Source organism: Pristis pectinata, chromosome 1 (assembly GCF_009764475.1).
Source record: "Pristis pectinata isolate sPriPec2 chromosome 1, sPriPec2.1.pri, whole genome shotgun sequence".
In the NCBI taxonomy this organism is placed as follows: domain Eukaryota; kingdom Metazoa; phylum Chordata; class Chondrichthyes; order Rhinopristiformes; family Pristidae; genus Pristis; species Pristis pectinata.
Window position 1 is genome coordinate 64018484 of NC_067405.1, and position 72089 is coordinate 64090572.

General features: G+C 40.7%; 1 protein-coding gene across 1 annotated transcript; it reads left to right on the forward strand.

Annotated features, from left to right (window-relative positions):
* Positions 1–350: 350 nt before the first annotated feature.
* Positions 351–36624, forward strand: c1h3orf70 (chromosome 1 C3orf70 homolog). The gene is made up of 2 exons (XM_052022419.1): positions 351–2090; positions 27190–36624. Exons 1-2 carry the CDS (start codon positions 1907–1909, stop codon positions 27780–27782), a joined length of 777 nt encoding a protein of 258 aa, XP_051878379.1. The 5' UTR covers positions 351–1906; the 3' UTR covers positions 27783–36624.
* Positions 36625–72089: the final 35465 nt, after the last annotated feature.

Sequence of the window (72089 nt, forward strand, 5' to 3'; positions counted from 1 at the left end):
GCATTAAATAATTCTGTTGCTGTGCACTAGTAATACAAGAACATTTCCGTCATTTCCCCTGGGCATCTTGCAATTAAGGACAAGTGGTTACTTGAATTACGTTAACATTTCCAGAGATGTCCCATCCGGAAAAAGAACTTGCAAACCAGTGGGTAGAATATATCAGTTTTCAAATATTATTCATTGCTTTGTTTTTCAAAATTGATACACAGAAATGTTAAAATTAGGGATTAGCAAAATGCGACTGGCGGAAACAAGCGACTCAAACTATATACAGTATACTGGATTCGAACCCATCAAATGAGAGAGGAAACCCATTTTATGTCGTGTTCTTTTCTTTCGCTGTAAACATTTGAACTAACCGAGATCCTCATTTCAGTTTTCTGCTGGAACAACTGGACTTGAAACAGAATCAGTTCTTCAGGAAATAGCACCACTACGCTGCAGGAAAACAATTTTAACCAATTCCTTGCAAGGTAGAAAGATGATCGTTCAATCTCTCTCTTTCACCTCACATTTTATTTGTTAAACGAGTGGATCATAGGGGCTATCGTTTACTACACTTCACCTTTCGCTACAAGTTATACATATATTAAAACAACTGGATCACATGGGTTATCGCCATTGAACAGCTGCATCTGCTTCCTGATTCCATACATATATATTCAAAAAATAAGCAAACCAATCATCTGGGAACTTCTATGCTGATCAAAGTTCGAAGGAAAGGGGACCGACAATTATATTCGCTCGCAGCTGGAAGTGCAGGAAGAATGCTGTCACATTGTTACAGATGTGAAGCGGAAGGCTGCTCCAGATGTCAGAAACTAACAACTGGAACTGCAAATGTATTTTTTTGTGTTGTTGCCAAAGCGTTTCCCCCTCCTCCTCCTCCCTTCTCCTTCCGTTTCCAGTTTCGTGACTGCATTTCCACAGGCTGTTGCTTCGAGTCACTGACATCACGTCGATGGTGACAAGAACATCGAGGGTGAGAGCAGAAGTGACTTTAAAAATAAGGCGCTGCCGAGGGCTCCACTACATCTGGGCGGGATTACTTCTCGACCTTCGGGACTGAAAGATTAGAGCGAACCTGATCCGGTCTGGGGAAGGAATGTGCATGTCACTCGCCACGGTGGTGAAGGATTTATGTGTGTAGAAAGGTACAATTTGAACGCACGGCGCATTGGCGTTGTGCTTGCTGCAATAAACTATGAAGATGCAGTGAAAGTCTTTGCACTTCAGATTATTATACGGCACCGACTGAAAGCGATTCCACACATATTGGCTTCGACTTCTTGCTCCCACTTTTGGTCTTGGATTGCACTTGGAAGGAGAGGATTGGGATTTGGGTTGATCCCGTCGCAATTCTCCCGGAAAACCGTTCCGCTAATCTGAGGTTTCTCAACTCTGATCTGACGTGGCATTTTTTTTCTCTCTTCATTTTTTCTTCCTCTCTCCCTGGCCATCGACTCCCCTGCCGAGTGGGTTTGGCTCTGACCTCTGCAGCTGAAATCCTCTCCCCTTCCTGTCTGACGGCGCGATGGGGAGTATTCCTTATGGCTACTTTTCCTGGCAGATGCATCTCTGTTCTGCAGCACCATCCGCTTGCAGTTACACCTCGGACAGATCATAGCCGCCGGCCCGGGGATTCTTCAGCCGATCCTGAACATCCTTCCAACTGCAGTATTTGTGACCTTCCGAACTGCCCGCTTCTTCATGTCTCAAAACCCAATCCAGTCCCCTTCAACTCCAAACTTGACTGAACTACCCGGGGTCCTGTTTAATTGAAGTTTGCTCTACTCTCTTTATTTGTAGTGCATCCCCTTTTATTTCGTGGACGGGATCTCTTTTTTTGCTTTTTCTCCTTGGTCTGGATTCCCCCGGCCGGATACTACCTTCCTCCACCGAGATGAAGGCCTCCGGTGTGAGGAAGGTTTGGAAGAACGAGAAGGTGGATGAAGCCCAGGCTTTGGCTCGGAGCTGTGCGGGGAGACCAGACTTCCAGCCTTGTGACGGCCTCTCCATCTGTGCCACCCACAGCCATGGCAAGTGCTTCAAACGGCACTGGTGTTGCTACTTAGGATGGTGTCACTGTAAGCGATATTCATTACAGCTCGTTAATGTTTGCCTTTGATTAGCAGAAGTGAAGTGTCAGTTAAAATTATTCCGAGGTCCGTATTGATGTGGTAATTAAGTTATTTACTATGCAATCCTCAAAATATTTACTGAGACTCTGAAAATATATATCTTTTCCCACGGAAAACGATGCTGTTTATAGCCCCTTTATAGACTGCCCGCCATCCTTTATTTAAGTTGAGAAAACAGCAATAGGACGTGTGTGAACAATGAGTACACAGTGAACAATGTGTCCAGTGCTCGTTTTTTTTTATATATTATAATCCGTTATAATTCGGGGTTTAAAGAAACATTCTGGCCATCTAACTGCTCTGATAGCAGGTTCCATGCATCCCGTCAAAGCCCACTCCACTGGCAGAAAACACTTCAGTCCCTAAAAGCACCGCCATCAGAATTCGAATAATTAATTTACAGAAATAAATAATTGATATGAATATTTTGTTTCAATAGTAGGCAAGGCAAAACATCAAAGCAGCAAAAAGGATAATATTATAATCCTGATTGGACAGTTTGAACATGTAATCTGGATCCGCAACGCACACACATTGATAAATTTGGGCCCTGGTCAATGTTGAATCTCAATTGGCCGACAAGGCTTCCCATTTAAAAAAAGATTGCTTGTCCTGTTTTGTTTGTAGGACTCCTGCTGGGGAGCTCTTCACAGAGGAGTAACGGGAGGGATGAGACCCAAGCATACTGTATGAAAACGGGGTTCCCTCACTCCAATCTTAATGGTCAATGTGTCTGCCAACCCTCACCGGTCCTCATTAAGAAGACCATTGTGGTAATATACTAGAGGGCTGCCGCCACCTAGACTGCAGTACTACACTATGATCCCATGTCTTCAAGGAAAAGGGAGAACCTTAAGAGAGATAAATTGGAAGAGGAGGTAACCTGAATACAAGAAAAAAGTTCAGACATTAGTTGTGAATACAACACTGAGAAAGATGTGTGACAGTGGCTTGATACCAACTCCCACAGAAAATACATAATCATGGAGATGCAGTCAGAGTCTATAAGTATCTAAAAATTTTAAAAGGGTATTTTTGTTTATCACTACATAAGAAACGCTGACAAACAGTCTTGGCCAATTTCTAATAGGAAGCAAATTTGACTTCCAGCCTTGCCAGCCTATAGAGAATCAACAATGACCAGACCCAAATTTATTGATGTATGTGAAAGGCGGCCCCAGGTTATGTTCAATTTGTTCAGTCAGGATTATAATAATGTCGGTTTGATGCTTTGTCGTGTTTTCTATTGTTATTCCAGATTTTTATCACTTATTGTCCTTCAGGGAAGGAATTCTGCTGTATTTACCCAGGCATCTTACATGTGTTCTGAGACCTACAACAATGTAGCTGACTCTTAGCTGCTTCTGAAATGACCCAGTCATAAGGAACGGCAATAAATACCGGCCCAGCCAATTGCATCCACATTCTCGGATTGAATTAATAAATCCAATCACACTTTGTTTTTGTTTCTTTTTTTCTGCTTTCCTACTTGCTTTCAAAGTGATAGTAGAAGTCCACAAGGGTTCCGAGAATGACAGCTAATATGGATTCAAAGGTCACTTTATGAATCAGATCAGGCAAAATGAGTGAGTTAATGTAAGAGGAAGTCAACATTTCCTCATTTCCTTCAAAGCTGGGGACTTAATTTAGCCTGAAAGTGGGGGGGGGGGGAGAGGAATAGTTTTTATGAAGCTGAATTTGCTGCATTCTTATGAATCAAAGTTTGTGAACGCTTGCATCCTATGAGAATTTTAACTGTGGCACGAGTCAGCCATTTGTTGTTGTTAAATTCTGAAAATGGAGGGTTCAGTGTGACCTCAGTGACTCATCTGCAAAAAGTCTAACATTCTGTACAACAAATTAGACAAAATGAAATTCAACACATCAGGCAATCAAAACTCGGGCACAAATTAGATGTTACAATATTACTCTATGATTACTTTGTTAAAATGACTATGAGTAATTATCTATAGACTATATGGTGTTACACATAAATTGGTATAGCATTACTGGCACCAGGAAATCACATCATTAAAGGGGTAGACAGAATGCCTTCTGTAGGCCCGGTTTATTCAACCATTCATAGACTTCAGAATGCTAAACGTGGTGAAGAAATTTTGTTGCATTTTTTAACCCCTCCTCAATCGCTTTGCAAAGGTAAATGTAACATATCCCCATGTTAACCTCTATGGGTTAGTTTCCTTCACTCCCAATTCCAGCTGGTTTTGAAAGAAAAGGAAGATATTACAAAAGATAAGGCAAAGGCTAGATACAATGAGGAACGCATTCATCTTTCCTAGTCAACTCGTAGAATCACAGAATGGTTACAGCACAAGAGGAGGTCATTCAGCCCATCTTATCTGTCCAACTCTACGAAAGCAACTCTCTAGTTCCACTTATAGGCTCTTTCTCTAGAGCCTTAAAAACTTTTTTCCACCATATATTTATTCAAATCTCTCTTAAAGGCCACAATGGAATCTACCTTCACAACATCTGCAAGCGGCACATTCCAGATTCCAACCATAGGCCACATAAAAAAAGTTTTTCCTCATCCTACTCCTAATTCTCTTTCCTTTTATTTTGTATCTGTGATCTCTAATCCTTGCCCTCTCCACCAAAGGGAACAGCCTCCCACTCCCGACTCTGTCCAGACCCTTCATTATTTTATATACTCATATCAAATCTCCTCTCAGCCTTCTCTTTTCGAAATAAAACAGTTCTAGACTCCCTAATCTATCATTGAAAGTGTAATTCCTCATCCTGGGAATGATTCTTGTAAGTCTTTCCTACACTGTCTCTATTACATCCTTCTTATAATGTGGTGACTAAAATACCACTCCAATTTGCAAGCAGATGAATTTTAATCCTGTACTTATCTTTTATCCACTGCCCAAATTTGCACTGTCTTGTTCAAACCAACAGATTGTATTTAACTTGCTTTACATTATTTATGATTGTAAAGATTTCTATGAGAGCTCGTGTCAATTGCTATTTTCTGAAGCTTTAGAATTCATGTTTCCCCAATTTTTTTTCTCTGGTGTGTCAGTTCCCTTTTGAGAGGAATCATTCTCATGTCTCCTTTTCACATTTCTTTCTGACTTGAATGCATTGTTGAATCATAGAGTTGTAATTGCACAGAAGGAGGTCACTTGGCCCTTGAGTCTATGCTGGCTCCTATTAGAGCACCCATCTGTCCCATCCTCCTTTACCAAACTGAAATGAGGAGGAATTTCTTTTCTCTAAAGATTGTGAATCCTCTACCCTATGTAGTTGTGAAAGCTGAGTCATTAAGTCTATCCAAGGCTGATGAAGCCCGACATATTATTCCCTAAGTACCCATCCAATTCCCTTTTGAACATCCTAAAGGAAATTATGTATTAACCATTTCTTAAAAATCACTTACCCTCCCCCATTCTGCAGACCAAGAATCCCAATTATGATGAATGGAGTGCAGTGGCAGATGCAGTGGTAAAGTTTAATTAAATTTTATACTGAACTCCCACTACTTTACTTGAAAGGTTCTCCAAACCTCCTTGACTCAAACATTAAAAAGCATTTCCTTCTGCATGACTGTCATTTCTTTCTGTCTTTTTTTACACCAACATTTCTTTGCATCATCTTGTCAATTAGTGGCAAATGAGATGCAGTTTTGTTCTACAGATGATTCTCCTGGAGAAAGTGTATCTGGACTGGCCAAGTGGATTTTGCATAGGAATGGCAACTTTCATCATGAGCCAAATCTGTGCCTGGATTCAGAAGGACAATGCAATTGTGAAAAATAGTAGAAATAGGTAGTACTGCCCCTCAAGCCAGTTCCACGGTTCAATAAGATCTCATCTGATTATTGGCTTCAACTCCCATTTTCTTGTCCAATTCCTCGCTTCCCCCAAAGACCAAAGATCTATATACATCAGCCTTGAATAGACTTAATGACTCAGCATTCGCAACTCCCTAGGGTAGAGGATTCACAACCTTCAGATAAAAGAAATTCCTCCTCATCTCAGTCTGGTAAAAGATCACTAGATGGCACTTTGACAGTGCAGTTTTTTTACTCCCCCTCCATACTCTAACTACACTTTTCAATACCAGCCCATGTGAGATCAGATAATGATTCACATACTGTGGGGGGGTGGGGGGGATGCAACCTTGGGATTTTTCTGCTGTATGAGGGTCAATAAGTATACCTATGAAATTATTTATAAAATGGAAATTACAAATTGTGTATTCTAGTTAATGGAAAGCTGATGGGTTTTGGGATTCAAAATTCATAAACCGAATGCCAGTTTTAGAGCAGGGAGAGGACATTCAGTCCATTGGGTCTTTACTGACACTTCAAAGGAGGTATCTAATTCAGCTCACTCTCCTGCTCTTTCTTCCTAGCTCTGCAAAATTTTCCATTTCAACATGTAAAAGAAAGACATTTGGACAGGTACATGGATAGAAAAGGTTTAGAGGGATATGGTCCAAACACAAGCAAATGGGATTAGGTTAAATAGGCATCTTGATCTGCATGAGTGAGTTAGGCTGAAGGGCCTGTTTCTGTGCTGTATAACTATGAATCTATATGAATCTAAAACTAGTTGAAAATTATTTTAGAATCTGCTTCCACCACTCTGTAGGAAGTGTCTTCTACATAATAACATCTACCAATGTAAGCAAAACCTTTCTTATCTCTTCATTCTTTGGTCTTTGCATTAAATCTGTGTTTTCTATTTATCCATTCACCTGCCAGTGGAAACAATTTTTTCATCTAAACCCTTCAATCCTCTTAATGGGAATTAACATAATTCTTTGAGTCTAATGAGCAGAAATGGTTATAAATCTCCAGCTGAGACCTAAGTGACTTATGATGGTTCTTTGCTTCTCTACTCAATGCCATTTGATAAAGCCAAAGATTCCAAATGCTTTATCGACTATCCTTCTCATATCGAGAGATTTGTGTATGTGTGGTGGACCTCTATTTCCTCTTCTTACTGCGCTCTCTTTAAAGTTACAGCATTTGGTTTATGTTCACTCCCAAAATATGTCTCCACACTCTTGTGCATTCGATTTCATTTGCTATGAGTCAGACCGCATCATCAGTCTGTCCATATCCTCAAGAAATCAATTTCACTGCTTAGTCATGGTCACAGAGTCATTACAGTATGGAAACAGGCCCTTTGGCCCAACTCACCTATGCCGACCAAGATGCCCATCTAAACTCATCCCATTTGCCTGTGTTTGGCCCATATCCCTCTAAACCTTTCCTATGCATGTACCTGTCCAAGTGTCTTTTAAATGTTATTATTGTCCCCATCTCAATCATTTCCTCTGACAGCTTGTTCTAGAACTCACCATCCTCCACGTGAAGAAATTGGCCCTCAGGTCCCGTTTAAATCTTTCTCTCACCTCACCTTAAACCTACGTCCTCTAGTTTTTGATTCCCTTTCCCTGGGAAAAAAGAGTGTGTGCATACACCCTTTCTCTGCCCCTCATGATTTTATACACCTCCATAAGGTCACTCCTCAGTCTCCTATGCTCAAGGGAATGAAGTCCTAACCTACCCAACTCCTCCCTATAACACAGGCCCTCTAGTCCTGGCAACATTCTTATAAAAGTTTCTACATTTCCAAATCATGTGTCGTGTGCAATCTCTGAAATTGATCTCTTTATGCCCAAGTCCAGGTCATTACAAATCCTGGAAACCACATATAGTTCCATCCAATCTGATAAGCCATCATTTCATCACTAATCTCTTCTCCATGTCTCAGCTACATTAATATCCACACCACAAGTGTTCCCTTAATACCATCCGCTTCGATATGTCTGACGTGTACTGTCTGGCATTTGATCATTGCTGGTATTGACAATAGATGAGTTCTTTAAATCTATGCTGTTGTACTATGCAGTAGACCTGCTGTAATCAAGTGCCCCTCTAGAGTTTTGTTAGACAGCAAACAACTCACAGCAGAGGCACAGCTAATACCATCTAGTGAAACAGTACTGATTAATGGAAGCTTTTTTTTAGAAAAACAAATTAAATGTAGAAAACAACACATGCTGATCATCCAAAATCAAGATAGAAAAGGCTGAAAATATACGGCAGCCCTGTCAGCATCCAAATACAAAAGGACAGGTTAAAGTTTTGAATAGGGGACTTGATTTCAGCTTCTTTCCAAAATGTCAGTGCTGCTTCTCTTTACAGATGCTGAGATGCTGACTGTTTTTAACTCCGTGTCCTCTGCAAAGACCATTTAATTCTAATTCTATGCCACGTCCATCTCCACTTCTCACCTGGCCGATCTTCTGAAACCATTATCCATCTGTCTATAACTGCAGGACTTGACCATTCCAAAGTTTGTTTGGTTGCCCTCTCAATCCTTGTAGATAGGAGTTCATTCCAAAATTCTATTGCCTAAATTCCAGACCCCTTCATCTGTCATCCTTCTGTTTGCTAAATTACCACTTACACCTTGGCCATCAATGCTTTATATTTAAAGTTTTCATCCTTATTCTGTACCTCTGCAACTGCCTCCAGGTCTACACCTTTGCTCTCCTCCAGCTTTGGCCTTACAGTTATAGAGTAAAACAGCACAAAAACAGGCCCCAGGGCCCAATTCGTCCATCCAACCAAGGTGACCTCCTAAGCTGGTCCTATTTGCCCGTGTTCGGCCCATATCCCTCTAAAGCTTTCCTATCCAGGTACTTATCCAAATGTCTTTTAAGTGTTGTTATTGTGCCTGCCTCAACTACTTTCTCTGGCAGCTCGTTCCATATACGCACCACCCTCTGCATGAAGAAGTTGCCCCTCAGGTCCCTTTTAAATCTTTCCCCTCTCAGCTTAAACTTATGCCCTCTAGTTTTTGGTCCCCTTTTCCTGGGAAAAAGATAAGATATCTTTATTAGTCACATGTACATCGAAACACACAGTGAAATGCATCTTTTGCGTTGAGTGTTCTGGCGGCGGCCCGCAATTGTTGTCACACTTCCGGCGCCAATGTAGCATGCCCTCAACTTCCTAACCCATACGTCTTTGGAATGTGGGAGGAAACCGGAGCACCCGGAGGAAACCCATGTAGACACAGGGAGAACGTAAAAACTCCTTACAGACAGTAGCTAGAATTGAACCGGAGTCGCTAACGCTGTAATAGTGTTACGCTAACCGCTACACTACCAATCTATGCCCCTCATGATGTTATACACCTCTATTAGGTCACCCCTCAGTCTCCTATGTTCCAAGGAATAAAGTCGTAGCCTATCCAACCTCTCCCTATAACTCAGGCCCTGGAGTCTGGCAACATTATCATAGGTCTTCCTCAAGTCCTGGCAACATTCTCGTAAATCAAAATTCCTCCATCTCTTCACACCCACCAATAAGTGTTCCTTCAACTATTTGGGCCCCAAACTCTGTAATTCTTTCCCTAATCCTCTCCATCTCTCCCTTCACCTTTAACACCCTTATTAAAACCTGTCTTTCTCAGCAAGGTTATTAGATAAGGCTATACAACAATCATCTTTTCAGATGTTCAATATTTATGATGACAATAAACCAGCTGGGAGAATGTAACAATTTTGTTATTGAGAATAACCTAATCATAAGTAAATAACATGACATTTATTTGATTTACGTGGATGAAAAAGCTACTGGATTATTCTATTCATTGGTTACCATGAAAACAGTAGATCAAGTGAAGATGAACCTGTCAAAAATTTAAATGAATGATCTCTGGGAATTAAGAACTCAAAAACATAAGAATCAGGAGAATTAGTAGGCTATACAGAGCCTGGAGCCCGCTTTTCAAGATAATGGCTGTACCTTTACATCAAATAAAAAAAATGGAGGGAATCTTTGGGAATTAATGGGGCACTTTGATATAAAAGTCTCATTATCACTTAGAAAACAACTGAATTAACTTTGACATCACTTTGATTGTATTTTGGGATTTATTTTCCCACAAGTTTGAATACTTGTTAAAATGTGAGTATCAAGTACTTCCGGGTGAGGTATCGCATTATGTATTTGCAAGACTTCATGGGCTGACATACGGAATAATTGAGATATAAATTTATCAATCATTCTCCCATGGCAGTAACTGGTAAAACTCCACAGTCTTCTCCACTGATTCCTCTGCACTACATCTGCTACTAGTAAATAATGTGCATGTGTAATAACATAAAAAATAGAAGCAGGAGTAGACAAATATGGCCCTTTGAACCTGCTTCGCTATTCCAGAAGATTATGATCATTCCTGTAACTTAAATCCACGTTCCTGCACTATTTCCATATCTTTGATTGTCTCCAAAAATCTTAATAGTTCAAATCTGCATACACTCAATGATTAAGCATCTGCACTCCTCTAGTATGGAGAGCTCCAAAAACGTGCAACCCACTGAGTTAACAGATTAATTCTCATTCCAGTCTGAAATGGCCTATCTCTTGCCGTGTATAGCCCATAGAGCAGCAGTGCAGCACAGGAACAGGCCCTCCGCCTCCAATGCTCCAGAGAAAACAATCCAAGTTTGTCCAACCTCTCCTCAAAGTTAATACTCTCTAATCCAGGCAACATCCTGGTGAATCTCCTTTGCATCCTCTCCAGATCCTCCACATCCTTCCTGTATCGGGGTAACCAGAGCTCCACATCTGAGATTGTGCCCGGTGCCCTTCAAATTCTTCAGATTGATCCACCCTATCTTCTCATAGTGTCATAGAATCACGGAGTCATACCACATGGAAATAGGCCATTCAGCCCACCACATTCATGCCAACCAATGGGCACCCATCCATAAAAATCCCATCTTCCAGCAGTTTACTTGAGCCTTCAATGCCTAGGTGATTCAAATGCTCATCTTGACTTTTCTTAAATGTGTTAGTGACTCTGTTTCTACTACTCTCTTCAGGAGTGCATTCCAGGTAGTCACCACTCTATGAGTGAAAAAAGTCCCCCTCAGGTGCCCTCTAAATCTCTTGCTCCTTACAATAAATCTATGTCCTCTAGTTTTATTCACTTCTTTATTAATTTCTTACATGTTTCAATTAGATTACCTAAATGTGAATATAGGACAATCTTACTTAAACTTTCCTCATACAACAACATACTCATCCCAGCAATCAATCTATTGAATCTATGCTGTATTATCTTGGACCTCACTGGATCATCCCTCTTTAGGTATGATATCCTAAATTACACCCCAATTGCGGCTTCACATAACCATTCTACAATTGCAACAAGATCATTACTTTGGCACTTATACATATTCCATACTATACATGTTCTGGGAAACAAGCATCTCTAAGAAGAGGAAGTGTAGCAACCTACTCTTGACTTTTAGTGCTAATTATCACTGCATAACACCCCATAACCTGAGGGTTCCCATTGAATTAAAACTTAGCCAGATCAGCTACATAAATATTGTGAATGGCATAAGTGCTATCCACAATTCAACATTCCCCTACAGAACAAAAAACAGAACTCTGGAAGAACTCAGTGGATCAAGCAACCACAAACAGTGTAAAGTCAACACTTTGGGTTGAGACCCTGCATCAGAATTGAAAGGAGAGAGGGAAAATAGCTAATAAACAGCCTTACGAGTGAGGGATGGGACAAATGCTAGTGGGTGTAGGTGGAACCAGATGTTTCCTTTAATTTTCTTCGTTGTGGTGGTATTTGCTCCATGTTTATATTAGCTTCATGCCCTGGGAATGGGATAAGGGAAGGAAGCAACAAGTCAAACACAGACTAGGTTTGAGTGCCTGTGGTATAAATGCTATCATTATTTGAACACTCCTCTTTATTGAGTTTGGCCCAGTGTTGTTTGATTTCTGATATGAGGATGTTGTTGCTACTTGCTGATGTCATTCAGTTGGCCAGATTGGATTTTTAAGCTCTAACATACAACTGAGCCTAACAGTTCAGAGTTGTTACCATCACACAAGCCTTAAATACAAATCAAAGTCTTATTGCAATAGAAGCAAAACGCAAAAAGAATGTGATTTGATCAGAGGTCATGTAATTAAGCCTCCACAAAATCTCTAATGTAGCTTGCAGCCTATTTCATTACCTTATCCACCTTGCCTGAAGCCAAGATCAAGACATTGAGCAGCAGGAATCAGATCAGTGGTTGAGATAGGGGGACCATTTCGTCGGGTAGAGAGAAAGATCCCATTCACCACCCCAAATATTCACTCCCCCCACCATGGCAGCCACAATGTTTACAATCTACAAAATGCAATTACTTACCAAGGTTATCCTGACAGTATCTTCCAAACCTGCAACCTGCATTACCAAGAAGGACAAGGGTATCAAATGCATGGGAACATCACCACTTGCAAGTTCCCCTCCAAGTCACACACCATCCTAACTTGAATATATTTATTGCTGGTTCTTCATCGTTCCTGGATCTAACTCCTGGAACTTCCTAGGCAACAGCACTGTGGGGAATACTTTCATCAAAAGGCCTGCAGTGATTCAAGAAGGTAGCTCATCCCTATCTACTCAAGGATGTGTAGGGCTCAGCAATAAGTACTGGCCTTGCCCACAATGCTCATATTCAATTAAACAAAAATGAATTTAAAAAGAAGCCAGGCCAGGAAATTCCTGATCTAGTGAGGCCCAAGCTCCTCTTTCCAGCCCTAAACAAAATGGAAAGGTAATTGAAATAAACTCAAATTCCTTGTGCGTCTTCTAGCTTTGGATTCTCTTCCTGCTAGATTGTCCTCAAGGAGAAGGCATAATGATATCCTAGTACATGCCTCAGAGTAAAATTGCTGCCAATGACAGAGCGTCTTGCTTGGCTGCTCAAAAGATTAGGTTATAATTCAAGTCCACGGGAAGCCGATAGGTTCAGTGCAGATAAGTAATCCACCTTTTTGAGCAAACAATTTCTGTCAAGCTGACAGGGATAAAATTCCCTCCATTGCACATTATTTTCTCTGCTTTCTGCAAAGGTAATTATCACTTATGATTTACCTTTAATAATTAAAGGAAATCCTAGTATTTTAATTAAAGTAAATATTTTGCTAGACCACTCAAGACTTGCTAAACTACTTTATTTATTAATTCCTGACTAAATTCATTATTTTTTCTACAGAGATTTTAAGGTATATGCTCTTGAATGGTAGTATGAAAATGTCAGTATGAGCACAATAGAAAAAAATAAAGTATGTTATTTGATAAGCACAAGCACAAGCTATCAATTACAGTCAAGAATAAATCTGCAGAGGCCAACCACCTCTTTAAAACAGATGACAGCAAAAAAAAACAGCCTGTATTTGCTAAGTCCTCATTGTCAGAAGAGTAACTAAAGGAAACTGCTCCAATAAATTGCATCAGCTGTTTTGCTGTGCATACAGCACCCAGTAGAGAAGAGCACAGCAGTTCCACGAGAGCTCTGTCTGCAATACAGGAAGGCACAATCAATAAAAGGGACATTCAAAGTAGCTGGAGATCAGATTTAAATGGGAACAAATGGACTAGTTTCTCTTTTAAATTCTGTTTGGAATATGGTTGAATTACAAGTACGATTCGAGATAGTTCCCTAGTTGAAACAATGGAAAATGTCATTGTCTAGGAAGATCAGTTTGAATATATGTAAGAAAGAGCATACATTGGCATGCATCAGACATCGGGATGAAAAGGAGGGGTAAACAAATAGTGACTTTGGACCAAGTGAGGAAAACTGAGAGGAACTGCAGAGCTGCGAAATGGCTGATGGCTTCCCACAGGTGCTCTTGTTACTGGTTTTGGAGTCATTTATGTTTTTGCTGCTTATCTCAAATGATGTCAATAGCAGTGCTGTGATAAACCTTCTTGGGCTCATGTGCGTAATCTGCTGTGATACTATTGCAATACAATACCCTCTAGGATGAGCAGCCAAATGAAAAAAACGTCTTCTTACACAGAGCAGTGTGTGGTTTTAACTGCTGAAACGTGAGGGCTGTTTTCACTCAATGTTTCCATATATTGAATGGTGCCTTTATGATAATTGATGGTGAGGATGAAGTGAGACTAACCAGGATGATTATAGGAGTGAGTCTTGCTTGCTTTTTGTGTGATCTTGGGATTTCTTTCTCTAAAGCAGTGCAGCAACATGGTTTACTAGGACACAGCTGAATTTCATAGATTCAGATTTTTGTGCCTGAATCAGTTGAGTTGAGGCAAAGCACAAGTCAAGATGGCCACAGCTGGTACTTAAGACTCTTTCAATAATTTGGAGGAGTCATGGACTGAATATCTGAAAAGGTTGGAACTATTTTTCATTGCAAGTGACTTTGAAGAAGGGAAGAAGTTGTCCACCTTGCTCATTTCTGTAGTTACTAAGACATAAAACATGATGCAAACTTAGCTGGCCAAACTAAGAGACAAGACACTTGAGGAATTGGTTAAACAGCATAACTTCACCATTACAAGCTGTATGCCACCATGTTATGCCTGATGGAACAGTTGTAGCTGCTGTACAACATTTGAAATGGATTGCTGAACACTGTAAATATGGTTCAAGATTGGAGGAGATGTTGAGGGATCACATAATTTGTGGAATCCATGACATTTGTACCCAAAGCACGCCAACTCAGTGATACAAAATTGAACCTCAATCAGCCGTTTGTTATTTCCCAGTCGATGGGGACAGCAGTCCCACAAGCGCAGGGTTTGTGACATCACCCTGCCAAGGCTCAGAGTCTTAAAAGATAGGGCTGAGCTCTACTGGACCTTTAGGGGGCTGGAAACATCTGAGAGAGAGATGTTATCACTGTGGCAGCACAGCATTGAGCTAATGTGGACGCAAAGGGTCTGTTTGTCTTTAGTGTGGCATCACGGGACTTCTGTCAACAGTTTGCTTGAAAGAAAAGTGAGACCACAGCAAACTCAAGCAACCAAACAATGTGAAGCTTACTGGAACAAATGGTAAAGGTCATTGTATGTATGAACTAGGTGAAGGACTAGAGAAGAAGACGGATGGATTTGGTAGACAATTCATGTTGTCAGAATTTTGCTGAACCTTTCCGTACATCAGTACACATTGAAGAAAAGAGATTACAGTGGAACCTGACACTTGTACTGTTGTATCAATGATGTATGAGCAGGAACTGGCCAAATGGTACAGAGAAGCTCTAGGAAACATCTGCTGTGCTTTGTGCTGACACAGGGAAAATTTAGAGTTAGAAGTGGTGAAGGTGAAGCAAAGTTCCCTCTTCTGATTGCCCAAGTCAATGTTCCAACTTGATTGGCTGGAACTGCCTGGCAATGATAAGGATAGCTTGAGGAGAAATCAAAAGCATGAAGAACCTATCTGTATCAGCTGTGCTTGACAGGTACCCAGAAATATCTTGTGACGTACCTGGTAACTTTCAAGGTATGGAAGCCAAGATTCATCAGAAGAGAATGCTGCACCTCAGCTCTTCAAAGCACAACCCTGTGTCTGGACATGGTGGGGAAGAGCTGAAGGCCCTGCAAGAAGCAAGCTCATTGAACCAGTTGAGTTCCAGTTGCTCCTGTATTCAAGATAATTGGCACCATTAGAATGTGAGATTATAAGAGAAAAATCAACAAAGGTGGCAGATACTCCTAACAGATGATTTGCTTTCTCACTTAGAAGGAGGAGAGATCTTCAAATCCTTACCTTCAGATGAAGTTAGAGAGAGGTTCAAAGAATAAATATTCACCTTTGAGAGAGTATCAGCTCCAGGCATTTTCCAGAGGGCAATGCATCAGTTGATCCAAAGTCTACCGGATTATGTAGGCTGCCGGGATGATACTTTAGCATCTGGAAGGATAGAGCAGGAACACAAGGAGAATTTGGAAGACGTTCTCCAACAACTCTGGGAAGCATGAGTAAGAAGAGGAGGGATAAGGACATCTTGGCTGGCTCAGAAGTTGAACTTGGTTATATGGTGGATACTGAAGGATTCCACCCAACTGAGGACAAGGCTACAGCTGTGTTAGATGCTTGGAGTCTGAACAATATGACAAAACTGAAGACCTGCTTATGACTTCACAATTGCTATGGATTTTTCCTCCCATATTAAAGCAAAGTGCTTGGATCTGCATGCTTGCTAAATCACATGACAGAGTGGAAGTCGACAAAGAAACAAGAAGCATCCACGAGTAAAAGCAGTTGTGACTAAATTTAATTGTGATTCAGGAAGTCCATGTTGCTGACCTGTTAAGCCTTGTCTTATGGTATTGGTGTCATTTTTTCACATTGCTAGAAAATGGAGGTATGCAAACTTGTTGTTTTCCCAGAAATCTTTTCCCAAGATACACAACAGGTCAACCTGGTAGAGTTTCAGAAACAAGTAGAAGATGAGGTGATGAACAACTCAGTCCATCCCCCTCAGCAACAGAAGTCCAGTGCCAGACTTTCAAGATGAGAAAATCTATCTTGACATAAAAGCAGGGAATGAAGGAACTAGTCAGAAGGTCAGGCCACATCAGTGCAGAGCGAAACAGAGCCAACATTTTAAGTTGTTTTCTTTCTTCATAACCCTATTTAACCATCCTCTGAGGTAGTGTTTGATCATGGAAATGTTCTTTTAAGCCCTTCTTCTGTACACTCACTGAAATCATCCATACATTTGAGATTCATTCAAGCTACTATAATGTCTTAGCAATAGTCTTTAATCTATTTGATATAATTGATTAATACCACCTTGCAACACAGTCATACTACAACTATAAATTATTTCAAGCAAGTTACTTAGCTTAAAATGGATGCAGTCTCTCTGCCACAAACACAAGTCAAAGCTAACAACTCAGTTCTCATTCTCAGCCAGACATTGCCACCAGGGATTTATCAGAACCAACAAATTAATTGAATTACTCCATTTATCATCATTAACCAACCTTACAAAATTATTAATGTTATTCTTAATTGTACATATACTGTACTTGTTCACTCTTCAAGGCTAGCATTTGCTGCATCTTGAATTAATCTCAGAAGTGACATCCATTTCTGGAAAAGCAATGACTCCCATTTACAAACCTCATGGATGCTCAGCAAACAGCCCATTTAAGAACACTTACAGTCAAACATACTAATGGATATTTAGGATCAGAACAATACCAAATACCAGGACTATTCAACTAGTTAAGAAGGTCACTTACCAATCTCCAAAAGCAAAATACTGCACTTGCTGGAAATCAGAAATAAAAATAAAGTGCGCTGGAAATACTCGGCAGGTCAGGCAACGTCTGTGGAGAAAGAAATAGATTTAGCATTTTTGATCAGAACTTGTGAGAGATCATTGACGTGAAATGTTAATAATAATCTCGTCTCGAGTCAATGGAATACTTGTGCAGTAGCTGCAGTCTTCATTTCATTTGATTAAGTAGTACACTGAAGCCTCATTTAAAGTTACGGTCAAATTAACAAATCAGCCCATTTGGCATATAAATCTATATAATTACAGACCTAGCATCATGGACTGACAGTCATGGTCAGGCATTACTGTTCCTACAAAAACCCTGCAAAAGAAACATAACATTGGAAATGTGCAACAATGAGCTTCAAGTAGATATTTCTGCAGACGATGTTCTGCTATCCTTGTCCTTTTCGTGGTAGAGATCGCAGTATTTGTGAAACTAGTTGAGTAACTGCAAGGCACTTTGTAGCTGGAATGCACTGCAGCCACTGTGCACTAGTGGTGGAGTGAATATATGTTTTGGATGGTGGATGGGGTGCCAATCAAGTGGGCTGCTTTGCCCTGGATGGTGTCAAGAGTTGTTGGAGGTGCACTCATCCAGGCAAGTGAAGAGTATTCTGTCACACTGTTGACATCCCTCCAATATGTTAGAGAGGCCTTAGAGTGTTAGATGTGTCATTCCCAGCAGGATACCCAGCCTCCAAGCTGCTCTTGTAGCCCAGTATTTACGTGGCTGGTCCAGCTGAGTTTCAGCTTAATGATGACCTCCAGAAAGTTGAAGGTGCGAGACTCGAAAATAGTAATGCCATTGAATGTCAAGGGTAAGTGGTTGGACTCTTTCTTGTTGAAGTCTGGAACTTCTGTGGTGAAAATATAACATACCACTTATCAGCCCAGACCTGAATGTTGACTAGCTTCTGCTGATTCAGACATGGGTCCTTCATTTGTTGACAATTTGTGAATGGGATTGAACATTGTGCAATCATCAGCAAATATCCCATTTCAAACCTTGTGACGGAAGGAAGATCATTGATGAAGCAACTGAAGATGGTTGGCCCCAGGACACTGATCTGAGGAATCCCAGCAGTGATGTCCTGGGGCTGGAATGATTGACCTCTGACAACTACAGCCATCTTCCTTTGTGCAAGGTAGGACTCCAATCACTGGAATGTTTTCCCTTTGATGCCCATTGACTTCAGTTTTACCAGGACTCCTTGATGAAGGGGAAGCTACTCTCATCGCCCCTCTGGAATTTAGTTCTTAGATATACATTTGGACCATGGCTGTGATGAGGTCTGGATCTGACTGGGTCCTGGCAAAACCAAAACTGGACATCAGTGAATAGGTTATCGGTGAGGAAGTAATACTTGATAGCAATGTCAACAATGGTTTCCATCACTTTGCTAATGATTGAGTAAACTGACTGGGCAGTAATGAGGCAGATTGGATCTGCCCTGCTTGTTATGAACATGACATATCTGGACAAATTTCAGTTGCTGGACAAATGTCAATGTTGTAACTGTACTGGAACAGCTTGCAGTTAGTTTTGGAGAGCAAGTCTTCAGATCTATAACTGGGATATTGTCTGATCCAACGGCCTTTGCTGGATCCAGTCTTCTCAGCTATTTCTTGATATCAATGAACAGGACTCAACTGCTCTGGAGTGCAGATAGTAGTTCCTGTTCCCTTCATGCCTGACTGTTGCTCACTCATGCTAAGGGTCTCCCCTGATAAAATGTGCTCCTCTAATCTAATCTCTTCTCACGGTGCCACTCTCTGACCCGATGTTCTGAAGGGTTGGGCTGTGTGGCACAATGGGATGCTCTTTGACTGCACCAGCAAGTGCAGCCCCCTCCTCTAGCTCTTCAGCCGACTCCTATGGCAGCTCAAGCTCAGGGCTCCCATCCCTATTTCTTTGCAGAAGCCCTGAAATGAAAAGAAACGTATGTTATTTAATCCAATAGCAATGATGACCTGGAAATATGATATCTCATTACTAAGCATTTGCCTCATAACTGCAATGGGAATGCAGCCAGCATCTTTATCCGAATATGGAGTTTTGAATTCGTTTGAAACCGTTTGCTACTATTGTCAAAGCAAAGAGCTCATGCAGAAGGCAATGGCTCAGGACTGGTTGACATCACTTGACACATTCGCAAGAGCTAAGAGTTTTCAATGAACACTGAAATCACTTCTGACTATTGAAGATTATGAGAATGTGCCCGATTACAAGCTCTGACCACACATCTGTGATACAGGCATAGTATGAGCTTCCGTGCCCCCTGAACCTTTCATAGTTTATCACAAATATCCTTACCTCTTGTTCCTTTGTGATATTTGGAATGGGATGTACTGGTAGTGTATATGCTGGATTATATAGTATAATATATGATAGTTGATATGTTCACGCTAGGTTTCAAGGTTATGTGTTGATGGAAGACCCATGACTGTAGTACTGTTCCCTTGACATGACATGCTGGATTGTGAAGGATGTACTGATCTATGTTCTTTCTACCTTGCACAAGCCTTTGACTCTGTAGAGGTGTGTGCAGTGAGTTATTGTTTGCAGCTGGTGGTGATGCGCAAAGGCTCCATTCATTTGAGAATAAGTGGTCGCAGGTGCAGTCCCTGCAAGTAAAGAATGAAGTGGTACCAAAGTTGCATTGAAATCCTACCTGTTCGGGCTGAAACAAACTCTGCTCCTGCTGGTAGTTAGGTGTAACTTGCCCCAACACCCATCAGGTCCAGCACTGTCTCATCAAGAGGCATCAACCTTCTTCCCAAGGTGATACCCCCTCCTGGTTTGTTATGTCAGCTGCCTGTAATTTTTGCTTTTAGTAGATAACAGTGGCGAGAGGAAGCTGAGCAGATATGAAGTTGTGGCATTCTTGGACGATTGTGTGAATGGTCACGATGTGGGTGTAATAATGTGGATGTGGGGGTGGGGGGGGGGCATAAGACCTCTCACTATGCCTGCATCATAGATGTGTAAAGAACAAAGTATATTGCTAATTCAGCTAGAAGAGTGACAGATGCATTTGAGGCAGAGTTTGAAAAGATGGTCCTTTATATCAACATAACATCACATCGAAGGAAGAGGAGAATGTGCAAGGATTTTTACCTATTATTTGAACATAACAAGCTTTGACAATGGGATTATATGATAGCCGAAAACATAACAGGTCGAAATGTGTTAAACCTTCAGTTAGTTATACAAATCTTAATGATAGTTGCTGCAGTTTGAAAAGAATTCAGAGTGAGTTAGTCTGCTGTGGAGCAGGATATCCTACAGAATGCAAATTCATAGTTCAATGCTCCCTTTATCTTTACTGCTGAGTTGCGTGCCAGGCATCCCACAGATCGTAGGCTGACATTGAATTGGACCCATGAGGTTCTATTTCACAATTAATTACGGCTTTGTGTAGAGCTAAAATGACTCAATGAAGAAGGAAGTGATGTGGTTTCACTTAGCCTGTGTACAACCTGGCTATGCATGCTACAGAATAACCTGGCTGTCAAAATTCAAACAGTTAATGGAATGCACCTAACCCTCTATGAACTCGTGCATACCCATGGCCTTGGGAACAGTGGAGTATTTCAGTATGAAACTCTAAACAACAGAACAGTTAGAGGGAGATATCATTGGCTGTTTTGTGCTGAAAACAGTAGCAGACGGGACTTTTTAAAGATTCCAATTGGTTCTTAGTGAACCCAATTCAATTTTCCAGCATGCTTTGAAAAAGGTCACCAACATTCCTGTTCAATTCAGATCTAATTTAAATATTTAAAACGGGCTTTCAAAAGCAAAATCTGCAGAAGCTAGAATTCTGAAATAAAACAGGAAATACTTAGCTGGTCTGGAAGCTGCTGTGGTGTGAGAAACATTTAACATTTCAGGTCAATGACTTTTCATCAGATGACACAAGGTCTGATGAAAAGTCATTGACAGTTCTGATGAAGGGTCTTTGACCTGACACATTGACATTGTTTGTCTTTCCACAGATGCTGCCCGACCTGTTGAGTGTTTCCAGCATTTTCTGTTTTCATTTTAGTTTTCTAAATGTGTATTTTTTTAAATTTTTATTTACAAGTGAAATCTTAACTCATGTTTCTTAAATAGTGGTGTTTGACCTGCTATTTAACATCTTTTCCATTACTTAAATTAGGACTCCATGTTACCTTTAATACTCCAATACAACGTTTAGATACCAACAGATCAGGCACTCTCAGTTTTCAGTGGATAAAGCAGCTGGAAATGTCAGTTTAGAACTTCTCAAATTATTTAAACCATTTAAAATAAAAATACTATTTCCAAAAGAAAATGAGGAACTGATAACCATGAGTATAACACACTTCCAGATTTCACATTTCTTTCTGTTAAATTGTCATCATCATATGCTTCATTTGTATATTTAAGATTTCAGTGTGTTTAGGTGATGGAGCATAATGGATGTCGGGTTGAACTGAGTAGGCTGACAGTCAATAGCTCCATAGGGAACTGCTAGGAGTCAATACAGAGCTTTAAGAGAGCTCTGGAGATGGTAGATGCAGACTGAAGGGTAACAAACTGCAGGGTGACCCCACTATTTAAGAAAGGAAGGAGGAAGAAAACAGGGAACTACTGACCTGTGAGCCCAATATTGATGACAGGGAAAATACTGGAATGGATATGAAAAGGCCTACTAGGATGTGGCAGAAGTGCCTCTAGAATTCTTTGTGACCTGTTAATGTAGTTTTATTTCCAGGCTCTGAACTCAACTTTTTTTAACAAATGTGGATTAATGTAGATTTAAATCTATGTTATCTATCTTCCTCAGTATTTTAGGAAGTGCTCCATTCTTATGCTTGGGAAAATATTTGAAACCTTTCTTGACTGAGTTATATCTTGTTTGGTTAAAGTTTTTCCCTGAGGCTTGGCTTTAAACAGCCTGGAACTCCAATATACAGACTGAGGTCTTTGCTGAGTCAGACAGGAGAAACAGGAAGTGAATGATGCTTGCATGCCAACCAGAAGACCAACAGATTAAATTCCTGAATTGCTTCGCCACAAGGGAAATGAAACTGAGGAAAACAGCTGTATTTAAAGTTCCATATTTTCGAGAAAGAGGCCAGAAGGTCAAAATAAATGCATGTTAGAACTTTCAGTTTGGCTCATCACTCTTTTCTTCCCCATTCTCTCCCTCAGCAGACAGACCACACAGCCGGTGTTACGCTGAGTTTTGTATGGAAGCCTTCATGATGTTAATTGTAGAATGGCACATGTCCAGAATCTAGCTCAATAGTATATCACAAGAAAGGGCTCTTACTGCTCTTACCTGCAACAACATTTAATCTTTAAGGAACTTTAAATGGATACAAATTTTAAAATATGCCTCCAGTCCTAAAAGAAAGTTCAGATTGTGTTAATTTCTTTCAATGTGTTGAATGTACAAACTCAAATTTGTCCTCCTCTTAGCTTAGGTTAGGATGTATAACACAGAAAATGCTGTAGAAACTTAGCATGGCCTGAATCTATGGAAAGAGAAACACAGTTAATATTCAGATCAAGGGCTGTTCTTTGGCCCTGATAAAACTGAACTGCCAGAGAGGGTGGTGGAGGCAGAGATTCTCACAACATTTAAGAAGTACCTAGGCAAGCACTTGAATCACCAAGGCAGAGAAGATAATGGACGAAGTGCTGGTAAATGGGATTAGTGTAGGTACTTGATGGCTGGCATGGACATGGTGGGCTGAAGGCCCTGTTTTTGTGCTGTATGGCTCTATGACTGTCTACTCCTGGTGCCCAGTCACAGGGGAGAATAGCAAAAGATCGCAATGTTTAGATTATTGACTCCTGAGTAAAGGAAGTATCCAATATTCGCCAGTCCTGTTGGAATGGATGAAATCCACATTGTCTGAAGGGGAATGAAAACAAAAAAAATGCTGGAGATATGTAGCAGGTAAGACATCCAGAGAGGAAGTGGAAGGGAAGTTGGGGAGAGAAGTGGCTATAATACATTGGTCAGAGATATACCTGTGATCCGTGGAGGTCTCATGATGAAAAATTGATCTGAGGGTATCTCAGAAGCAGTACTTATTAAGAACATATACAACATTCTTTGGAGCATGAACTCATTCTAAAAGAGCACACAGTAAAGAAAATCTGAAATAAAAAAACAGAAAATGCTGGAAACACTCAGCAGCATCTGTTGACAGAGAAACAGGGTTAATATTTCAGATCAGACACCCTTTGCAAATGTCTCCAACCCCAACTCATCCCACATGGATTCCAATTCAGATTCCAGCCTGAGCAATTTGGATCCACCCCGGATCACGGGTATATTCAACCTATCCACGTTTCTCAAGATACTGTTCTCATTTAATCCTGACGTACCTCCCCCCCTCCCTTTATGCCACGCATTGGTGCATGCATGCTCTTGACCTCTCCCTGCAACAACACCGACTCACTCAATCTCAAAGCTGTCATCCTCTGCAATTCCACTTTATTCTACACTGCATTTGGAGTTACAACAGGCCTCTATTTTTTCATTCCTTTCTGACGTCAAAGATAGCAAATGTCAACTGTCTCGGATTGCGGTACCCCTCCTGATCTTTCTCTCCCTTCGCTTTGCTCTGACGCCATCCCTGCACATAGCCTCACCTTCCTGCTGTGTTTTCACCGTCCTTCTTGATCTGCTCCTCTCTGATCCTAAACAGTCAGCACTATTCCTACAAAGTATTTCCAACCTGAAATGTAAACTGTTCCTCTTTCCGCAGACGCTGCCTGACCTGCTGAGTGTTTTCAGCAATTTCTGTTTCTATGAGCATAGACTGTAGTTATTGATCATCTCAAAATACCTTGAGAAAGTGGCTGTGCACCTTCCTGAAGCTTTGTTCACGTAGTAAATACATCAGCACTAGGCTGTTAGATTCTCAGCCTCAGATTAATTGATAAAAAATGTTATTTTCCAAACAAATTAATTCCAGATTTTAACACAGTGAAGCAATATACGTACTGTATATAGCTGCTGTATGAGTGGATAGAGCTGAACTACTCCATGTGAGTGGAGGTTATTCCATCTGATTTTTGCTTAGTTGATGGTAAAGTACTGGTGCCTGACTGCTCCAGAAGCTATTGTTATGTTGTAACTAATCCAGCTGGTCACTTGTGACTCATGGGATATTGATGAGGAGGATTTATTCATGTTATTTCCATAAATGTCGAGGATAGATGTTTAGATTTGATCTAGCTGGATTCAGTCATTACTTGCCACCTATTGGCCCTATACTGGATGTTGTCCAGATGTTGCCGCATGAGGGCAGTTTTTCAGACTTCATTATCTGAAGCATTACATTATTGTTGAACATTGTCCAATTATCAGTCAATTGTCTCACCGCATGAGGAAAATGACAAAGTATTGCCCTGGGGCTGAGATGATTGGCCACCAACAACCACAACCATCTTACTTCCGGCGAAGTATGAGTCCAACCATTGGAAATACTTTCTTTGTTGAATATTCCCTCAATATTAAGAGAAGTCAGTCACAGCTACCCTCTAAAATTCAGTTCATCTCCTTATCTGACATCAAATGTCTCAGTTGAACTAGAACTGATCATTATTGAATAGATCTGGATAGCATTATTGATGAGTCCTTCCATACCTACGTAAGAAAAGGAATGGGTCATCCATACACTCAGGCATGTTCCTTCATCCAATTAGCTTTTCTATCCATCTTCCCACCATGGTTCTGTAACCCTGAAAAGCTTTGTGGACAAAAATCTATCAATCTTAGTTTTGTAATGTTAATTCATCCCAGCCTCAGTAGAAATTTGAGGAAGAGAGTTATGTATTTACAGTAATCTTCATGCAAAGTTGTGCTTCTTGGTATTACACATTGGTTAACTCTATTTTATACCCTCTTGTTTTGAACACCACCATCAGAAGGAATCGTTTCTGCCTAGAGCTTGGTTCCCCGACCCAAACTCAACAAAACAGACAATATGAGTTAGTTGAGGTTGAGTATCAAAGAAGTCCTATGTGCCGTGGGCTGGGATTAGGTTTGAACTTGCTTTGGTTGGGTTGATTTGAGTTGGATGATTATTTGAGTTGAGTAGTGTCAGATTCAGGTTGACTGTTATTGGGTTGGGTTTGAATTGGCTGTATTTGGTTTGGGTTTGGATTAGCTATGGCCAAATTCAGACTGGCTGTGGTAGGGATGGACTTGGACTGGCTATGGTAAGGTCAGGTTTCAAGTTTATACCCAAGCAGATCTCTGTTTCTATTTACAGTATCAAATCATTTCACAATTTTAAACACAATTAGAACATTGAATGTTCTTTTATACTCAAAGGAAAGCATGCCACCCATCTTCATAATTTAACTTTTTTATCTCCAGTTTCATTCAGTTCAATCTACAACGCATTTTCTGCAGTCAGTTCTTCTTTAATAATCTTTGCTGGTGGCTGGGTGTGGACCAATGCAACACTAGTTTGAATTTGCCTTATTCATGGATGGGGTCATTCTGGGCACTTTTCCACAATGTTCAGTCAGTACCAGTGCTTTACCTGGTCAAGAACTGCTTAGCCAAGGATATAGCTTTGTCGGAGCCAACTTCATTGGTATTACAGCTGGGATGTTTCCTGGGGAAGAATCTTGGTTGTATTAGCAATGACTCTATGAAACTCCATAATAATAAACCAGGTGACCTAAAGATTTTTAGCAAAATCCTATTATTCCTAATGTTGGTTTGATGGTAAGGATTTGAATCCTCAGTTTTGTTCATTATCAAAATGATTTCAGGTGCCAAGGAGCACTAGTTACACCAAGGAAGGGATGCCAATCGAGATTTCTTCATGTACAGTGAAAAAATAGTCACAGAATTAGAATTGGACAGTGTGTATGAATTCAAGAGACCAGCTTCTGAAGAGGAAGAGGTAGAGGAGTATATCAGAGAGGTGATTCAGTGAGACTAATCTATTGAAAATAAAATAGGTTCCTTGCCCTCATGAAGTTTTCCTGTTAGTGCTGCACTGTTTCTAAAAATTAGACATGTTTGATCTCGCTCCCTGTAACTATAACAACAAGTGGTCTCTCATGTGTTATAAACAGTGGTATTTGTGCACTTACAAAAATTGCAGTCTTGGTGCAGCCACTTACACAATTATACCACCTCCACTCCCCGTCTTCCCCCCATCCCCAATTACAGAGCTCTGATCAAATAACATCAATAACAATACTTTGACAAGTAATTGAAGGAGAGGGAAACCTTTGCTGAATCCTTTTGATAAAAAAGTTCCTTATTTTGTGCACATGGTTAAATTATATACCATATATCTGCAGGGTTTTTGCAGAAGCTTCAATATTATTGCTTAACAGCGGATGCTGGAGTGAGGCCCTTCTCACTGTTTAGACACAGTGGTGACTATCACTGACAAGAAGTGGTTCAATGTCTCCTACAGTAACTCCAGTTGAGGTAGAACCAGTCTGAAGCTGCCCATTGTCTGTGAAACTACCATGTTACAAAATTATTGGTTGCTATAACTCATGCAAAATCCAGCTTCAGAGAGATACAAATATAAATACTTCATCATTTTGAATTTTTCCTTCCAACATCCAAACCCAAATGGCAATCAAATCCATTGGAAGTAATGTAGGAAGGACAACGCCGAATGTTAGTTAAATCATTCACGTCCAGAATGATGCACAATTAGTAAAGAGGATAAATTAATGAACATCAAGTAATCCCAAAATAAAGAACTGAGCTTTAGAAATGGATTATAAATGGGATACTGACATGAAAAAATAAACATTATGGTTTTGTTACGTATTAATTTATTTGGTAATTTATTTAATCTGAGCAGGATAAAGTAATTAGCAATAATCATCAAAAATTTGCTTACTAACTCCTTTGCATTCTTACCATTGTCATTCATTTTGACCTTTTTCAGGTAGATATATTTATCAGCCTATGACCCCCGTAGAGCATCTACCAAGCACTTCAATCCCGATGAGCATGAACAGCCACACAAATACTGTCCAGCTGTCCATCTCGCTGATGGAACATTTTCTAAAGACTTCTTCTTTCCTCAGGCCTCCATTCACACCCGACGCACCCAGGTACTGCACCATTTCCAAACTCTTTGTTGACAGCTATCGGGTCAAAAGGATTAATGGGAAGATGTGCTATGTTCAGCGTCAGCCTCAACCAGCCCCTGTTGTGCAGGACCCAAAGGTTGGAGATAACTTTAGTCAGACTACCTCGGTCTGTTCAAAGGGGCCAACTATAGCAGACAAGGTGGCAGCCCCACAAATGAACCAGTGCTCCTCACCATCTGCCTCAGAAGATTCTGGGATAAATGCTTTAGGGCTCCACTACCCAGAATCATGTGACGAAGACACAGAGGAGGACGAGGATGAAGATGAACTGAGCTCAGATGATGACTCTACTCCAGAGAGTCAATGGGATCAGGATGATTGTGCTTTGCTTTCTCCTTCTCAATCCACCATGGAAATTATCGAAAAAATTGAAACAACTGTCTGAGTTAAAGCAGCAAGGAAGGTTTCCTGGTATCTTCATTCATGCTGGATGAAACAAATACAACAGAAGTTTATGAATTCCAAGATAAATTGAAGATGTGCTCAGTATTTCATTTCACTGTTTTGAAGTAACTAAAACATAGGAACTGCTCAAAGCTTTCTCAGTTATAAAATAGACACTTAATTAAAATATAATGCATGCAGATGGTAGATGAGTGATTGCTGTGCCAACCTAGAGATTTAGACTGTGGAAAGACCAAAGGGGCCAAGACTTTTGAAGCTACCAAGCACAATATCAAAGCTGACAACTGTTTAATCCAATGCTTTGGCAATGTCATAATTTGAATCTCACACTCAAGCACATTTGACTACACAGCACCACTTCTATAAGTCCAGGCTGTTTTTCCCTCCTGACAGGGGTTGAAGATAGTGGGGAAGAGGGGAGAAGGAATAGACACAAGTAGATGATTTACAATATATCAGTATCATGCCAATTACAGAAAGCATTACAGAAAAAGTGCATTAAGAAAAAAAAATCTGCACCTTTTCCTAAATCACAGAATAGTAAAAGATATTAGGGCCTAATCTCTTGTTGTGGGACAAGTCAAATGATTCCTTCAATCCAATAATTTGTAGATATAACACTGAATGAGTTACATTAACCCCGCATGAAAAGGTGCTTTCAATTTTTTGAGTTATCTTGTAAAATATACATTGTTATTATCACAATATTAATTGAAAATTATTTTTATTGATGTTTACATTATTAGGATAGATACCTTTGTTACATTATTTGTCTTGCACTGTGCTGTTTTGTATTATACAGAAGAACACTGCTAAACTAGTGGTTCAGAATTTCCTCAGTCAGCAATAAGGTTCAGTTTAGGTGTACCTTTTATTTGAGGCAGAAGATTGTGCACAATTAAAGAGAATTTTCTGGGGAATGAAAAATGAAAGCAGACTTTGCCAAATGTATTTTTTGGTTTCTTGATTTGGGAAGCACTGATAATTGACTCATGAAACACCACATACAAATAATATGCTTGTGTTCATGTGGATAAAGGAGAACAGTGCCTGGTGGTCCACTAAGTTAAAGAGAAATTAAGGTTAACAAATGGAAAATTAGCCACTGTGACACAAGCAAAAGTATTAAAAACTTCTCCTGATCTTTCTATAAATTTCAAATGGAGTGTCTGACAAAGGGCAGAATCGGTACACAATAATGTAGTGTGTTCAATTGGCATCTGCCACATGCAGTGTGACTAAATCTGTGTGCATACCATGCTGCAAATAATTCCAGTGATTAATCATAACTGCAACATATTGGTAGACTTTGCAGGTGATGGTCTAAAATTTTATGTGTATTCAATCTGTCAAGGTGAGAGGCATCACCAGTCACTCAATGCCTGCAGCACAAGAGGAGGCCATTTGGCTTCTCAAATCTGTATCAGCACTACATAGAGCTGCTCAGTGAGTCCCACTCCCCCGTCCTTATCTCAAAGCACTGCCAATACTTCCCTTGTTTATTCACATCCTTTAGAATGCCACGATTCAACCTGCCTCCTCCAAATGATTGGCAATGCCTTCTGGTTCCTAACCTCTCCTGTAAAGACATTTTTTTGCATGTCACTTTTAGTTCTTTTGCAAATCATCTTCATCCGGTGCTCCCTATTTCCACATCCCTCCCACCAATGGGAACAGTTTCTCCTTGTTCACTCTTATCTTATAAACTTAATATCTTTACATTTCACATCCCCTCCTATGTACAAAGGAGAACACAAGCTTTTCCTGTCCATCCATATAACTGAAGTCACTCATCCCTGGAATCATTTTAGTTAATCCCCTCCTCTTGTAGATTGTGGTGCCCAGAATTCCCATTGGGGCCAAATCGGTGTTTTATAAAGTTAGTTTTGAGTTCATTGCTCTTTTACATTCTGCCCCTTTTACGAAGTCCAAGATTCTGTGTGCTTTTTTCACTACTTCTTCAACCTGCCCTGCCACTTTCAAAAAACTACATATGTTCTCTCCATTCTTGTAACCCTTCTGGTATTGCTCCCCTCTACTTTTCATTGCCTTTTCTCATTCTTCCTACCAAACTGTAGCACATCACATTTCTTGGCTTTAGACTTCATCTGCCACCCATCACCCATTCCACTAGCAAAAGACAAATTGCTGGAGGAACTCTGCAAGTCAAGCAGCATCTGAGGAGGCAAAGGCATGGTCAATGTTTCAGGTCGAGACCCTGCATCAGGACAAGATTCCAGCAACCGCAGTCTCTCGTGTGCATCCATTCCATGAACCTGCCTATTGCTCCTTGAAGTCCTCACATTTCACTACACCCTTAAATTGTGTGTCATATGCAGATTTTAAAATTATGCCCAAGTCCAACTCGCTAAACATATTAAAATATTAAAAGGAGGTTTTGGGGAACTCCTCTCCAAACTTACCTCCAGCCTGAGAAAGAACCTTTCATTCCTCCTCTGTATCTTCTTCAATTCAGCCAGTTTTCTATCCACAGTGCTGCAGCTCCCTTTTGCTCCATTCACAACCCTATTATGTAGCACCTTATCAAATGCCTTTTACATCAACTGTGTTCCCCTCAAAGACCCTCTCTGTTGCTTCAACAAAAGATCTTTAAAGTTAGTTATATGTGATTTGCCTTTAACAAACCTATAAAGGCTTTCTCCAATCAATTCACATTTCTCCATGTGCCTGCTGACTCTGATTATTGATTCTTAAACTTTGCTCACTCTTGAAATTAATTTGACTGGTTATTGGGGTTATCCCTACACTTTTCTTGAAATAAGTTAGGAGTTCAGGATATCTCAGTTACTACATCAGAATGTTTGTAACTTGTATATATATGGACTATGTCTATCTGATCATTTGGCTACATCTAACACGGTCAGAACCAGAAAGATTTCTTTTTTAATATTGTCTCAGCATAATCAAAAAGTACCATCATTACCTTCCCTATTTACGAATAGCCTCAGATTGTAAGTGTCACTTTTGTGTAGTATTTATGGTCTAATTAGTGGGATATAAATTAAAAGAGCACAATGTAGAGCACAAATTTAGGAATAAATGTACACAAGGTGAAGGCCAAGTAAAAGTGTGAAATTTTGATCATCCTATTATAAAAATACCATCCATTCGATAGAGATTGTACAAGATTATCAGCAACAGTGACGAGGAGAGACTTTAACTACAGAGACTTCACTGAAGCAGAACTGCTGAGGAAATGTAATCAAGGTTTTTATTATTATGAAAAACATTGATAGGGTGAAGAGGTAAAGACCGTCCCTAGGATGGGAGTCGGTTACAAAGGATCACTGAGTTTGGAGAAAAATGTTAAAGTAAATCAAAGAGCTGTGGGAGCATCAAATGCTTTGTCAGTGCTTGAGGACATGATCACCGTATCACTAAAGGAGAAATATTTGAAGTGGGCCAAGATACAAGATAATGGAGAGAAAGCCTAGCAGGGCATTGTTTTAACAAAAGGCTAACATAGATCATATGGTTTGCATGAATGTGATAATTGTTGTAAACGTATCAGTGATAAACTTCAGACACAAATGCACAAACTCATTTCCATCAGTTGAGAAGAGGAGGATATATCAGAGGACCTCAGAGCTATAACTGAATTCAAGAAAGGAGACAAATCCAAATGTAGCAATTACAGAGGGGTCTCTCTGCTATCCTTCACAGAAAAATTCAGCACCAGGTCCTCCTCAACCCCCCTCCTCACAGTGGAAAAAGATCTGCTCCTCAAATCACAGCCTGGATTCTGTACATCTAGAGGCACAGAAGACATGATTGTCACTATCAGAAAGCAGCATCAACTACTGTGCATGGCCTTTTTCAACCTCATTAAAGTCCTTGATTCTATTAACTAGGAGGGACAATGAAGCACTCTCTTCGGACTTGGCTGTCCACAGAAATTCATTTCCATCTTAGGTTTGTTGCACGAGAGAATACAGGCCTTAATCTAAATCAATGGGTCCACAAGAGACCCAATCTTAGCGCTGACTGGCATCAACATTCTTTTTAATCTTTCTCCCCACAATATTATACCTCACCTCCTGCTGCAGTGGAGCTAATCTACAGGACTACGTAGCCTCTACTCCCAGAACCAAGGTCACCCCAACCTCTGCAGTCGAGCTGCAGTACACAGACGACATTTCTGTTTGTGCGTGTTTGGAGGCCAAGCTCCAAGTCATCCTCAAATCATTCAGTGAAGGATACCAGAGGACATTGAACATACATGAAAAGAAAAGATCCTCTGCCAACACTGTCATCTGACAATGAAAGTTCACAAGAAGACTCTGGAAAATGTGGACCACTTCTCATATCTTGGGAGTGCTTCTCAGTGAGCAGACACCAATGATGAAATTCACCATACCCTTCACTGTGCCAGGATAACACTGTCCAACAAAGAAAGAAGGGATTTTGAAGGTCAGGGCCTTAAACCCGGCACAAGACTCATGGCCTACTGAGCAGCTGAGATCCTTGCTCTCCTATATGCTTCTGACACCGGGATCAAACACAGTCAGAACCTCAAGGCATTGGAGGGATATCACTAATGATGTCTCAGAAAATTCCCCTAAATCCACTGACAGGATAAGTGAACCATTCTCACCATACTCTCCCAGGGCAACATCAGCAACACTAATGCTGTAATTACATTCAGTCAGCTCCTGTGGGAAGGCCACATCATTCACCAAGCTCCCAAAACATGCACTTTATTCTGAGCTCTATTGCAGTGGGATACTATCAGATGGAATGAAACACCACATCCCCACTAGCTCCTGGGAGTCCCTGGCCCATTATGACCACCTGAAGTGGAGAGAGAGCATTCAGGATAGCATTGCAAACCTTAAGGCTATTTTTTGGGAGTATGCAGAATCCCATCATCAACAGCAGAAGGAGTGAACCACCTCACAAACTACTCACCTACCTTTCCCATCAAGTATCTCCTGAACCATCTGTTGAAGAGCCCGTGGGACCCATATTGGCCTTCCCTGTCACCCCAGAGTCCACAGAACTGGTGAGGAAGCAAGTTATCTCTGATCTCAAGGACTGCCTAAGTAGAAGAAGAAACATAAGTAGCTTTATGATCACATTCTCGGGATCTAAACAAAGGTTTGTCCTTGATGACATGTGAAACAAAGAGGATTTTAAGTATAAACTATGCCTTCTACTCACTATCTGCAAAGTCTACTCATGAAGATACAGCAAAAGATGCTTTATCTCATTTGTCAATTGCAGATTGCCAAAGAAATCATTCCACAAAGTCAGATTCTTCTGTGCTCCCCAGTCCCAACTGTTCAAAAGTCGCAACACCACGCAGCCGGAAGTCACTAGCACAATTAGCCCCCTAACAGGAGCCTGAAGCTACTGTCCATCCTTAGAATAGTCTTGGGGAGGGCAATCTAACCCTATGTATAGGTGACAGAATTACTTCACTGTGTGTGACCCTTGCTGTCTTTTAGTTACACTTCCTTTAAGAGTTGGGATGAAAAAATGAACCACGTCTTTCACTATGTGTTAGTGCCTGTAGGAAGTACAGTTCTGGGCACATCAGAAAGTCAGATTAGACTTTGCCTACATTAGCAACTGAATAGCTTGCTGACGCTGACTATTAAGGAATACACATGAAGAATGACTATTTGTAGGTGGCCTTTTCTTATGGAACCATAGCTCAGTAAACAACTCAATGCCTTCATGAGAGGAGAGGCTGGGCATTCAGAGACGGAAGGGGAAAAGAAAGTAAACTGGTTGGCAAACAAGAATATAATTCAAATCATAGCCCAGTCTTAAATTATTAAATTTTGGCAGTGACTGGAAATGTGTTGCAATTTGGAAGTTAACATTGCTTTCCCAATTTAGATTCTTCCAGGTTTACTTATCTTCGCACCAGAGAAGTTTTTTCCAATTTGCATGTTTGAATTTCCTGATCCCTAGTATTTTAGCTTATCACTTTCTAACACAAATTCCCACGTGTCTATTTGATTGTGAATATCCTAATTTTGGTATCATTACTGGTCAGGGTGCTGAGGTGTAGGTAATAACAATGTTGATTCATACAAAAGCAGTCATTTGGCTTTTGAGAAAAAATTGAAAAGATAACTAATATTTAATTAAAATATAAATTTAGTTAAATAGCTTAGAGTTTTACAAGATACAATATTAGACAATGGATTCAAAGCATATGTAGAAACAGAGAATCATTCTATTAGCAGCATAGCAAAAATGCATACAATTTTACAATGTAATTAGTAATGTTATCCTTATAAACTTTAGATAATTGTTTTTTAATAAAATCTTAGAGATGATATTCCGTTATCATGTGTTTACAACATATTCATGACTAAGTATGCCATGTAATGCCAAAAAAAAGGAACATACAAAAACAGTTCATCTCCCTCTCCAGTCAGCTGTAATGGGAATGGTATTAATGGTAATTGCACATTGAAGTATAACAGTAATCATGCAGGAACAGTTTCCAAGATTCTCAGCTCATCTTAATGACCTATCTGTTTGATACCTGTAGAATTATTCCCAGACTGAAGATACATTTTTTTGATCTTCCACACTCCAATGAAGTGAAGTTTTATGGTTGAAGTAGTTCCAATTTGCTTGTGTTCTTCGGAAAGAGACATGGGTAATTCTCAACAAAAAGTGGAAATGAACATTTGAGTATGCATTACCAAACGAGATATTTCCAAATATACTATTCTTTGCACAGGAGAATTTTGTTTTTTGCAGTTTGCAAGCTTTGTGAGAATTCCCTGATTTAGCCTACTATTTTCTAATATGAATTTACTGATTCAGAATTCAGAAAGTGGTAAGCTCGTTCCTTTGTCATATCACAAAAAATCATTAACCTAAACAAATATGCAAATTTAACATCTGGGCACAGAAACATTTAGGGCTAGTTCCTGAAAAGGATTCTATTGTCATTTATCATTCAAGTCAGTCTTTTATCGTCGCTGCAGCCTTGTTTTAATTTCTTTTCACGCAGATCACAAAGTATTTGTCAGCTTCTCTCAAAAGTAAAAGAAATCCCTTGCTGAAATCAGTAATAAAGAATAAATTGCAATGGGGGTTATCACAATACTTCTAAAAACTCTAATGCTCCAGGATTAATTTGCTTTCCACATGGAGTGACATCTCAGAAAACTTTCCTACTTTTCCTTCTCCCCATTCTACTCATACACTCAAATGCGCCAGGTATACCTGTCAAGTGAAAAATTTGTAGACTAAATCTATTTGACCACTAACCATAAATGGCTTCAAGGAGGTACATTTCCCTCACTGGGCTCCAATGCGCTCACTCAGTCCTGTGAAGAAACCTCATTTCCCAACACCATCTGTCGAGGGAAATATGTAATTCAAGAGCAAAATACTACAAATGCTGGAAATCTGAAGTAAAATGGAAAATGCTGAAATAATCAGCCAGACAGGCTCCTTTTGTGGAGAGCTCATATCAATAAACTTCCATCAAAAGTGGAAAACATTAACAGTTAAAACAAGTCTTAAGATGCAGAGAAAGGTGGAAGGGAGAACACAAGGGGAAGAAGATTAAATGAATAAAATAATAATTTACACTTTTTTCAAACTAATCTTTTATTATTCAGTAATCCTTTTACCAATCATTTTCACTATTTGGGACTTCACTCAATCTGTCATTTAATCTTTCCTGCCCTCCACCCTATCAAAAACCTTCCCTCTTGCCTTCTCCTCCACTCTCCCTTTTCTTTGTACCTTGTAACTTGTTTTTATCTTTATTTTTTCACACTTCTGATGAAAAGACATTGCCTGGAACATTTTCTTGGTTTATCTCTACAGAGGTACTGCTTGACCAGTTTAATACTTCCAGCATGAATGGTGTTGATTGAAAATTAATTCTCAGAACTTTCCCTTCTAAGGTTCTGAGCTTTGACATACCAAACCATTTATATACTGAATACTCTAAGTAATTAATCTTTTGGAAAAAGTATCACTTTACCATCAAGTGTTACGGTTCAAGTCTTCACTGTGGAAATAAATTTGAGCAAAGTGTGGTTGCATTCTGCTTAATACATTCAAGTTTTGAATATTCCAATATCTAAACTTCCATTCTAATAGTCCAGGTCAGCTTCATGGCGTGCCAAAATGGGAACATATCTTGTTTGCGGCTAATGGTCAGAGAACATATGCAACACTGGAAAATTTCCAGCTCGGACTAATTTTAATGCTGAATTGTAGGAAGGAAAATTGCTGAACTGCTAATGAAAAGAACTTTTTTGTGTATGAGACCTCTGGGTGGGAATAGATTGTGAAAGTTTGGAGAAGTAGTCAATCTCCAATCTTCAATTTGTTTTTTTCTCACATAGTGTAGTTTGCTGTGCACATTATATATGTATGTTGTTTGTTTCTAATAAAACCTCCAATTCTTTCATCCACTTAAGGATTCTTGCAAATGATATCGAAAGTGCCACATGTCCATGTAATCAGGTCTGGCCCATAAAGGAAGAGTACAAAATTGGAATGGATTATAAAAACTTGAGAAATGACACCATTAGGAAGTAAACATAAATCTGGAAAATGTTATTAAATTGAACCGTGTGTGAGTTAGACATGGGACCACAGGCTTGAACCAAAAAAAGGAAAATTTAGGACTTTAACGAGGAAGTTCTTGACATACCCAGTGATCAATAGATTGAATGGATTCCAGGACGTAATACCAGAAATAAAAAACATTAAATCAGAGAATGTTTCAATGGGGACCTTTGGATTAATTCTGGATGGATGAATCTGGATGGGCGAATCTGGATGGGCATCTGACGAATATTAACATAAGTGATGCAGTTTTGGAGTAGGAGCCTTTTGCATGGAACATAAAGGAAGAGTACAAAATATCCTACAGTTTTATCTGAAGAAGAGCAAGGCACCTCAGTCACTGGTTCTCCCTTTGGGGTTTACACCAATACTTTAAACTTATGGACACAATAATGATGGACGCAGCAGTTGCATTAGCATATTTTTGCCATTTTGCATGCACACAGCAATAAATAGTGAGGAATATTTTACTGGAAGGCTCGGCAAAATACAACTCTTTGCCACTTTGGACACTACAGCATAAAGCAGGTGCCCAAAGTGGGAGCCATCATTGGTGCAAGGAATGGAGCTAATGAAGATTGTAAGCCACTGGACTTCCTTGGGTATCCTTGGTGTTGATATCCAAAACGGGAAACTTGACAAGAATTGCATCGTTGAATGTTACAGGACAAATGACAATACCAATAAAGGCTGCTATTCCGTTGAAACACTGCATCTCCCAGTAATGGCAGCACTTATTAATTTCACATATCTGACCACAATGAACATTTTAACTGGGATTATGGTGTATTGTCTATAACTAACTGACCATGCAGAAAGCCCTGCAACAAGGTCTTCCTGTGAGAGAACTAGGGCAACTGGGCCGAAAATAATAATTTGTATGAAGAAAGTCCATTGACTCAGAGCATGACATGATCTGATCCAACAGCAATGTTAAATCTCTTTGAATCCAATCATTTGACACACAACTGCCCGATTACTCCCGCATCACTTCCACACCTTCGGTGAGGGTGAATTTCAAAATTCCTTCCATGATTTGCACACATTAAACAGAGCATTTATCTTCATTATATGTCTACTTTTAAATACATCCATTAAATAGAAGTTACACAGATTGTACCCTGCAGGCTCCAACTTTCCACAGCTTCACCCATCAACCCAACTGTACATTTCATTGAAGTGGTAAGGTTGGAGAGCATTTGTGAACATGCAGCAAAAAAAAACTGCTGGAGGAATTCAGCGGGTCAGGCAGCATCTGTGGAGGCAAAGAGAGAGTCAATATTTTTGGTCGTGACTGGGAATGTAGAGGGGAGATAGCCAGTATTAAGAGGTGAGAAGGAGGGAGTGAGGGAGGGTCTGGAGGTGATGGGAGGGACCAGGTGAGGAGGGAGATGATAGGCAGACAGAGCCAGGTGCAAGAGGTGGGTGGAGTCGGGAGACAGCGGCTGGTGGGTGATAGGTAGAAACAGATAAGGAAAGAGAAAGGAAGGGGGCAGGTGGAGCAATGTGGAGGGGGGATGGAGGAAGAGACAGAAGTTGGGAGGTGATAAGTGGAAACAAGAGGCTGCGCAGAAGCTCGTAAATGAAGAAGGAGATGAGTGGCACCAGATAAGGGAGGGACGATGGGCAAATGGAACCCATTGGGGGAGGGGATAGGAAACCAGAAGGTGTAGGGTTTGGGTGATAGGCAGATGGAACCGGGTAAGGGAGGGGAATTAAATTGGAGGACGGGGGTGTGTGTGTGTGTGTGTGTGTGTGTGTGTGTGTGTGTGTGTGTGTGTGTGTGTGTGTGCGCGTGCACGTGTGCGTATTTGTTGTGTATGTGTACATGTGATTGCCTGTGAGTGTGTGTGTGTATATGTTTGTGTGTGTTCTTGTGCGTGTATGTGTGTGTTCTTGTGTGTGTATGAGTGTGTGTGTGTGTGTGTGTGTGTGGGGGGGGGGGGGGTTGGGGGAGTGTGGGGTGGTGGGGGAGTTTGCGGGGAGCCAGGAGGAGAGAGAAAGGAGCTGGATTTTTTAATCCGGCTACCTTGCCATGAATTCTTCCAACCTTAAGCTACTTCAAATGTTGAACTGATCAAATCCATGCAGGGGATTGAGGGAATAACCTCCATTTACAAATTAGACTTTTCAGCGTGGATTTGCAGTGGATTAGTCAGGCAGGAATCATTGCTTCCAAACGTGCTTTGTCACTTGCCTATAGCTGCCATGGTGTTAGGATGAGGTCAAATACTTTGTATCTTTTATTGAGATCTAATACTTTGCTGACATCCACTTTCCACATTTACAGGCATCAGAAGCTTACAATCAAAGATGACACTCTTCCTACCATACTCTACACAACTACTCTCTGAGGTGCCGTACTAGTCCCAACAAAAAGAGTGAAAAAAGAGCTTTACATTTTTGCTTTCTTGGCTCGGAGCACAATCTTTGAAACTTGTTGGCTTCGGCATAATCTTGCCTCAGTTTAATGGATTTTATATCTTATGTACTGCTACTAATGTTGGATGATTTGTCATGATAAGTGTTATCACTTTTTGGGAATTCTTGTTGGATCTTTTTGCTATTTTCATTTTCACTGCTAAAAATCTTTATACAATATGCATTAAAGCACAGGTCTTCACTTGGTATAAAGGGTCACTTTCAGGAGAGAAGGGAAAACAGAAATAAATTTGTCTTTAAAATTTGATTTTAAAAAAATATTTACCTATCAAACAGCTATGCGGGCAATAATTCTGGCCTCACCAGTGATGCCCATTTCCCCTGCATGTACTACTCACAGAGAATTCACAATGGTTTTCTGAGTCAAATTTACAAAACATTGTTGTTGCTCAGGAAGAATACATTTTCAATTAATTCAGAGTTGCTCAAAGCACATACAGAACTCTCCTGTGATCATTCTGAGATCATTCACAATGAGTCAACATGCATCTATGCTGTGCAGCATTGTTGAAAGCTTCCTTCTAGTGCACTGAAATCTTGCAAAAATGCAAAGTAATTATAATCATGGGAAAAACAAAACTTGCTTGATTTACCATTCAATAAACTAAATTCTGCTGCATCTGACTTTTTTCCTAATTCAATGGGATTAATAGCTAAATCAGCTTGTCATTAGCTGATCTTTATCAAGCTGATTGCAGTGGTGCTGCCATTGTCATCAGCTGCTCCAGGTTAATGGAGAAATCATTTACCAGGATCTTCATTATTGAATACTATTCTATAGAATTTCTGTACCAACAGGATTGACAACACTGCTTTAAACATTATTTGTTTCTTGTACATATACTCAAAAAGGCAGAGGTACAAGAGACTGCAGATGCTGGAATCTGGAGCAACACACAAGATGCTGAAGAACTCAATGGGTCAGGCAGCATCTACGGAGAGAAATGAACAAAAGTCCAGTCCAGATGAAGGGTCTTGACCCGAAACGTCGACTGTCCATTTCCCTCCAAAGATGTTGCCTGACCCGTTGAGTTCCTCCAGCATCTTGTGTGTTACTCTTAGAAGCAGCCCCTTTAAAAGTGAATTCTCCTTTTACCAAGAGCAAGTTGTTGTCCAAGCCTAAACATGAATAAAATCCAAGTGGACAAACTCCATCATTATGTTATTCAAGTAATTATTCTATATGTCTGAGTCTAGTCATCGATAGGATGGTTGAAAATTACAACTGGAAACAACGTGCCCCACCGGCTAGTTTGAGCCAGTTGCTGGTGGTATGGTGAGACAGCACAATATTAGCCCTCCTTTATCACTAAAGTTGGCAAGCTCACTTTCAATGAAGGCTGCATTAAGGTAACAATGAAGGTAACAATGGTTCAATTAACAATGGTCTAATCGAACACCCCATCTGAGACTGACAGCTGAAGGACAAGTTTCTTATTATGCAACCTGGAGACATCGATTGCTGATCCTCAATAAAATAGGCTGGAAGTGTTCATGTCTCATAGATAATTTACCCTTCGTAGAAAAAAACTGCACTGCAGTATTACAAAAAATGAAGTAAATGAACAACCAAAGCTAGAGTAGTAAGCAACTACAAATAAAATAACCTAATTTTTGGTGAAAACTGGTTGGTCTCTGCTTTTAAATGCAAATATATTTAGCAACTTTACAGCAGAGTTGATGCATCATTTAACAGACTGTTCACAGCAACCACCCTACTTAAGTTTCCAGGGGATGAAATTGCTTATTACATTTTTGATTAAGCAACAGAACTTGAAAAGCAATGCTCAAACACAGCAATCTTGGTCAGATGAAGCACACTGAGGGTTGAAAGAAGAAACAGACAAGAGCCTCTCACAGGTATAGTGAAGGTGTTTGGTTGATAATTTTCTGATTTAAAAAGTGATTACTTAGTAAAGTGGTAGGTTCTGAGGCCCATTTGTTTAGTTATTTTCACTCTTTGGAATGCATGGATTGCAAAATTGGTTAGCCAAAATATGCCTTTGTTCAGTGATACCATTGATGCCAACTCAAGTATCTCTCACTTTCATCCAAATTAATGAGCCTATAGGATAACAAACACAAGTGAAATCTTGCAACTTTTTTGAAATGTATTCTGGGTAGTCAGGTTATAGTGTTTTAGAAGAAGAATGCAAACATCTATCCAACCTTCACACCTTTAATAGAAGTAGTTGTTTGATCGGTTCCTGCAGCCTATTTCACCCAGGCTGGTTATCTTTTTAAAATTTTATCCATCTTTCTTAATTTAGAATAATTAATATTACCGCTGAACAAAAGTGTACCATCTCAGTGTTGAGTTACTCAGTTAACAAGATTTTGAGGTGATAAAAAACATTGAACAGTGCAGCACAGAAACAGGCCCTTCAGCCCACAGTGTCTGCTGTGAACACGATGCTGAATTAAACTCAATCTCTTATGCCTGTACATGATCCATATCCTTCCATTCTCTATATATTCATGTGCCTATCGAACAGCCTCTTAAACATCAACATCATATCTGCTTCCACTACTACCCCTGGCAGCCTGTTGCAGGCAGGCACCCACCATTTTCTGTGTAAAAAAACTTGTCTAGCTCATCTCCCTTAAATTTTCCCCCTCTCACCTTAAATGCATGTCCTTGTATTTGACATTTCCACCCAGGGAAAAAGACTCTGTCTACCCTATCTATGGCTTTCATAACTGTATAAACTTCTTTCGGATCTCTCCTCAGCCTCCCGTGCTCCAGGAAAAACAACCGATGTTTGTCCAATCTCTCCTTATAACTCATACCCTCTTAGCAGCATCTTGGTAGACCTTTTTTGCATCCTTTCCAAAGCCGCTACATCCTTCCTGTAATGGGGTGACCAAAATTATACACAATACTCCAAGTGCAGCCTCACCAAAGTTTTATATGGCTGCAACATGACTTCCTTACTCTTATACTCAATGCCTCAACAATGAAAGCAAGCATACCATACGCCTTCTTTACCACCCTATCTACTTGGATTGCCACTTTCAATGAGCTATGGACTTAGACCCAAGATCCCTCTTGTACATCAATACTGTTAAGGATCCTGCCATTAACTGTAAACTTTCCCCTGATATTTGACCTCCCAAAGTGCAACACCTCACACTTGCTCAGAATAAACTCCATCTGCCATTTCTCTGCCCATGTCTGTAACTGATCCACATCCTGCTGTAGTTTATGACAGCCCTCTACACTGTCTGCAGCTCCACCAATCCTTGTGTCATCTGCAAACTAAATAAACCCACCCATCTACATTTTCATCCAAGTCATATACATACAGTATATATTACAAACAACAGAGGTCCCAGCACCGATCCCTATGGGACACCACTGGCCACAGACCTCCAGCCGGAATAATACCCCTCTACCACTACCCTCTGTCTTCTATGGGCAAACCAATTCTGAACCCAAACTACCAAGTCACAGTGGATCCCATGCATCTTAATCTTCTGGATTAGCCTATCATGGGGGACCTTGTCAAATATTTCCACTGAAAAGAAGTGCTTCCTGCAGAAGTGTAAAGAAGCGTGCCCCACAAGACACTGAACAATTCTCATCCTATTATTGTTCCCACCCACTGATTTCACTCTCAACCATCCAGTGTTATAATGTTTAGGGCGTAGACCCCAATCTCCTGACCTTGCTCCTACAGCCTGCAGCCTTTCTCATAACCCCTACCAACACCACCACCTCATCCCCATCAGCTTCAGTCCCGGTTAGCGCACAGTTGATAACAGAAATGCCCTAGGCTTCAGTTACCACTGGAGTTGATATCTTCAGCACCAGCACCAGTGGCCATTTGGACTTCCCCAGACCCCAAATGGACATTGTAACCTTCCTTCCCCACTCACCATCTAAATAGTCACTGGAGTTCCCTTTGCCCTGCACACAACCCAAATGGCTGTTGGGACTCCCCATTCCTATGCTCACAAACTAAGTGGTCACTGGGAAGCCCTCCCAATCACATCACACATGGTCACTGAGATCCCTCATAACTCAGATTGGCCACTTAGATTCCTGCAACCCAAATGGTCTCCCTTGCTGTTACGTTCATCCATCACACTCATATGGATACACAAGAGCTTCCAGTCTGCTCTATTAGCACTGAAAGCAAAATTTCCAATAACTTTTGTTTTAATATCCTCTCAGTGAAAGAATTGCGATAGGGACAGCTCAGTCTTTATTGAAGTAAAAGCAGCAGTTACGGTGATAGAATGGCTTACTTTGATGGATGAGTTAGCTTTAACAATTCACACACTCGGGCTATTAAAGCTAAGTTCAAATATGCTTTTAATGAATAGACTTGGAACCAGTGAAAAAGCCATGGGTAATGAAACCAGGAAATCTTTCTCCTCACACACCCACCCAACATATTGTAATGTGGCAGTCATTTCACAGACAAAACACTGATTTTATTGTGCATCTGCTAGTGAAGATTTAGAGTAATTCAGGCCCTGGGATTTCCGATTTGTCTGTATTTCCCTGAGCTTACTGCAGAAGACCTTTCATTTTATATATTCATTATATTGGGGATTAGGTTTACTGGCAAGTTGTCAACAAGGATGCTGGAAAAGGAAGTGAATACAAAGCTTCTGAAGAATACTGTTCGCATTGTTTGAAACATCTTTTGTGGCAAATGCTGGCAACATTTGTTCACTGTAACATTGTAGAAGCCCGTAGTGCTAAAGGATTTGGCCCATTCTGCTTTGTGCTAGCTCCATTAAAGGACAAAAATCAAAATGTTGGAGGAACTCAGTGGGTCAGACAACATCCGTGGAGGGAAATAGGCAGTCACTATGTTGGGTTGAGACCTCCAGCAGATTGTTTTTTGCTCCAGATTGTGTCCCCATTAAAGGGGAGTTGCATTTAGTGCCACATCTGCACTCTTTGTCCATAGTTCTCTCAGTTCCTCATCCTGCAGGGTCTTTCCAACCCAACTTTAAGATATTAAATTTCTATAGCTTTTTTTCAGCTAGAGTATTCCAGAATCCAGCAATATCCCGAATGATAAGGTTTCTCCTCATTTCCTTTCTGCTTTTTTGCCAATAATTTTACATCTATTACTTTTGGTTATTGATCCTCTTATCAGAGAGAAAGCACATTCTCTCTCTACTTCACTAGTTTTTTTTTGTGGCCACCCATGCAGAACCAAATATTCACAAAGCATTTGTGGCCTGCTTTTTATTATTTAAAGCAGAGCTGATTTATCTGGTCTATCACCATGGTATGTATTGTATATAATATTATGAATGATATGTAACATGCATGATAGAGTCATACAGCATGGAGACAGGCCACTATGTCCACATCAGCCAGTAGCACCAATCCATATTAATCCCATCTTCCAGCACTTAGCCCCTAGCCTTCAGTGCTTATGCAATTGAAGTGCTCATCTAGTCACTTCTCAAATGCTGTCAGTGACTCTGCTTCCACCGCACTCTCAGGCAGTATATTCCAGGTACTCACCACTCCCTGGGTGAAAAAGGTCCCCCTCTAAATCTCTTACCCCTACCTTAAGTCCCTTTGTTTTATTCACCTCTGGTAAGGGGGAAAGGTTCCTGCAGTCTACCCTACCTGTACCCCTCATAATTTTATATCCCTCAATCATGTCCCCTCATGTCTGCTCCAGGGAAAACAGAACTAGCCTCTTTGGTGTCTCCTCATAACTAAACTGCTCCATCCCAGGCAACATCCTGGTGAATCTCCTCTGCACCCTTTCCAGTGCTGTCACATCCTTCCTGTAGTGTGGTGACCAGAACTGCATACAATATTCCAGTTGAGTCTGACCATTGTTTTATAAAGTTGGCGCATAACTTCCTTGCTCTTGTATTTAATGTCCCAACTAATGATGGCAAGTAGCCCATACAATTTTTTAACCACATTTTTTACCTGCACTGCCACTTTCAAGGATCTTTAGACTTGTAGCAAGGTATCTCTGTTCCTCAGTTCTCCCAAGGACCTCATGGTGTATATCCTAGCCTCATTAGTACTTCTGAAATGCATCACCTCACTCTTACCTGGATTAAACTCCATCTTCACCAATCTTCATGTCATCTGTCAATATACTGACCATGCCACCTACATCCACATCCAAATCATTCATGTACGTTACAAACAGCAAAGGTCCCAAAGCCCATCTCTGTAGAACATCACTGGTCCCAGGCATCCAATCACAAAAACAACCCTCTACCAGCATCCTCTGTCTCCTACTGCGAAGCCGATTTTGGATCCAATTTGCCTTGGATCCCATGTGGGCCTTACTGAAGCCACATTTACTGCATTTCCCTTATCAATATACTTCATTACCTCCTCAAAAAATTCAGTCAGATGGGTCATAGATCTGCCCTTAACAAAACCGTGTTGGATATCTCTAATTTGTCCTTGCCTTTCCAAAAAATCAAGTATGGCAAGGTGTGACTTTGGATCCATTCTTGTATTCATTGCTGCTTTTACTTACATATCAATAAAGGATATTTGACTCAAAGTCTTGAAAATTGCATTACTAAACAGCAAATAATGAGGAGAACCTACAGTCACCACAGTCATCATGGACTTTGACACCTGGATCCTCTTCCTGGGAAGTTCCCACGAAGATTTTGTTACCCCTCATGCCCACACACCACAAGGGGATCAGCTGTATGGACACCATGCTGGTTCATGAAATGAAGCAAAGGATAGCAGAAACTGGATGTATTCTGTTTGGCTGGTAGTTTGCAGAGGTGGTCCCCAGGAGATTGTCCTTAATAGTCTCATTTTTTTCTCTTGCTAGCTGTATGCACTTTATATGCTTATAAATTGCTTTAGGGTCCATTACCTTTTGCAATATTTTAAAGTGACTTAGAATCTAGGTTAGGGAACAGGATTAGTAAGCATGCAAATGAAATTAGTATTATTGAAGATATATCCATTCAAGTAAGTGGAGAGAGTTTCCCCACAAATCTGACATGCTTTATTGATGGTGGAAAGGTATACCAATGAAGTCATTGAACTTAGCTTATTGTTCATGATTTCTGACATGATATGCTCCGAAGTTTAGTACTATCTGAAGTCGTGTCCAGTGATATGTGTGTAACTTGTATATTATTGGTCAAGGATTAAATGGTGCCTTGATAAAAAGCACACTAGAGCAAAAACACTCCAACCTATCTCTTGCACAGGGTTACATATCTATAAATGTTTTGAGTCTGGGAAATTCAGATTTCTAGTTATTAGCATATGATGGGAAATGGTTATTCAGAGATGACTAAGATTTTTTCATTGGGAGTGGAATTGGAAACAACTAAACCACAATTTAACATAGGTGTCCTTATGCAAATTCTAATGACGAGAATCTAAGGAGACTGGCAGTAATCTGAATAGGATCACCTTCTCTCTTTGCAGCCAAAGACCATGGCAGGTCTCAGTGACACCCTGGAAGAACAGACTGCAGATTAATTTTGTTCACAAAAGTTCCTGTACAGCACAAAATGGCTCATCTATTATTCAGAATTCTTAACAGCAAACTCCATTAAAAATTAAAACCATGAGCATTCTGTCGGGCTTGGAAAAGAAATCAGTAATGAAAATGAACATCTAACATCTGACTTTTGTTTTTTGTTATTTTAAATGTACTTCAACATAATAAGTATCATATTTCTTATGATGAGTTTCTTAAGGAGAGCTCTTGTCATTTGTTTTCTTGATCAATATTGTTAATTAGTAATCTTGATCTTTGTGTCCTTTAGGGACTTCCCCATAACCCCTGCCCTTCCAAAAGCACTCTGCCATGCCAGCCAACTTATTACTTTCAAAAATCGACTTAAAACACTGCTTCTTATTCCCTTTTTAAACAGTCTGGGAAGTGGTAGGCCATATTGTGTTGATGCAGAAAAGTAAAGGTTATGGCAAAAATATTACTTGCTTTCCCCTCTTTCCTGAAAGCTAGGCTATCCAAGACATTCCACCGGAAACACATTAAAATACAAAACCAACCAGGATCAGCACCCGATACCAGAGTCAGCACACCCACCACAATGGTTCCAGTAGGACTCCTGCCCACAGGTTCTCTCTGTGAAGAGCACAATGGCAATATAAGTTCTTCATGGTTAAGTGAGTCTGCATGACCTGTCTTTTCTCTAATTCAATAGCTTATACTTTTCTTGCCACCAAATGTAATCACAAAATAAATGTAATTACAAGATGATAAGAGACATAGATTGAGTGGACAGTCTGAGACTTTTTCCCAGGGTGACAATGGCTAACACAAGGGGACATAATTTTAAGGTGATTGGAGGAAGGTATAAGGGGAATGTCAGGGGTAAAATTTTTTACACAGATAGTGGTGGGTGCGTAGAACGCACTGCCGGCAGAGGTTGTGGGGCAGATACATTAGGGACATTTAAGAGACTCTTAGATAGACACCTGAATGACAGAAAAGCCAGTACATATAGATAAAGAGCAAATTGTCACTAGAACAGCAAAGATGTTGCACTGATCCCAGCCATCTCATGAGCCCTGGATGTTGCCAGCCCCAGATGCTCACAGCCCCCACACCAGTTCCAAATGTCCCCAGTCCCCACACAGGCCCCGGACATTGAGTCCTTGCTACCAACAGTACTTTTATTATTTTCTATTTAGATCTAATAGTACTATCCATCCATGTAATTCAATATGCAGAAAGTTAGATATATATACAAAATTGTATCTCTAATATATTTCCAGTACTTGTGGATGTAATCTGATATTTGTGATATATTTTTGTTGCACTCCTCAGCCACTGTTTCAAAGCATTCTACGAAGGATGCAGAAGCAGAGAAAAGTCATATTTCTTTTATTATAATTGTGAAAGGACATAATTTATTTCTTTAAAATGAAGAGCACGGGAATGTTTCTGTAATTACGGTGTTGAGGGACAATCTTATTTAGGAGAAGCAGAGCAGCAATGTTTAAAAGAGTGGAGGATATTACAGCCCCGAAAGAGGTCACTCAGGTCATTGTACCCTTGCTAGTTCTTTGAAACAGCTGTTCAGTTGAAATGCATGTGGCATCATTTTACTAATAACCATCCACTCATATTATCAGCAAGTATATGTCCAGTGAATTGTTATGGAATCCACAGTGTGGCATATTCTAGATTTCAACGGCCCTTATGAGATGTTTTCTTCATTTACCCTCTGATTGTTTTTGCCTAATATTTTAAACCATCACCCATTTCTTCTGACAAAAGGCATTGTGATTTTGAAAATCTATCACTTGATTTCTATTTCATCTGCTCTGCTCAGAAGAGAACAATTTCAGCTGCGCTGAACTCTCACATGAATAAAGTTGCTTATTCTTGGTATCAACCCAAAAGTCCCTCTAAACTTGCTCCACCTTGATATCATTCCAAAAACATGGTGCCCAGCATAGGGCACAGTCCTCCAGCTGAGAGCTAACTAATGAGATGCCATATTTTAATTTGATTTCTTAATTTTGTCTTCAATGTATCAACTTATAAAGCTGGGTTTCCCATTTTCTTTCTTAACTGCTTTGCCCTGCCACCCTTAAAGATTTGTGAATATGTACATTCAGGTCTCACTGTTCTTGTAACCTCTTACAATTGTACCATTTTGATTATACCGCCACTTATTGATTCTGTCAAGGATTCATCAACTTATACTTATTTGTATTGGATGGCATCTGCAAGGTGTCTACCGTAGTACCAGTCTGCCTAGGTAGCAGGATCTGATGCTATTATACTTACTATTTACTAAATTGCAAATTTGTAAACTGTGAAATTATCCTCCCTACTCCCTAAATACAGGGCATTTATATGGTACATAAGGAAAGCTCTGATCCTGCTATCAACCCCTGGAACTTTATACTTTATAATTTTCTTCCAGGCAGAAAATAACCATTTACCTTTCCCTCTGCTTCCTGAATTTTAGCCAGTTATGCACCAAATTAATCACTATCCTTTAACTCCTAAGTGCCTCCATTTTCCAAATGTCTGTTATTATGGTACATAATGAAATGGCTTTTTGAGAGTTCACATAAATATAACATCCACAGCACTTTCTTCAACAATTCTTTATAACGGGTGAGGCTGAGGGGAGATTTAAATGAGGTGTATGAAATTTTGAGGTACCAGAAGAGAGGAGTTAGGCAGGACTTATTTCTATGGCAGAATTCAATAATTTGGGATCATAGATAAGTTAATCAGTAGAAGGATTAGGTTGAGGAATGTTTCCCTCCTCAAGGTCTGGAACTTACTGCCTGAGAGGATGGTGGAGGCAGAAACCCTAATCCTATTTAAAGTTGAATACTTGAAGTACCATAACTTACAAGGATAGGTGACAATACCCTAAATAGCTCTGTTTTGGGCCAGAATGAATGCAGTGGACTGAATAGCCTTAGTATGTGCTTTAAGTTTCTGTGATTCAATGAATCTATGGTTGGGCACAGCCATTATAAGAAATATTACAGTACCTAAGAGTGGTGTGATTTTATGCTGAATATGTAATCTTTCCTGAGAGTGTCAGAGACAGTTAACACTTTGGTTCATGAGTAGTAATAAAGTAGTTGCTTCAAACGTTATCCAAACACACTGGAAGTTTTAAGTCTTACAAGAATATGACTGCCTTTGGACAGTTTAATCCAAATAAACACCAATATCATGATTAAAAAGTGTAAACGGTTTGGGGAAATATTAATTCCGGTGGGTGGCTGAGTGAGTTATCAATCATCTGTGAGACTAATTGACGTATTTTCCAAAAATAACTGAAGCAAAATAATTTGATGCACTTGGTGAGAAATCTTTACTGTAGAAAGAAGTGAGAAGAACAAGTGGGTTGACCATAGAATAACAAATCATTCTGCTTCCATGTCAACTTATCCTCTCCCTAGTCATGTTGCAATTTATTTGAAATATCTCCATGGTTAAGGAGGATGAATTAATTGAGAATCTAAACAAGACACTGTTGTGGAATGACACATTCATGGCAGTCTGACAACAAGCTATATAGGGTAGATAAAGAGGTGGGTCTTAATACCCTGAATATAACTTACAGGAAACATTTGAACATGAGAAAGGAAGTAAAAGTTTAAATGAAAGAAAATGATAAGAAATGACAAATGTCAAGAGCAAGATTTCTTTAATAATCAAGAAGATAACGAAAAGCATGGGAGAGAAATGAAACACTAAATGCAAGAGATAAAGGGAGGGTATGAAAAAGATTAGTAGGCAGCATTAAACTGAACTCTTATATTTTGTAAGCGGATAATATGCAAGTGGTTAGCTAGGGATAAAAGTTGTGCCTATTAACGGCTCAAAGGAACATCTTCACATTGAGGCATTAAGTGAGTATTTTGCATCTGTCATCTGCAGATGCAGGGCAACACAAAGCTCGCACATAGAAGAATATTCCTGGACATAAGATCCCATGGCCCTACGCAGTGAGGTTTTCCCTGAGCAATTCAACCAACAATGACTTTATAGAGGTTTATAAAATCATAAAGGGCATGGATAAGGTCACAACCTTTTTCCCCAGGATAGGGAAGCCTATGAGGGGAAAGATTTAGAAGGGATCTGAGGGGCAACTTTTTCACAGAGGGTGGTGGGTATATGGAACGAGCTGCCAGATGAAGTGATAGAGGCAGGTACAATTGAACGTTTAAAAGACATTTAGACAGGTATATAGGTAGGAAAGCTTTAGAGGGATGTGGGACAAACATGGGGAAATGGGATTAACTCAAGTAGACAACTTGATCAGCATGGATGAGTTGGACTGAAGGGCATGTTTCCATGCTGTTTAACTCTATGACATAATAACAAGGCTAAGTGATGATCCAGCTTTCAACACCACTTGTTGGATCTTGTTGAATGGATGTTGACTACCATATTAATAATATTACCAATGTCTGAACTTCAGTACTGATGGTGCAAGACTGGGAATGAAATGTTCTGAAGGGTGCCTTGTGAATACAGGTCCCCCTATTTTTGTGTGTGTAAATCAAGTGAGACTGAATGCGAAGATACAGTTTTCTATTTGTGATTGGAATCCTGTGCAGTTTTAAAGTGGTGTAAATTAAAGTAGAATTGTGTTAGAATTGAAAATAATAATTTCCTTTCCTGACTAAAGCATGTGGGAGATTGGCTCTTTGAGATCCTGGCTGAAGTCTAAATTTAATGGAAGTATGACTTATTTCGTTGAGCTTGAATACATTACAAATTGATATAGGTCTCAGTCACAGTAGTGTTTGTTTATGACTAAATCTGAGATGCACCATAAGGATATCCTGAAAAGTGGAACATATGTTTGCCTCATTTAGAAAGACACTCCGGAAAGACAATTTTGGATCAGCAGTTAATAATTGATTCTTTTTCAATGGCAGAATTTATCCTCGACGTGGGTGGCACAGTGACACAGCTAGGAGAATAGTTGCCCCACTGCTCCAATGACCCAGGTTCAATCTTTACCTGCAGTCTGTGTGGAGTTTGCATGGTCTCTTCATGATCACACGGGTTACTTCTCACGTCCCAAAGATGTGCACGTTAGTATATTGACTGGCAACTGTAAATTGTGTTTAGTGTTTAGGTGAGTATTAGAAATTGGAGGGGAGTTGATAGAAATGTAGGGAGACTAAAAACAGACCAGTGTAAATGGGTGTGCTTGATGGTCAGTGCAGACTTGATGTTCCAAAGGGCCCATTTCTGTGCTGTATGACTCTATGATCCTATATGTCTAACCAAGATATGCTTGATGCATATGTTGGGGCAAAAGCTGTACTCTTGAACTACTAAAAATAAATTGCTGGACTCACAGTGAGGAGATATATTTTGACAATTTCTGTCTATTGACCCTGCCAGGAAATGAATGTTTCAAATCTTGGTCAGGTTATCTGAAAAAAAAGGTGTGTGGGACAATAGAGACATAGAGTTTTAGGGTTATACAGTATGGAAACGAAACCTTCAGCCCAACTTGTCAACACGATCTATTGACAAGTCCCATTTGCCTGCTTTTAGCCCATATTCCCAAGACCATTCCTGTCCATGTACCTGTCCAAATGTCTTTCAAAAGTTGCAACTGTACCTGCCTCTTACACCTCCTCTGGCAGCTCGTTCCACATACCCACCACCCTCTGTGTGGAAAAAGTCCCCATTAAATCTTTCCCCTCTCACTTTAAACCTATGCCCTCTACTTTCAGACTCCCCCTACCCTGGGAAAAAGACTGAGATCATTCAGATTATCTATACCCCTTGTGATTTTATAAACCTCTGTAAGGTCAACCCTCAGCTTCCTTTGGTCCAGGGAAAAAAGCCCCAGCCTATCCAGTCTCTCCCCATAACTCAAGCCCTTCAGACCCATTAACATCCTTGTGAATCTTCTCTGTACCCTTTCCAGCTTAATGACATCCTTCCTATAGATGGGTGACCAGAACTGCACACAATACTCCAAGTGAGGTCTCACCAACTACAAGTACAGCTCTGACATGACTTCTCAACTCTTGTACTCAGTGCCATGGCTGATGAAGGCAAGCGTGCCAAATGCCTTCTTCACTACCCTGTCTACCTGTGTCACCACCTTCAGGGAACTATGTACTTGTACTCCTAGGTCTTTCTGTTCTGCAACACTCTCCAGGGCCCTGCCATTTACTCTGCAAGTCCTGCTCTGGTTTAACTTGCCAAAGTATAATACTTGGCACTTGTCCAAGTTAAATTCCATCTGCTATTCCTTAGCCAACTTTCCCCGTTGATGCAGATCCTGTTGTAATCTTAGACAAGCTTCTTCACTGCACGCTATACCATCAATTTGGGTGTCATCTGCAAACTTACTAACCATGCCAACTACATTCTCATCCAAATTGTTATATATTTGCATATAACTGAAGCAGTAATGTCGGTCCAATATTGGAGATTGCTGTGAAGGTGCAAATGAACCTTATTACTGTAAAAATTGGAATAAAAATGCACAAAATGATCTTAGGTAATACCTTGGGATCAAGGATGACTTGCTTCCATTCTGTTTTTATGGGTTCTGAGGTGACTGATGCAGGCAACATGGGAAGCACACTCTTGCAATGATGGGATAGGCAGGTAGAGAATGTTTGGCTTGTGGATGCTGAGCGTGGAGTTCATCCTCTTATTTGTTTCAGTGATGGAGTTGACGATGGCTTGGAGCTCAGCCTCCGAGCAAGTGCAAACACAAGTGCCATCTGGATTCTACAGTTCAGCTAGTGATCTTGTTTCGGGAAAGTGATTGCTGCAGGTTGCACAATTCCCATTAGTCCTGAAAGATAGCTCCACTCCTGTGGGAAATTTGTTCAAGTGAGAAAGACTGAGGAAAGTGCTGGGGTAATGATGCAGCCTTGCTTGACACCAGTCTTCACTGAGATTGGCTCCGTTGGAGACCTGTTGGTTAGTATCATGATTTACATGCCACCATGATGCAAATGTAAAATGGTGATGAATTTTTGTGGGCAATCAAATTTCAGTAGGGCGTTCCACAGAGTCTACCAAATGAAGGTCACAAGGACTTTAGTGAGGTTGAGCGAAGCCATAGGTAGTACCTGATGCTACTCCCTGCAGTGTTCTTGGAGCTGCTGACATAATATGGCATATGGAGCCAGGTGAGGGGAGGGGAGAGTAAAGGTGGAGACAGCTAGGAGGGCGATAATCTGGAACACAAAGGTTACCAGTGCTGGAACCTGATAAGTAAGGTAATAATGGGAACCATTAGGGGAGAGGTGAAGGGCAAATGGAACCGGAACCAGAACCAGATGGGGGAGCTGGTGGGTGTGGTAGTGGGTGATGGAACCAGAAGCGGTGATGGGGGACAAAACGTGTGATGGGGGTGGGGGCATGGGAAAGGGGATAAAGATGGGAGGACCAGAGGAGGATCAGAAGGGGTGCGTGCGTGCGTGTGCGTGCGTGCGCGTGCGTGCGCGTGCGTGCGTGCGTGTGCGTGCGCGCGTGTGTGTGTGTGTGTGTGTGTGTTTGGGATAAACACACCGGAGGTGAGGGTTAGCTGAAAGTGGGAAAATTCAATGTTCATACCATCAGGTTGGTACCAGGTGGGATATGAGGTATTATTTCTCTAGTTTGCACTGGGGCCTCAGCCTGGTGGTGGAGAAGCCTGAGGGTGGGCAGGTTGCTGTGGGAATGGGGAGGCGAATTGAAATGGCTTGCAACTGGGACCTCAGTGTGGTCATTGTGGACAGAGCACAGGTGCTCTGCAAATCAGTCACCTCGTCTGCGCTTGGCCTCACTGATGTAGAGGAGGCCACATCAGGAGCACCGAGTGCAGCAGATGAGAAAGGAGGAGGTGCACGTGAATATTTACCTCACCTGGAAGGGCTGCTTAGGTCCCTGGATGGTGGTGAGTGAGGAGGTGTAGGGACAAGCATTGCACTTCCTGTGGTTGCAGGGGAAGTGCCAGGGGTCAAGCGTGTGGAGGGATGAGTGGACCAGGGAGTCACGGAGGGAATGGTCCCTGAGGAAAGCAGGAAGGGGTGGGGAGGAGAAAATGTGGCTGGTGGTGGGATCTCGTTGCAGCTGGTGAAGAAGGATGATATGCTGGATGCGGAGGCTGGTAGGGTGAAAGGTGAGGACTGGTGGAACTCTATCGCTGTTCTGTCAGGAGGGAGGTGGGGAGAAACAGAGGAGAAGCGAGACCAGGCTCCATCAACTACAGTAGTAGGGAGGCCACGTTTCCTGAAAAAAGTGAACATATCAGATGTCCTAGAATGGAAGTCCTCATCTTGAGAGCTGATGTTTGCAGATGGAGAAACTGGAGAAAGGGAAATGGAGGTGTATAAAGACTGGACATCCATCGTGAAAATGAGACGTTGGGGGCCGGGGAATCGGAAGTTGTCAAAATGGTGATGGGCATGCGAGTTATCCCTGATGTAGGTGGGAAGGGACTGGACAAGGGGAGACAGGATGGAGTCAAGGTATGAGGAGATAAGTTTTCTGGGGCAAGAACAGGCAGAAACAATGGACCTACCAAAGTGCAGGGTTGGGGCACCATCAGGTTGGAGGCTGTGGAGGGGAGAGATCTCCTGATGTGATGAGATCTGTGATAGTGCGGGAGATGATGGCCTGGTGTTTGTTGGTGGGGTCATGGCTGAGGGGTAGGTATGAGGAGGTACCCGAGAGCTGCTGCCTAGCCTCTGCAAGGTAGAGGTCAGTCCCACAGAATACAATGGCACTGCCCTTGTCTGCAGGTTTGATGACTAGGTTGGGATTGGTGCAAAGTGAATGAACAGTTGGGACGTCATGTCACAGCTGCACAAGATATTGGTGAGACCGCACTTGGAGAATTTTGTGTAGTTCTTGCTGACATACTAGAGGCAGGTTGTGATTAAGCTGGAGAGAGTGTCCACCATACCACCAATTTTGGTGTCATCGGCAAGCTTACTAATCATGCCACCTACATTCTTATCCAAATTATAAATAAAAGAGTGGACCAGGGAGTCACAAAGGGAACAATGCTTGTGAAATGCTGAAAGGGGAAGATGTCTCTGGTGGTGGAATCTCTTTGAAGGTGGCAGGAGAAGGACTTGTTGAATGTGGAGTCTGCTGGGGTGGAAGGTGAGGACCAGGAGATCTCTCTCCTTGTCTTGTTCCGGAACATAGGGAGTAAGAGAAGAGGCGCTGGAAATGGATGAGATGCCGTTAAAGACCTTGTTAAAAATGGTAGAGGGGAAGCTACTTAGTAGGGTGCACAGAGCAGAGAAACCTGCTCCTTGCCAGATGGTCGGTGCTTTGAATTCTTATGCTGAGCAGTTAATTTCGCAAGGGCAACCAATTTATTTAGTGCTCAGCCCAGTTGCTGGATAATTGCTTTATTGTGGTTACATCCTTTCTTTCTCTCGAGTAGTAAAGAAGAACAGCATATGTTATTCAGCCTGTGTTCCTGAGCACACAAACTCCCCCGAGGCCGTCAATCTTTCTATAGCTTTTTACATCATTTCCAAAATAAAAGTGCAAATTGTATTTGGATTGCAGATTTTCAAACCTGTATTTTTTTAAGCTCAGAAAGAAAATGACCTGAAATAAAAACTGGTTGAAGACACTCTGTTGATCAGGAACATTTGGGATAGAAACAGAGGGAGTACTGTGCGCCGATGATCTTTTATCTGAACCAGAAGCAGTGCGACATTAACAGTTTATAAGTAAGTTCACAAGCAGGATAATTGGGGACTTTACATGGAAAAGATGAAATGTTGACTGGCTGATTGCTTTGTTGAACTCTTTGTGTCATTTATAAGTGTAACCTCAACCTTCTGTCACTTTAATTCTCCATTCCATTCTGACCTGACTTATAGCTTCTTTCATTGTTCTTGTGAAGCAGAGATGAAGCGACACCTTTCCTTTTGGTTAAGCAACCCTCTGGACTCTGTGATAATTTCAGTAACGACTAATCATATCTTGCATATTTTGGACATAATGCACTTCTGTTGGCGTTAACAGCTTTTCTAGACCTATCGTTCCTGGTACTCTTATCATCCCCTTCAGCTTGAATCACTCCTTCTTGTCTTGCATGCTGTCACAGATCTGCCACTTTGTTCTTTATCCTATTATTCTACATTTCCCTCATTTCCCTTTCTGGACTTGGATATAATGCATTAAATCTCAGCCCTCTTCCAGTTCTGACAGCAGTTTGTCAATCCGAAGCAACAACAGTTTTTCTCTCCATTGACACTGTGTGGTTTGCCTGTGCTTTTCCAGAAATTTCTGATTTTATATTATATTATTTTTTCATCAGTCTTACCTTTCATCTCTTGAAGAGACTGGATAGATTTTGACTATGTGCAATAATGTAAAATAAGTAATAGCAAATCAACTATTGCACATCTATCCCAAATTACAATAAGATGAATGGACAGTTGATTTACTGTCACCCATTTGAAACCATTGTACAAAGTTGAACAACTTCACTGAGCTATTGGCTATTGATCAGGAAGGGTAACTTCGGCAACTTCTCCTCTCTAATGCAGTCTTGCTAGATGCCAATTAACTCAGCACAGAGACCTTAAGGCTGAGCTATTCACTGGAGAAATTCACTGAAAGAAAGGAAAAACTGACTAGTTCTATGGATTCTAGATACCGGCCTGCTGAAAAGGTAATGAACATAAATACAGCGCAGGATTGAGAAGATATTGACACAGATAAACCAGTGTCAGACTAGATGGTGAGTAGGGCAGTGATCAATCACAAAGGGACAATTTTTTCTGGGATGAAATGCTATTTCCATTTTTTCTAAATGTCTGCTTTGCAGAAGGATTTCAAACACCATTTAGTATTTAAGCTTCAAAGATCGGCTAACATCATTCAGGGTGCAAATGTGCTATTTTGAAAAGTGAAAGGTTGTTTCAATATTACAAGAATAAAAGCTAATTATAAATAACCCTAAAGACAGTAGTAAATTCTTCATGTGTCTGCAGTTTCACTTATCTTTAAACTGCTGAAGCTCTTTGCACAAATGTATAAAAGAATGTTAAAGCTATTAGTGAATGCTTATAAGAAGAGACATCTGCATTTCATTTGAACCAGAATTAAGTCCCATGCGGAGTACCACTAGGAATTGCAAAATGTTTGATGAAAAGATTCTACTGGCTGCTCCTTGTTAGAAATGTAATTGATTTTTTGGATTCATTGTAATAAATCAATCCCACATCACATTTTAATATGTGTCTTAATGCTGGGTAGTCACTAAAGTGATCCTCTACCTGAATAACTATGTCATTCATTTACAGATTCTTGGGCCTCACTGACAACACCACTATTTATTGTCCATTCATAATTGCCCTTGGGAAGATGATGGTGAACCACCTTCTTGCCATTTATCAACCCATACCCAAATGTTGCCATGTTGCTTCATTTTCCAGAGACCTGTACTTGGGGGTACAAGCCACAACTTCTAAATAGGCAGGAGGACAGTATTGTGAAGAGCAAAGAAGGCAGTGATAGACTGCAGCAGTCATTTAGTTTCCTGTGGTTACACTGTTCTCTACCATCTTGCAAATTCCAAATATCTCCTGAAATACCATCTCCATGTTTTATAATTTACCTTTATGTAATTATTCATGTTCGTATCTTGAATGATACATTCAGGTTATTTCTTGAGCTTCTCTGCTTCACTGAAAACCATCACCTTCTCAGTCCCTCTATATAGCTGGAATCCTTAAAGCCTGGTGGCATCCAGTTGAACCCATTCCACCTCATCCTATCACTGCAATTTTCGGATTACCAAGGATAGAGTCTGGCTATCTGTCTGCCTCCGCTAACCATATGATTGCCTTTGTTACCTTAATGGCCATTTTGGTTAAATGGAAGGATCCAATACCCCCTACTACTTTTCAATGGTTCTCTCAAACTATATCATGTCTAAACTTGGAAAAAATTAGGAGTGGTACTGTTGACCCTTCGCTTAAATTTGAGGAAGTTTGGAGTCCATTTATTCAATATTTTCACATGATATAGATCCCCTTGTAATAACCTTTCAACTTAGAGGAATGGAGTTGATGACATAATATTGCTCTGTTTCTACTGAGAAATTTTAGTCCAGTTTTTTTTTTCTGTTTGTTTTTTTAAAAATTTTTTTTCTTTAGCTTATTTTCTTATTGTTTTGGGGATTTTTTTCTTTCTTTTATATTTTATAATAAATCTTTTTCTTCCCTTTCTTTTATATTATATTCATTCACTAAGAGATCATTGGATCTACAGATTTTTTATATACTTTATTGTTTTTTATGATTATCCATGCCATGATTGTTCTTCCGATCTCTTTGTATTACATCTACAAACATTGATGTTATATATTAATCTGTATTAATTTGAAAACTAATAAAAAGATTGAAAAAGAAAGAAAGAAAGAACCCATTCTGCTGTGTCCCCACTCTTTCGTATCTTTCCTCTAATTAAAAAATTTACACAATACTCTGTCAAAATTAATGAGGATACCAATGCTATTACAGAAATAAATATGGGTCCAAAATAATGGGCTGGAAATCCATCTCAGTGATACCGTGAAACAACCTGATTTGTAACTACCACTTATTATGATCTCAACCTCATATTCTGTTCCACTAACTGCATGATGTATAATAGACGGTCGATATATGTTTAGCACTATCATTCAATCAAATTTATATCCCACATATCCTGGAACCTACGAGGAATTCCATTTATAACAAGCGTTCTTTGTTACTGAGTGAGCTAGATCTTGAGGAGGAAATGCTGACACAGATCTCTTGCAACAATTTCATGAATCAATTCCTTTTATGTTAAAGTTATAACCAATATGTATACATTGTGGGGAATTCATATCTTCAGGAGAGGGGGAGGTAATAGCAAATAACTGGGGGATAAAAAGGGCTTTTTTTTGTTTTTTAAACAAAACCCTTAGAAAGGGGTAATTTGTAATTATTTGCAGAACAATCCAGATCAGACACAAAAGTACTTCACAGGAGGATAGGTTACACACAAAATATAATAAAATACTTTTTGCTGGGAAAACTTGGCGGTCGCTTGACTACTTAACAGGATAAACAATGAGTGCTTTATGCATCTTCCAGGGCTCTAGGTTCAAATGCTATGCTTGAATTTAGAGCTCTATACAATGGGAATGAAGAGGATATGGTCCATTATGGTAAAATTCTATGCTTGGATCAGCAGTGTGCTTACCTAGAATTGATTATTCAAGTTGCAGTTTGTTTCTTGGCATTGTCAGCTGGGTGCAAATCCAGTTAAAGGCATTAAATTACTTATGTTTTTAACCTTTACAAATCCATTACACATACTCGAATTTCATTTATGCTTTAGTTCAGGAGCAAAGAGAGCACTTTGCATTCAGACATGAGAACTAAAGAGAAAAATCATGGATGCTGAAAACTAGAAGGTGCTATTACTTTATAGCAGTGCAGAAGTTGGGAGTCACATGGCTCCAATCCTCCATAAATTACACTGAATATATGACTCCCTGCTGGGAAAGCTAACACTGCTGTAGCGTGTCTTCATAGTATTGTGAGACTAAGGGAGGTGGTATCAGATTATGTGAAGGCTGGGGGCTGAACATTTCCATTTCCATCGCTTCTCGTATTCCACTGTGAAGCCCAGTGCCTGATTCAAATAAAAAACCTTCGATATGTGAATATTGTCCTTTTTGAACAACAGAGGGGGGAAAATAAACTAGGTAAAATACAAAGCCTTATGGTTACGGGGCAGTCAGTGTTGCTGCCTCACAGCTCCAGGGACCTGGGTTGGATCTGGGCTCTGTCTGTGTGGAGTTTGCAAGTTCTCTCCCTGACCACATGGGTTTCCCACCGATGCTCTGGTAGATTAATCAGCTACTGTAAACTGCACCTTATGTAGGGTAATGGCAAAAAGAACCAAAGAGAAATTGAATGGCTTGTGTGAGGGAGAATGAGTTGCAGGGCTGCAGGGAAATACCGAGTAATAAATAGGACTAATGGGATTGTTGCCTTAAAAGCCCGCATGGACCTAATGAGCTGAATGGGCTTCTTCTGTACTGTAAGTGTAAGAACATAAAATGCTGAGAAATCTCAGTACACCTGCCAGCACCTACAAAAGTAACAATAGGTTCCTACTCAGGTGATACCAAATTGCTCCATTTCATTTTCTGACTACAGTAGAACTCAATTGGGAATCCGATTGTTTGGAATTCCTGAAGGACCAGCATCTGGTCCACTCACTAGTCTGGAATGTGAGCGCAAGTGGGGCGTACGGCTGGAGCCGGGGACTGGAGTGTGGTTGGGGCTGGGGTCCAGACAGTGGAACTGGTGTGGAGCCAGTTTTGGGGTCCAGAACACTCACAGACAGCTCAGATGAAATGATATAACTTATTTCAGCTTTGGATTTCTTAAAGTGGCAAACATCCAGAGAAGGAAAAATATTTCAGATAAATTGTATTGTTGCAGGTCTATTTCTGTGAAATACTGAAAAAAGCACAATATTTCTCAAAACTTCTAACCAGGCAAGGAGTATTATGTGTTCAGTATGGAGGTGCCATATTTTCAACCAATATGAGTGTACTCAGGAATTAAATTTCCCTATCTCAAATAACAGTATATTGTTATGAGAAGCCTGACATCAGATCATTCAATAGAATGGGGAAGCAGGGACAGAAGCAAGAGCTTAAGCTACTCAAGCCTCTGCCATTCATTTAGATCTTGGTTGAACTATATCATGATACTGATTTCCTCATAGGTTTCATAACCCACAATGTACACAGTTTGTAAGCCTCGTTTTGAAATTACAATCAACTCCCAACTTGAGTTTTTTTTTGGGGAAAGGGATCCCAGATCTTGAATAATATTGTTCTGTACAAGAAAGACTTGTGATTTTCTTCCTGAGTGACAGTGTGGGCTAATAACAGTGTATTTCTTCTCTTCTTTCTTATGTTATATTTTATTCCATTGGTCTTTTGAATTAGTTGGTCCATTTGCCCATTGCTTTGTAGTAGTTTCTTCACTCAAAGACTCAAATCTCCTTTCTCTTCCAAAGCTCAGGGTGTTTTGCCATTTATAAAATGTTAATCTATTTTTCTAAGATCCAAGTTAGAAGCCTTCATTCTTCCTCAACACTGAGCTCCATGCTTTGCCCACTCACTTAATCCAGCAATGTTTTCTTGTAACGAAAAGAGAAATGCTGGCAGAACTCAACCAGTCAAGGAGCATTTGTGGAAAGAGAAACCAGTCAACATTTTGGGCCTGAAACTCCTCCTGAGGGAATGGGTGGAGGGTTGCTTACAGTTTTCAAAGCAGAGCTAAGGGGAGGAATGAGGCGCAAATGGAGCCCGAGTCTTCACCTTCAGCAATGCATTTTAAAGAAATGGGGTGAGAAACGGACATAAGCATAATAATAGCAAACAATGTTTTTGTATCTGTATTATTTACTATGCCACCTAAATTACTTAAGTTACTTCTAAGGTGATGGTCTGTGCTTAGGTTAAAGCTGGGAAGAATAAGCATTGAAGTGGGCCTTCTGCAAAGCGATTAAACCCACACTTACAAAACTAGTTGGACCCACGGCAGCACAGTGGCGCAGCTAGCAGAGTAGTTGCCTTGCTGCTCCAGGTTCAATCCTGACCTCCGGTTATGTCTGTGTGGAATTTGGACATTCTCCCTGTGATTTTGCAGGTTTCCTGTAGGTGCTCCAGTTTCCTTCCTCATTGCCTGCAAAAACCTGCAGGTTGGACACGGTAAATTTTTCCAAGTGGAATCCAGGGTGAATTGATAGGAAACTGAGGAGAAAAAAATGGGATAGGTTAAGATTATTGTAAAAACAGGTGCTTAATGATCGGTCCAGATGGTGGGGCAAAGGGGGCCTGTTTCTCTCTATGTCTTTATAATACCAAGTCTGCTTTAACCAGTAGAGAACTGTGATTAACACACAGAACACTGGAGGAAATCAATGGGTCAGGCAGCATCTGCAGAGTGAAATGGACAGTCGACGTTTCAGGTGCGGGTCCTTCATTCGCACTGGGACCCGAAACATCGACTGTCCATTTCCCTCCACAGATGCTGCCTGACTTGCTGAGTTCTTCCACCGCTTTGTGTGTTGCTCCAGATACCAGCATCTGCAGCCTCTTGTCTATCTGAGATTAACTATCTACATCCCTTCAAGATTCCCACATTCTGCTTCTACTTCATTAATCTCATCATTCCATCCCCAACCTTCCCAAAGTAGTGAAAGCAATCAAAGTAAGGCCAAGAAACGTCAGCTCATTGCTCCTCCATGGTTTGAGTCACCCAGGCACTAATGGCCTTTTCACACTCCAGTATCATTGACAGAATCAGAGCTGGCTGCTTGTAGCAGATTAGCTAGAGGCTGTTGTTTCACTCTCTCTCCCACAATGAGCCGTCTGCTTTACCCTTTACTCAATAGACAATGAAAGTTCCTCAAATCAGGCAAAGGTTAGAGCCAATGATATGGAACACGGCAGGGTTTCAATGCCAGCATGTTACTGTTTATGTACTTACACAGAAGAAAATCAAAATGCTGGGCAAGGATGAGGCTCGGTTATAAAAGTAAAGCTTAATATTGTCAAGCAACCTCCTGATCACTGTACAGTGCCGTTAGGCTACGGGATACTCTTCCAGCTAACGGCTCTCATACATGTGGTCATTGGGCTGCAGACTTCCACTCATAGCCCAAATGTTGAGAGAGGGATTTCCTCGTTTGGCTAATGAATTTGAAGCAACCCAGTTTTCCACAGCTAATCTCCTTAAACATTGAGATCCTAATCATCTCCTACACTTGATGGTGCATCCCTATCCTCTGCCAATGTTAGCTGATCCTCCAATCACAGTTCTTTTCTTCCCTTCTTAATAACCAGCTCTCTCTCCCTGAACATGTTTACAGATTCCTCAGCCAGACATTATACCTTAGCCCATTCACGTCCATTCAAGCTTTTACCTTTGAAGTTTAATGCTGACCAGAGTGCAGCTTTCATCTCTATAAACACTGTCCATGGGAAAAGGGGTAAAACACAAAGGTTGAAGTGAGGTCAAAAGTGGGCTAAGTAAAGGAATATCCCTATACAAGGAGGTGGTGACAACTAGCTCCTCTCGAAGACCAGAGCCTCAGACCACTGACACTTACAATTAGAACCAGGTGCAACAAAGGAGAAAAGGAGATGATGGACTGACTGGCAAAAGGCAAGTACAGCTAAGTTCTTGATTAAGTTGAATTTATTTAAATGTTTTTGATTATTAGTCAATGTTTCAAATTACATTTGGTCAAGTATTTATTTTTAATGACATTATGTTTTTATTATAGCCCTTCAAACTTGCTCCCTATTTACCAAGATTATGATTTTTCTGACTGTAATCTTAACTCCTCATTCCCAACTACCCGCAATAATCTTTCAAATAAGGTAAGATATTTTTATTAGTCACATGTACATTGGAACACACAGTGAAATGCATCTTTTGTGTAGTGTTCTGGGGGCAGCCTGCAAGTGTCGCCACACCTCCGGCACCAACATAGCATGCCCACAACTTCCTAACCCGTACGTCTTTGGAATGTGGGACGAAACCGGAGCACCCAGAGGAAACCCACACAGACATGGGGTGCCCATACAAGCTCCCTACAGACAGTGGCAAGAATTGAACCTGGGTCTCTTTGCTTCAAGAATTTACCAACCACTGCCTCAAAAATATTCAAAGACCTGCTTCCACCACACCTCCCAAACATCTAAGTGGGCAACCCTTCATTTTTAAACAGTGACCTCTAGTTGTAGATTACTCAACAATAGGAAACATCCTGTCTACATCCATACTGTTATGTAACCTCAGAGTTTTTTATGTTTTTTTAAACTCCTGCTAGGTTCAATGAGATTCTGCCACTAAACATGTCTACCCCTCCGCCTTCTGCGTTTTGAAGGGACCACTCCCTTTGTGACTCTCTGGTCTGTTCTTCCATCCCTACTAACCACTCCCATTCTGACAGAACTCCCATGTCACAACTGTCCTTTCACCTCTTTCCTTCCCACCATCAATGCACCCTGACAGTGTTTCCAGGTGAAGCAGCGATTCACTTGCGCTACCTTCCAAGTTGGTGTTCTGCGCTTGGTGTTTACAATGTGGTCTTCTCGACAACAGAGACACAAAAAGCAGATCGGGTGACTTCTTTGTGGTCTACCTGTGTTCAGTCTGCAGCACAGCTCGGAGATTCCTATTTTCTGTCTTTTTAATTCTCTATCCCACCTTAACCTACTTGACTGTGGCCTCCAGTACTGTTATAGCCATGCCCAATGGAAGCTTGAAGAACAGTATCTCATCTTCCATCTGGGACGTTGTAATCTTCAGGACTCAACTCCATTCAGAACAGCTGAGCATGACCCCAGAATCTTAAATATCCGCACATACTTTGCCTGCCAATGCTCAGTGAAGTACACAGAACAAAAAGCATGACCTTTTTGAATGATGTAAAAATACCTTCAATGTCAAACTGTGACTGCAAAGCAACGTAGATGGAAAAGGTTACATGCGCATCAAGGGTTCTGGAAAGCGACTGCTACATATACAAGCAAATGCCAATTTGAAGATAACACCAATTAGAACATTCACTTTATTTTGAAGAACAAATCTCCCTGCCATTATTTGTTTTTCTTGCAGTTTGCTGCACTGAAGCCTTCTGCATATATGACAAGCACTGTGAGTATATCAGCACCAACACATAAAGCATCTTCCCAACAATGTGCTGCAGCTGCAGCCTTAAAAAGATTACCCTCTTTTCCGTCCATGCAATATTTCCTATTTCTGTATCTTTGAGAGATTGTATTTATTTTTTTTCTATTTTACCAAACTGTGATGAATGTCTACTCTGTGGACTTTTGGCCATGGCTATTGATATTGAGCCAAATGCATTTCATCAAACCTATTGCATAGATGGAATTTGAACCTATGCCCCAAAACTGACAAGGTGATATGCCCAGGTCTATTTTAATACAACACATACTAAATGCTGGAGGAACTCAGCAGGTCAGGCAGCATCTATGGAGGGAAATGAACAGTTGACGCTGTCTTGATGAAGGGTCTCAGCCCGAAACGTCGACTGTTCATTTCCCTCCATAGATGCTGCTTGACCTGCTGAGTTCCCCCAGCATTTCGTGTGTGTTGCTCCAGATTTTCAGTACCTGCAGTCTCTCTTGTGTCTCTATTTTAATACATTCTTCCTTAGGCAGAAAAACTCAGTGTAGGATTCCGTAGAAACTTAGGTTCAGTTGGAACAAAACGCCTACAAATCCTGGGGAGAAGATTAAAACAGTGAGTGGAAGAATAGAAGTGATTAGACTTGGATTAGATTACATTGATACTGAAGTCCAGAAATGAAAGAGTTTGAAATCACTTTGATATTTATTTATTTTGAAGATAACAAGCAACAAGGCAAACATCTGCTTGGATTATAGCCAATATATTAACAAGATTTTTATCTGTCAAAAAGCAATGATAATTTTTGGAATAAAGTGCAGCATTTTGATTGCTTCATTTGTGACTTTTTGATTCCATTAACTATTCTACATTAATGTTTAGCATCCAGCATGGTGAATAAACTTAAGTGGGAAATATGATGAACCCAAGATGGGAGGTGAGATTTACAAAGAACGTAGAACAGTACAGCACAGGAACAGGCCCTTTGTGCTGAACCAATTACATGAGTAATAAAATGCCCAACTAAACTAATCCCTTCTGCCTACACAATGTCCATATCCTACCATTCCCCTCACATTCATGTGACTATCCAAGAGCTTCTTGAACACCTGGTGGTGGAGGCAAAGCCTTGTATTTGCCCCCCCCAACCACCCCAGGCAGTGCACACCAAGCACCCACCACTCTCTGTGTAAAACAAAACTTGCCCGCACATCTCCTTTGAACTTACCCCCTCTCACCTTAAGTGCATGCCCTCTGGTTTTTGACATTTTAACCCTGGAGAAAAGATACTGGCTGTCTATCTATGCCTCTCATAATCTTAATAACCTCTATCAGATCTCCCTTCAGCCTCTGAGTGCAGCTGTGATATTGTCCCTGATTAGTCGTGCAATTCCCCCCCCTCCCTTTTACCTCCCCCTCCATCTTTCCTAAAACACTGAAGCCCTGGAACAAGAAGCACCCATTCCTGTCCCTCTCTAAACCAAGTCCGTGTTATGGCCACAACATCATAGTTCCATGTACTGATCCATGCTCTAAGTTCATCACCCTTACCCATAATACTCCTAGCATTCAAATACACACACTTCCAACTGTCTGTCCCATCGTGTCTATTACTTTGCTCCTGCCTGTTTTCAATGGCCCTGACATCTACCTTCCTCTCAATCCCTCCACTTTCTGACCCAGTGCTCTGGTTCCCCCTGCCAAACTGGTCTAAACCCTCTTGAGTAGCACCCGCCAACCTCCTGGCCAGGATATTTGTTTCCCTCTAGTTGAGGTGCAAACCGTCCCTCTTGTACAGGTCACCCCTGCCCCAGAAGAGGCTCCAATGATCCAAGAACCTGAAACCCTGCCCCTGCACCAGTTCCTCAGCCACTCATACATCTGTTCTATCATCCTATTCCTGCTCCGACTAGCACGTGGCACTGGGAGTAATCCAGAGGTTACTACCTTGGAGGTCCTGCTCTTCAGCCTCTTTCCTGACTGACTATACTCACTACGCAGGACCTCTTCCCCCTTTCTACCTATGTCATTGGTGCCAACGTGCACCATGACCTCTGGCTGCTCACCCTCCCCTTTGAGAATACTCTGCAGCCACTGAGACATCCTCGACTCTAGCACCTGGGAGGCAACACATCATCCTGGTGTCTCTTTTGTGGCCACAGAATCTCCTGTCTGTCCCCTAAATACTGAGTCTCCTCTCACTATTGCTCTGCCTGACTTTACCCTCCCCAGCTGAGCCACAGAGCCGGCCACAGTGCCACTGACCTGACTGCTGCTGCTGTGACCTGATAGGTCATTCCTCCCCCACCACACCCCCCCCATCAGAATCCAAAGTGGTCTGCTGAGGGGAATGGCCACAGGGGAACCCTGCACTGACTGCTTCCTCCCCTTCTCCTGGTGGTCACCCATCTATCTCAAGCCTGTACCCTGGGTGTGATCACCTTGGTAAAAGTCTCATCTATGAGGTTTTCAGCTTCCCGGATGGTCCTGAGTACATCCAACTCCAGCTCCATTTCCTTGACCTGGTCAGTCAGGAGCTGCAGCTGGGTGCACTTCCTGCAAATGTAGTCGTCAGGGAGACTGTGAGGTTCCTTGACTTCCCACATCTTAGAGGAGGAGCATTCCATTGCCCTAACTGCTATCCTGCCTATAGTGAATCAAGGACTAAGAATTTACTGGCAACAAATAAAGATCTTACTTGTTCTTACCTGCGCCTTCTTACTGAAACCTTTATTCTAAAGATTTGCTTGCACTCCCCTCACCCAGGTCACTTACTCCGTCTCTCCTCGCCAAAGCCTCTTAAGCCAAAGCCTCAGTCCCTCACTCTAACAGTAGCGTTAGAGTTTTTTCAAACATAATCTGAGTAGTTGCTGCCTCGCTGCATTTTTTCAGGATTGTTAGCTGACATCCGAAAAATAAACCCCTCATCTCATCAGATAAACAGCAGTACATAAAAAGCTTAGATCTTCCAGAGGAAAAAAATGTTTAATGACCTCAGCAGGATTGTCAATGTAAGAATCTGAGTCTTCAGCTCAATTATAGTATTGTTGCACTCCCCATCTTGCTCGTCACAACACTGTTCTTCATTTATCTTTCTTCTGTCACTATACCACACTTCAAACCATTTATCTCTCCTCTGCTTCACACATTCTGCAGCTCCAACGATCAGAATTAATTTTGGAGCCCTCATATCTTGCACATTGCAAAGCTATTCAAAACTAACAAGAGTTTGTCTGAGGGTCTTGTTGCTGTATGGAGGGGGTGGTATGCATGAGTTTATCAAATGATGTATGAACTACACCTAAAGAGTAATTAATTGGCAAATGAAATTTAAGATTACAAAAATTGTGCTGTTTAATACTGATAGGAAAAAGAGATCTCATATTTTGGAGAAAATGGGATATAGTAATAGTCTGAGACACAACAAATTCTGCAGATGCTGGAATCTGGGGCAATACAGAAAACATGCTGGAGGAACTCAGGAGGTCAGGCAGCATCCATGGAGGGAAATAAACAGTCAACGACATTTCGGGCCGAGACCCTTCATCAGTCTGGAAGGCTGCAACATGCCTGGATGAGGTGCTGTTTCTCAAGCTTATATCAGTGCAGAAGGTCATAGACAGATAAGTCAGAGTGGGAATGAGATGGATAACTAAAGTGGCAAGCAACTGGATTGAATGCAGGTACTCTGAAATCTGGTCACCAATGTGGATTTGTTTTCTCCAATAAGAATACCAAATATAGTACAACAGATTTGAAAAAGTGCAAGTGATTGCTGCTTCAGCTGGAAGGATTATTTGCATTGCTGTTTGGTGGGAAGGGAAGAGATGAAAAGGAAGGTTTGCATCTCCTGTAGTTGCATTGGAAAATGCATAAAAAGGGAACGTTTCAGAACATATAACAGAACAGTACAGCATAAGAACAGGCCCTTCGGCTCACAATGTCTCTGCGGAAAACAATGCCAAATTAAACTAAATGTCTTCTACCTGCACATGATCCATGTCCCTCCACATTCATATGCCTGACTAAAAGCCTCTTAAATGCCTCTTTCATATCTGCTTCCACCACTACCCCTGGCACCTCGTTCCAGGCACCTACCACCCTCTGTGCATAAAACTTGCCCTGCACATCCCCTTTAAACTTTCCCCCTCTCACCTTAAATGCATGTCCTCTAGTATTTGACCATCTACCCTATCTATGCTTCTCATAATTTTATATGCCTCTTATAATTTCATAGGGACAGAAGAGCAGATCAGGGAGTTGTAAAAGGAACCATCCCTTTGAAATGCTGAAAGGAGCCGAGAGGAAAAGATGTGATTGGTTTTGAAATGTCATGAAGGTAGCCTCACTTTATCAGATATTTACTTTGTCCTGTTCATTCCTTCCTCACCCTCTCTGCAGCTTAAAATTAACATGTTTTCTCTTTCCCAGTTCTGGAAAAGGATCTTCAACCTGATACTTTAACAGTTTCTCTGTTTCCACGCATTTGCTCTTCCTAATTGCTGGCTTCAGATAAAGGGGCAGCTGGCAGATCAAAATCACACTCCTTTTAATTTAATCTTGTTACAATGATTCTGTCAATGCTCCAATTCAGTAAAAAATATGGGAATAAATATCGAGAACAAGATGTATATAAATGGATTGTTTGCAATACATTTATTAATTGCTTCAGGGCTGATTAGGATTCTGTATTACCATTATCCCACCCATTTAATGACACCAAAGAAATGTGTCAACTCCCTTAATAGTGATATCATCATGTGAATAAGATAAAATAAGGTCCTTATTAGTCACATGTACATCGAAACACACAGTGAAATACATCTTTTGTGTAGTGATTTTGGGGGGCAGCCCGCAAGTGTCGCCACGCTTCCGGTGCCAATTTAGCATGCCCGCAACTTCCTAACCTGTACGTCTTTGGAATGCGGGAGGAAACCAGAGCACCCGGAAGAAACCCACACAGACACGGGGAGAACGTACAAACTCCTTACAGACAGTGGCCGGATTTGAACCCGGGTTGCTGGCGCTGTAAAGCATTGTGCTAACCACTATGCTACCATGCCGTCATGCTACCACCCTTCATGGAAAAAGGAAATGGGTGGTGAGGAAGGTAAGTGACCCTGAGATGACTAAATGCCCATATTGTGCCTCTAGCCTTTTGCTAAAAATGTAAGGAGTAAATTCCTGATGACAATGAATGTATTGGAAAAGGAGGAATATTAAATTGACTATGTCAATGGATCAATTTGGAGAGTGGGCTGCATGAATCTTTCTCCACTCTAATTAACAGTATCATGCAGGAGATGTGAATACATTGTGCCTCCTGGTTGTATAATGATGTGCAATAATGAGTACAAATAAGTCATTTTCATGGTTCCCTGTGGATTAACTGCTGCAGAAGTACTCTGCCACCATTTAAAAAGTATTACTAAAAGAATCAAATCACCAGATTGGCTCTTAACCAGTCTTACTTACTGAATACAAGGTTCGAACTTGATAGCTATCAGTAAAGTACAATAATTTTTCAAGAATGGTTTACTATCTTTTGACAGTTTGTCCATGGTGAAAGTCTAACTATTTTCAACACATTCTGTTTCTCCCTATTGTTTGCAAGAATACTGGAAATAATTGCTAAGCCCCACATTAAAATTCTAAAATCACTTTGCATTGGGTCTGGACCAAGAGCTGACAAGAGGGAGACAGATACTCTGAAGTTGTATGTCACATTGCCATGGAAGATGCCAATTTGGCACAGAGTTTTCAGTCAGACTGCTTTATTGACACCCCCTCCCCATTCACCATGCTTACAACTTTCTCAGGCTTTGAACAAGTACAGTCTTAACTGTATTTGATCCTATACAGAAAGCCTTTCAGGTCTTTGCATTGTCTGGAAGCTGAGCAAAAACACAGCAAAGCTCTTTGACTGCTGAGATTGATGGAATCTCACACAGAGCTTAACCAGGAATTATACATTAAACTTAATTATTATATAGAAAGCCAAAATAACGTTTTGTGAAGGCCAATGGAATCAAAGGGAGAAAATAAAAAAATGTTTTATGAAACTATATTTATAAAATTAAAAATCAGGGCCAAAGAGCATTTAGCTATAATTAAAATTGAATTTAGGGAATTATTTGGTTGTGAATGGAATTGTACAAGCTTACTTCTCTGTCATCTTTAATGAGGAACAGGCAGGGAGTTACACCAACACCTTGCTATTGCACTGCTTTCAGTGATAAGTAATCACAGGCTGTTAACAGCAGAGCAACTTCAGATTTCTGCCAATTTATTAATAAACAAAGAACAGTACAAATCAGGAACAGGCCCTTTGGTCCACAGTGTCTGTGTTGAATATGAAGCCAATCCAAACTAATCCCATTTGCCTGCACATGGTCTATTTCCTTCCATTCCTTGCCTGTTTATGCCTCTTAAATGTGCAAATGAATTGCTGCTTCAAATATGCCTCCATTTCCTGCATATTCATGTGTCTATCTAAAAGCTCCTTAAACGCCACTATCATATCTACTTCCACCACTTCCCCGGTAGCCTATTCCATTCACCTCTCACTCTCTGTGTAAAAAAACATTTGCTTTATAAATCTCCTTTTCACTTTTTTCCTCTCATCTTAAAGCTATGGCCTCTAATATTTGACATTACCACCCTTGGAAAATGACTCTGATTATCTGTCCTATTTTGAGGAGATTTGGTATGTCACCAAAGACTCTTGCAAATTTCGACAGATGTAGTGGAGAGCATCCTGACTGGTTGCATCACCACCTGGTATGAAGGGTCCAATGCACAGGATCGTAAGAGGCTGCAGAGGGTTGTAGACTCAGCCAGCTCCATCAATGGGCACAACCCTCCTCGCCATCGAGGACATCTTCAAGAGGTAGTGCCTCAAGAAGGTAGCATCCATCATTAAGGACCCTCACCATCCGGGACATGCCCTCTTCGCATTACTACCATCGGGGAGGAGATACAAGACCCTTAAGACCCACATTCAATGTTTCAGGAACAGCTTCTTCCCCTCCACCATCAGGTTTCTGAATAGTCCATGCACCCATGAACACTACCTCATGATTCTTCTTTTGCACTATT

Bases quoted from the DNA above. Each gene is read 5' to 3' on its own strand.
- c1h3orf70 (XM_052022419.1), top strand. From the start codon at position 1,907: ATGAAGGCCTCCGGTGTGAGGAAGGTTTGGAAGAACGAGAAGGTGGAT. The intron at 2,091-27,189 runs GTAAGCGATATT...GACCTTTTTCAG, and splicing joins CTACTTAGGATGGTGTCACT to GTAGATATATTTATCAGCCT.